This window comes from Lepus europaeus, chromosome 19 (genome assembly GCF_033115175.1).
Source record: "Lepus europaeus isolate LE1 chromosome 19, mLepTim1.pri, whole genome shotgun sequence".
In the NCBI taxonomy this organism is placed as follows: domain Eukaryota; kingdom Metazoa; phylum Chordata; class Mammalia; order Lagomorpha; family Leporidae; genus Lepus; species Lepus europaeus.
Window position 1 is genome coordinate 58,005,587 of NC_084845.1, and position 72,089 is coordinate 58,077,675.

Here is a 72,089-nt window from a genome sequence, read left to right on the forward strand (position 1 = left end):
CTAAATTAATTTTACTTACAATTTTGCTTTGCTTATGTAAACCTTGAGAAAACTTGTTAATGTAAATCAACATGGAATCAGGAAGAGATTTATTATAGCAGTGTCGCCATTCTTTGAACTCAAATACCAAATATATTAGCAAAGAGTTGGAAGGCCACCATCTTTGTAGAGGATTTATTGTGTTGTCTCTTCATTGACTGGTAGCCATTAGCAACATGTGACTATTTAAATTTAAACCAATTAAAATGTTAAGTTCAGTTCCTCATGTATGTCAAGTGTATGTCAAGGGCTCAGTACTTATACTATGCTAGACAGAATAACTTTCCATCACTGGAGAAATTTCCACTGGACAGTGCTGGTCTAGATGTTGTTTGTCATCTTTCTCAACATTTACACTAGTATTTTGAATTAATTTTTAGTGATTTACCTTTTTTTTTACTCAGTTTTAATTTAAATTCTCTCAATGATTTGTGCAGCTTTTGTTCATTTTTGCTCTTGTATTATAGTCCATTGTATGAATATGCTTTATTGATTTTCACACACACGGGATAATTTTTTTCTTTCAATTTTTCATTATTAAAACCAATGCTGCTATGAAATTCTTCTTAGTGTCTCTTGGGCCATGTGCAGATTCCTCTGAGATATATGCCTAGGAGCAGAACTCCTGCATCATGCGATACTTCCATCTCTGACTTTCCTGAATGATGCCAAATTGCACTTAGAAGTGGGTAAACTAATCCACCCTCTCATCAGCACTATATAATAGGTCTGACTTCAGGCATTATTTTGAATTAGATTTGGCTATAGTTCACAAAATCAAGGAAACAAATGAGTAACAGTGGCTTAAACAGAAGAAATGTTTGTTTCTCATCATGTAACTAAGGTTCAGAGGTAAGCAATTCAGTGTGTTGTGGTGCATAGAGGATCATTAGGGTTCAAGTCTTTTTGCTCCACAATTCTCAAGGTGTGTTTTTTCTCTTCATGATACAATGAGGCTGCTTGATCTCTTGCCGTCACATCTGCATTCAACCTCAGAAGGAGGGATAGAGGAAGAAAGTCATGTTTCCTCTACCTGAATTTGAAAACACATTTTGGAATGTGAGCAGTCTCCATTTGCATTAACTCATTAGCTGTACCTTAATCACATGATCATACCTATCAACAAGAGTGACTGTAAAATGGATTTTTTTATTCCAAAGTGATTGTGTGCCTACCCAAACAGCACTGTTCTTTCTGGTAGCAGAAGAGGAAGATAAGGTATGTTGTGGGGCAATAAGTGGTTTCTTCAACTGTCCACAAATTGCCAGCAGTTGGTATTACCATTCTTGCATTTTTGTTTCTTCATTGTTTATCTACGTCATAGGTATAAGCTGGTATTTCATTGTTTAATTTATACTCCTTAATTACTGGAGAGGTTGAGCATAATTATTATTTTATAGCCCATCTGGATTTCAAATTCTGTGAAGCAACTCTATTTCTTTAGTCTGTTTTCTTCTCCTTATTTAGTTTTTTTTTTTTTTTTTTTTTTTTGACAGGCAGAGTGGACAGTGAGAGAGAGAGACAGAGAGAAAGGTCTTCCTTTTGCCGTTGGTTCACCCTCCAATGGCCACCACAACCGGTACGCTGCGACCGGCACACCGCGCTGATCCGAAGCCAGGAGCCAGGTGCTTCTCCTGGTCTCCATGGGGTGCAGGGCCCAAGCACTTGGGCCATCCTCCACTGCACTCCCTGGCCACAGCAGAGAGCTGGCCTGGAAGAGGGGCAACTGGGACAGAATCCAGCGCCCCAACCGGGACTAGAACCTGGTGTGCCGGCGCCGCAAGGCGGAGGATTAGCCTATTGAGCCGCGGCGCCGGCTCTTATTTAGTTTTAAGAACTTATTACATATCTGAAATAGTGCATCCATTTTTCTATACATTTATATTTAGATATTTTACTTGTAACAATTTGTACAACTCCAGTCTGAAATCTTCATCGTTTAGCTGGTGAGTTCCGTCCACCTATTGTGATTACTAATGTGTCAGTATTTCTGTCTGCCATCTTGTTTTATGCTATTTGTTTCACCTTTTTGTTTAGTTTTTTTAATTTCTTAGCTTCTTTTGAGTTAAAATATTCTTGTTTCCTTTTGTACTCCTAGTGATGTAACAGTTATTTACTATAATACTATTTAAATGGTTATATTCTAAGTTCTGACATTAAATAAAAGGTTTCCAGGTTAAAAAATTTTAATATACATGCATATGTAAAACATCAAAATAATCAAAATATTTACCCCCTTTCAAGACTGTGTAAAGATTTTCAGAATATTTTAACTCAATCTTTCTTTTTAGAAAATTTTTATTTAATAAATATAAATTTCGAAAGTACAACTTTTGGATTATAGTGGTTTTGTCCCCTATAACCACACTCCCACCTGCAACCATCCCATCTCCTTCTCCTTCTCCTGTCCTATTTTTTCATTAGGATTCATTTTTAATTATCGTTATGTACAGAAAATCAACTTAGTATATACTAAGTAAAGATTTCAACAGTTTGCACCCACACAGACACACAAAGTATAAAGTACTGTTTGAAGACTATATTTTTACCATTAATTTGCATAGTACAACACATTAAGGACAAAGATCCTACATGGGGAGTAAGTACACAGTGACTCCCGTCGTTGCTTTAACAGTTGACACTCTTGTTTATGGCATCAGTAATCACCCAAGGCTCTTGTAATGAGCTGCCAAGGCTATGGAAGCCTCTTGAGAATTAATTCAATCTTGTTCTGTGCTTATTTACTGTTGTCCAGTGTCTTAATTCTATCTTATTTTTAATATCAGAAATTATTTTTGGAGTGTTTAATTTTTATATAATTTCAAACTTTATATAATTTGAAATAGCATTGTCATATCTTTATAGGAATATTAGACATAGAATAGCTCATCAGACTCCTTTTTTTTAAAAAAAAATGTTACTGTAAGGTTTTGTAGTTTTCATCGTAGAGATCTTTAACGTCCTTGGTTAAGTTTATTCCAAGGTATTTGATTGTTTTTGTAGCTATTGTGAATGGGATTGATTTTAGAAGTTCTTCCTCAGCCGTGGCATTGCCTGTGTATACAAAGGCTGTTGATTTTTGTGGATTGATTTTATATCCTGCTACTTTGCCAAACTCTTCGATGAGTTCCAGCAGTCTCTTAGTAGAGTTCTTTGGGTCCCCTAAATAAAGAATCATATCATCTGCAAAGAGGGATAGTTTGAGTTCTTCCTTCCCGATTTGTATCCCTTTAATTTCTTTTTCTTGCCTAATAGCTCTGGCCAAAACTTCCAGAACTATATTGAATAGCAGTGGTGAGAGAGGGCATCCCTGTCTGGTACCAGATTTCAGTGGAAATGCTTCTAGCTTTTCCCCATTCAATAGGATGTTGGCCGTGGGTTTTTCATATATTGCTTTGATTGTATTAAGGAATGTTCTTCCATACCCAGTTTGCTTAGAGTTTTCATCATGAAAGGGTGTTGTATTTTATCAAATGCTTTCTCTGCGTCTATTGAGAGAATCATATGGTTTTTCTTCTGCAGTCTGTTAATGTAGTGTATTACGTTGATTGTTTTGCGAATGTTGAACCATCCCTGCATACCGGGGATGAATCCCACTTGGTCTGGGTGGATGATCTTTCTGATGTGTTGTTGCATTCTATTGGCCAGAATTTTATTGAGTATTTTTGCATCTATGTTCATCAGGGATATTGGTCTGTAATTCTCTTTCAATGTTGCGTCTCTTTCTGGCTTAGGAATTAAGGTGATGGTGGCTTCATAGAAAGAATTTGGGAGGATTCCCTCTTTTTCGATTGCTCTGAATAGTTTGAGAAGAATTGGAGTTAGTTCTTCTCTAAATGTCTGGTAGAACTCAGCAGTGAATCCATCTGGCCCTGGGCTTTTCTTTGTTGGGAGGGCCTTTATTACTGTTTCAATTTCTGTGTCAGTTATTGGTCTGTTTAGGTTTTCTATGTCTTCCTGGCTCAATTTAGGGAGGTTGTATGTGTCCAAGAATCTGTCCATTTCTGATAGATTTCCCTGTTTGCTGGCATACAAGTCCTTGTAGTAATTTCTGATGATTCTTTTTATTTCTGTGGCGTCTGTTGTTACGTTTCCCATTTCATCTCTGATCCTATTGATTTGGGTCTTTTCTCTTCTTTTTTTAGTTAGTTGGGCCAATGGGGTGTCAATTTTGTTTATTTTTTCAAAAAACCAGCTCCTCGTTTGGCTGATTTTTTGTAATGTTTTTTTGGATTCAATCCTGTTGATTTCTTCTCTGATTTTAATTATTTCTCTTCTCCTACTGGGTTTGGGTTTGGTTTGCTGCAGATTTTCTAGATCCTTGAGATGACTTGAAAGCTCATCTATTTGGTGCCTTTCCAATTTCTTGATGTAGGCACCTATTGATATAAACTTTCCCAGTCTGTGGCTTCATCTTTTTTTAGTGTGTCTTTGTTAATTTTAACAAAGTCTTTTATAAGTATTGTCTCTGCTTTCTAAGAAATATTTACATAATCCTTCTTGCTAACTCCCTTCACATACACACCTCTAAAAAGATTCTCCGGTAATTGTTTCTTAGACATTTGATGATTTTAGCTTTTAGATTTAAGCCTATAATCAGTCCCATTGAGTAGCTGGGGTTTTTTTTATAATGTCTTTTGTCCAGAAATTATAATACCTTCTCTGCAGAATGGTTTGCCTAATATCTACTACATTGTTACCTGAAGTGAAACCCTAATTTTTAGTTTTGGTAGAGCTTTATTGATTTAGATCTACTATATTCCCTTTTTGTAGGTTTTTGTCATTTCTTATTGTTCCACATACCTTTTCTCTGGGGTCATTTACCTTTTTGTCTGAGGTTTGACCCTTAAGAATATTTCAGTGAGGGTCTGTTGCTTGTAAACTCTTGAGTTTTCATCTGAAGTATATTCATTTTAGCATCAGACTCTAAAGATAATTTCCTGGAAATATAATTTTAGGTTGCAAGTTATTTTCACTCAGCAATCTCAATAAATTTATATATGTATTTTTAAATTTATTTGACAGGTAGAGTTATAGACAGTGAGAGAGAGAGACAGAGAGAAAAGTCTTCCTTCCATTGGTTCATTCCCCAAATGGCTGCTACGGCTGGCACTGCACCGATCCGAAGCCAGGAGCCAGGTTCTCCCTCCTGGTCTCCCATCCGGGTACAGGGGCCCAAGCACTTGGCCCATCCTCTACTGTCTTCCTGGGCCACAGCAGAGAGCTGGACTGGAAGAGGAGCAACCGGGAGGAGAACCCAGTGCCCATAGGGGATGCCGGTGCTGCAGGTGGAGGATTAACTAAGTGAGCCATGGCACAGCCCCCCTCTAAATAAATTTTATTCCTGGTTTCTACTTGTCATTGTTACTGACATAGCTATTGAGAATTTAGATATCTGTGTTGTTTCTTTCATAGCAAGTTGTCATTCTGTCTGGTTTCTATAAAGATATACTTTTCATATATGGTGTTTTGCAGATTCAATTTGGTGAGGTATGAAGTAATGTATATACATATATATATGTATATATATATATATTTATCCTGCTTCAGATTATTATACTTCCTTATTTTAATAATTTTGTATTCTAACATTTCTTTTTTTTTTTTTTTTTTTTTGGACAGGCAGAGTGGACAGTGAGAGAGAGAGACAGAGAGAAAGGTCTTCCTTTGCCATTGGTTCACCCTCCAATGGCCGCCGCAGCCAGCGCTGCGGCTGGCGCATCACACTGATCTGAAGGCAGGAGCCAGGTGCCTCTCCTGGTCTCTCATGTGGGTGCAGGGCCCAAGGACTTGGGCCATCCTCCACTGCACTCCCGGGCCATGGCAGAGAGCTGGCCTGGAAGAGGGGCAACCGGGACAGAATCCCGCGCCCCAACCTGGACTAGAACCCGGTGTGCCGGCGCCACAAGGTGGAGGATTAGCCTATTGAGCCACGGCGCCGGCCTGTATTCTAACATTTCTAAAAATAACAGTAATTATCTTCTTAAGTTTTATTATTTTTTATTATCACTTCTAAAGCTATAAACAGGTAGATATTAGAACTACTCTTTGTCTCCCCCATGTACCATAATTTATTTTTCTTTTCTTTCATCTTTATGTCTGTATGCATCATTCTGGCTAATTTCTTTAGTTTAATTTTCTAATTCACTAATTCTCTCTTTATCTATGTCAAATACAATACATTACCTATCTATTTAATTTTAAATTTTAATTAATTTTTATGAGCAATCTGGTTGAATCTCTTCAATACAGGTCTATGGTTATGTTTGAAATCTTGTTTTTTGGCTCTTACATGCATTTCTAGTTCCTCACTGATGTCTTTAAACATGTTAAATATACTTGTTTTACATTTCAAATTATTTAATTCCAGTATTTTAAATGCTATGCGTTTCACCAGATTTTCTTCTTGTTATTTCTGTTGGTTCTTTTTGTAATATTTTGTTTCCTTGTGGGTTTTGTGCGTTCTCTTTTTACTTTCCATTATTAGGTCAGGTAAACTGAAAAAGCTCAGCAAATTCTATGCAGTCAGATTGAGAATGCATTTTCCTGGGATGGACTTAGATTTTCTCCTTATGGATACCTGGAATGTACCATCAACCAAAGATTAATTTCTCAGCTTGGCTTTTTTGTATTCCAATTTAGTGTGATTTCAATCCTCATATCCCCATGACAGCTAACGGATGGTTGTGATTTAGGTGCTCATATGATCTGGTTTGCCCCAAAAGGTCTCAGTTAATGCCCTTTTTCCTGGGAATGATTATTAATAATGCCCTCTTTCACTCTCAGAAGATTCCTGTTTCAGTTATAAACTATATGTCACCCTGCTAAGAATACTAAGATGACGGACTTTTTGTCCATTCTTGCCGTACCTAAGGCTGCACAGAGGTATAAGTTCTCCATTCACAAAGCAGAATTCCAAGTTCACTGTTTCACTGAAAGTGTGTCTCTTCCACAACCCTGATTTCAGTTGAGGTGTCCACTCCAATTCCACAAACAAGATCGCTTTAGGTTTCTGGAGGTCAGCAGTTGCTCTCAGGGCAGCTTCTCGCTTTAGTGTGTTTACCTCTCTGGATTTGAGCTTCTGTTTAGTTCTCTTCCTCTAAGGATTTTTCCTTACTTTATTGTGAACTCAGGAATATATTTAAAAGAGGTTGTAACTCTTTTATCCAGTAGGTTTAGTTGTTTCTTTGCAGAAAGTTACCCCCCCCCCCGAACATAATCTATGGACTCCTAATAAATACTGATTTTAAAGCATGTGGTATTAGAAGAGCCAGTTATTCTAGCATAGAGGTAGCCCAGATATTTCAAAGAGCAGGTTTCCTGCTTGAGAGCTCTCACTTATCCCACTTTGTTGAAATTTTACTTGAATGAAAAAACAATATTAAAATTATCTTTTCATGTTTTATATTCTCTAGATAAGAACTGACAGGGATGTGTGTTTGGCCTAGCAGTTAAACTACAGTTGGAATACTTGCACCGCATATTGCAATACCTGACTTCAAGTCTTGTCTCTGCTTCCAATACCAGCATCATGGTGAGGTGCACCCTGGGAAGCATCAGATGATGGCTCTCATAGTAGGTTCCTTGCCACCTACATGGGAGAGCTAGATCAGGTTCCTGGCTTCCAGCTTCTGCCTAGCTCACCGCAGCCACTGGGGGCATCTTGAGAGTAAACCAGTAGCTGCAAGTGTCCTGTCTCTTTCATTCTGTTTCCCTCTCTCAAATAAAATTTAATAAAAAAGAACTGACAGCATTTAATATAATCACTTTGCTTTTCTAATAAAATAAATAGACAAGTACCAGCATGGGAGATTAAAAAGATGCTGTTAGCATAGACGTTTTATCAATGAGTAAACTGAGGTGCATAAAGGTTAAATAACATACCCATGTCCCACTATTAGTAAGTGGTGGAGATGATATTCAAACCCACAGCAAGCCTGTCTCTAATACGGATGCCCTTAACAACAGCCTTAACAACAACCCTTTGTCATAAGTCTATGCATTCTTCCATTGCAGTATCATAAAATATATGCCCATGGGAAAAGAACTGCTTCATTGTTATGTGCCATAGCCTTCCTACTATTTTGGGAGCTGATAAATATCTAAGTCACCACATAAAGAATAAAGAATACAAAAGGATAGAGAAAAAATGTCAGTCTTGTCATATATTATTAGACCTTAGGAAATAGTCTTTTTAATAATAAATCATAAAGATGTTGCATTTTTCCATCCTTTATATCATTCTGTTCTTTCTTGCTGGAAGGCTTTCCTGTTTGTTTACCTGAAAATTTCTTGTTTATCCTTTAATAAGCTAAAGTTATTTCTAAGCTTAAAGTATTCTCCATGAATCGTATCCTCCCCATAGATTTGCTCAGACAAAATAAATGACTCAATCATGTGTTCCCATAGCATTTTTACATATTTTGTAACACTTTTCAGTTATTTTAAATCACCATTAATTATATTAAATCACCATTTTTATAGGCGAAAAGTGTTTGAATGTCAGCAATGTCATATGGTTCAACCTAAATTTATTACATTTACACAAACAAAATAGAAGTAGGAATAGGGGCCAAGTGTCATTTGCTTTTGTTTCTTTAGTGTCTGGAAATATGCATAAAATAAGATTGTTGGATTGAATGAGCAAACACTGAAAGCAATATTTTAAAATATTTAACACTAACATCTATTGCATGGATAGCAACCAATCAGAACAGATACTGTGTTAAACAACTGCTAAAACATATTATCAGTTGCATAACAGCCCAGCCTATGCCAAGGGTACATACAGAATAAGACTTGTGGGGTTTTAGTGAACCCCCAGGTGGAGTTCTGATCAACTACATTCAGTGCTTAAAACGTACTTTATAACAATGCCACCAAACAACAGTTCAATCTTTAGTGATCAAACCCATCATTTTCTTTTTTTTCCCCCTAAGAATAGTCCCCATTTTCTCTCTTTCAAAAAAGTATTTATTTGAAAGGGGGGCGTGTGGAGGAGAGAGAGATATACTAGTCTTCTGTCCACTGATTTACTCCTAAAATACCTGAACCAGCTAGGGCTGGACCATGCCAATGCCAAGAGCTGGGAACTATACCTGGGTCTCCTGTGTGGTTGGCAGGAACCTAAGTATTTCAGCCGTCATCCACTGCATCCAGGCACAGTAACAGGAACCTGAAGCAAAATTGGAAGCAAGACTGCATTCCAGGCATTCTGATACAATAACATCCTCCCTAGAAATCAGAATTGTCTGCAGTAACCAGTTCTTTGAGCATGTCTCATTCCTAGAAAAATCTTTCTTCCAATAGATACTGCAGTCTGTCTTTCCTAACTTGCATCCACAGAACCGAATTATATGATGAAGGATTTCAGGACAAGCCTCTTAGGCCTCTTAATAATTTACAGATATTTGGCCGGCGCCGTGGCTCAACAGGCTAATCCTCCGCCTTGCGGCGCCAGCACACCGGGTTCTAGTCCCAGTTGGGGCACCGGATTCTGTCCCGATTGCCTCTCTTCCAGGCCAGCTCTCTGCTGTGGCCCGGGAGTGCAGTGGAGGATGGCCCATGGGAGACCAGGAGAAGCACCTGGCTCCTGGCTTCGGATCGGCGCGATGCGCCGGCTGCAGTAGCCATTGGGGGGTGAACCAATGGCAAAAAGGAAGACCTTTCTCTCTGTGTCTCTCTCTCACTATCAACTCTGCCTGTCAAAAAAATAATAATAATAATTTACAGATATTTGAATGTAGCTATCAGATCAGCCCTCATGTCATTTCTTTTAAAAACCAAGTGTCCTTGATTTTTTAACCAACCCTGATTGTACATGGTTCATATTCTCCCGCAATATGGTATTCTCAATTTTTGTTCACCTGTAGTGTCCAGAGCTGAGCCTTATATTCCTGATAGAATATGACCAGAGCAGAGGAGACCAGGACTATCTTTATCCTTCAAGCCCATTCAGGTCATAGTTTGATAGCAAGTTGCTCATGGCAGCGGGGACACACTAAGGCCTTTCCTTGGTATACAGTAAGGGTATAAGCCAGTTCTGGGGGGTCCATGGTATGGGAAGGACAGGCACTACACTTGCAGTACTTAACCTTATCTATGCATCAGAACTACTAATGCTAGAGTATTAGAAGAAGACTATGTTTTTAAAAAGCACAAATGTTTGAGTTCCATACCAGACCTACTTAGTCTAGCAGTCTAGCTGTGAGGTCTTTGAAAGGATTCGAGAGACAATATAAAGCAGTGGTTAAGAGTACATAAATCTTTACTTAGAATATACTGAATCGATCTTCTATATATAAAGATAATTGAAAATGAAAAAAAAAAAAAAAGAGTACATGCTCTGGGGCTAGGATGCCTGGATTTGAAAACCGGCTCAAAGAATTGTGTAAATTATTTAAACTCTGCACTTTCTCATCTCTAGAAAAGTATAACGTCCTGAAGGGGATATTGTAAGGATTAAATAAGTTACTATAAGTGAAAAACTCAAGAACCACATACTACATGCCCAGTGAATATTATCTGTGCCTGGTGATCTGTGTGTCTTTCAGTCTCTACTGCTGGTTGTCATGCACAGACTGAGAAGGCACTGATACAAAACACACCAGATGGTCAGTCACCTCTGCAATTCTTTTTTATTTATTTATTTATTTATTTATTTATTTTGACAGGCAGAGTGGATAGTGAGAGAGAGAGAGAGAGAGAAAGGTCTTCCTTTTTGCCGTTGGTTCAGCCTCCAATGGCCGCTGCGGCCGGCACATCTCGCTGATCCAAAGCCAGGAGCCAGATGCTTCTCCTGGTCTCCCATGCGGGTACAGGGCCCAAGCACTTGGGCGATCCTCCACTGCCTTCCCGGGCCATAACAGAGAGCTGTCCTGGAAGAGGGGCAACCGGGACAGAATCCAGTGCCCCAACCGGGACTAGAACCCGGTGTGCCGGTGCCGCAAGGCGGAGGATTAGCCTGTTAAGCCACGGTGCCGGCCGACCTCTGCAATTCTTGATTGCAAGAATTCATAGTTCTCTCTTTCACCTTCTGCTTAGCACAGCGAACTCCTGGAAGCTCAGTTCTCAAGTGGCCATCAGGACACAAGTGCTGCTGAGACAGTGCCTCTCCTTCCCCTCACTACACTCACCAGATGCTCTGGATCAGTGTTCTTCACACTTCTCACTCTTACAAGCTACCTTGAATAAATTGATCCACAACATATATTTGCCTTACATGTTGTATTATCAAGAAAGAACACTCAGGGCCATCTCTGTGGCATGGTGGGCTAAGCCTCAGCCTGTGAGGTTGGCATCCCATTGAGTACCAGTTCAAGTCCCGGCTGCTCCTATTCCAATCCAGCTCTCTGCTATGACCTGAGAAAGCAATAAAAGATGGCCCAAGTGGTTGGACCCCTACACCCGCGTGGGAGTCCTGGAAGAAGCTCCTGGATCCTGTCTACAGATCGGCTCAGCTCCAGCTGTTGCTGCCATTTGGGGAGTGAACCAGTGGATGGAAGACCTTTCTCTCTGTCTCTCCCTCTCTCTGTCTGTAACTCTTCTTTCAAACAAATAAATAAAATCTTTAAAGAAAGTACTCAAAGATTATAATCACATCTATTAAAAGAAAACATTGTTAATGTTAAAGGAGTAAGAAGATTGTAATCTCAGGATAAATAATAAGCCTAATAAAAACCACCTTAAATCCACTACATCTCTCTTTGTCTATAATTATAATTTAATTGCATGTGTTTGCTAATTATGGGTGGGGAAAATTTCTTAATAAGCATCATCACTTTCTTTGCCAGATCTCTCACTTGCATTCCTAATTATTGCATATGTATAGAGAATCTCTAAATTTGGTAAAAGCTGCCTTAATAGGAAAAATATACCAATTTTGATTTATAATGAAGTTTTGGTAAATTTATCATGCTTTTGTTTCTTCTATTTACTTAGCTGAATTCTTTTTGATAGTTTATTTTAGAAAATTTTATAGAATAGAATATTTTAGAACAAAAATAACATATTTCCCCATTTTCATTCAAAAATATGTTCTTGCTAATGAAAATTCTGCTGTTTAAACACTGAGAAAATATTTCTCAGTAGTTAGTGCTTATAGAGAGACCAGAACATTCTTTCCACTATTAATCTATGAATAAGGGAAGGCCCATTTCTTAAGTACACACAGAAGAAAGAATAGAAAAAATACTGGCTATGACACCAAATGAATTGCTTTCCTCCCACACTCCTGTGCCCTTGTAACCTAGGGCATGTAGAGCAGGCTGGCAGCCATCACATTACAGATTTAAAAGTGCTGGAATCTCTCGGTCCTGTAGCAGGTTTCCTGATGGATTGGTGAGTAATGTACTTGAAGAGTGCATTACTGAGCTCTAGACTAATGGCCACCTCTTGCCCATGGCCTTTATGGTAGATCATTCATTGTGCTGCCTCATCAGCTTCCTGCCAGTCTGTATCTGGCATGAGCACTGCCTGTTCCAAAGCTGATTAATACCCTGGGAATGAGTCCCATTGCAGGTCTCAGTGTGGATTACACAGAAGTGGAAATGTTCTGGTGCAATGGGGACAGCATAACTTTTCTTTGATAAATAAGACAGAAAAACATTGTTACTTTATATATTGTTAAAGTAGAAATCCTCACTAATTATAGATTTGCTACATTGTTATTAATTAGTATTAGGATGTTAATAACACACATTAAATATCTTTCTCTTTGCTGCTTTAATCAGCACAAAGGTATCATATTTCTTCAAACCCAGTTTCCTGAAACTGAAAAAATGAAATAAGACATAAGAAACAAAATCAAACAATAGAAAACCACATGTAACTCAGGATTAAGTGCAGACCATAATTCTGGGAGAATGTGGGAGAGAGGGAGTCAATGATGACTGGAGGACTAAGAAGCATCACGGAGAAGATGCAAGTTAAGCTAACTTTTAAAGCCTAGAATTAAGGTCAGCAGAAAGGAGGGTGGGTATGCCAGGTCAGAAAATAGCATGAGCAAAAACATAGAAGTATGAAAGATCATAACGAGTTAATGGACTAGAAAAATAACAGCCTGACTAGAGCAAGGGAAATGGGATTTCGAAAGCAGCAGTAGAAAATCAAGTATTGGCTGACAGAACTTCTGATTCTGGCCATGTGGCAAATTAGATCACCTGAAAATCATCATCCTACTATAATGACCTAGATCTGTTAGATAAAATGTAATAAATTTCCTTTGGAATGTATAGCCAGCCTTCCAGAAAAAAAATGATAAAAATATACAGGGATCAGAAAAGATTTAGAAACTTCAAGAAAGAGTGGTAAATGTGTACTGAGACTGTGGCTACCCTGAGAAGTTGGATCTGATGAGAGATTGATTGTTGGCCTTGGAACTCTAGAAGCTAGGATTAATACTTTGAGTGGACCAAAGATCAGGCCTTGAACCCACATCAGCCAAGGCCTGACATGCAACTTGCTTTGCACCTCCCCCTGTTAATGCTAGAACCTTTATAGCCCAAGTGGTACAACACTAAAAAAGGCTAGACTAGGGGGTAAGAGTACACCTCTTGCACAGGGAAATGACACCAAAGCTTGTCACTCTTTGTATGGACTGAGTATAAACATTTTTTATTGAGAATAATAATAACAATGACCAATTTCCATAACATCAATGTTGTATGTCTTTAATGAATTATTCCTCAATAAAGCACAAAGTTCAGATGTTTTCATGAAGGAATTCAACAAGTCCTTTAATGACCAAGATGATCACAATGTTCTAAGTAGTTAACAGCATTGAAAAGGAGGGGAAATTTTCTAAATCCTTTTTTCAAGGTAAGTATAATGCTGATATCTAAGCCGGACAAAGATGGTACCAAAGAAAGAATATGATGGTATAATGTTCATATCCAATGAATACTGATGCAAGCATTCTTAACTAAATATTAGCAAACAAAATCCAATAACACATTACCACACTAATAACTACAAAGGGGTTGGCATTGTGGCACAAATAGTTAAGCTATGGAGACTCTGGGACCCCATATTGCAATGCTAATTCAAGTTCCAGCTGCTCTACTTCCAATTCAGCTTCCCACTAATGCCCCTGGGAAGCAGTAGAATAAGGTCCAAGTACTTGGGACCCTGTCACCCACATGGGAAACCAGAAAGAGCTTCTGGCTCTGTTATGGCCATTTAGAGAATGAATCAGTGGGTGGGAGATTCTCTCTCTCTCTCTCTCTCTTTTTCTGTCTCTTTCCTTGCTTCTCTGTTTCTCCCCCTCTAACACTCTGCCTTTCAAATAAATAATTTTTAAAAAATGAACTACATTAAGAAAATAATACTCCATGGTCATGTGGAATTTATTCCAGGAATGCAAGGTTGGTAAAATGTTAAGTTCATTAATATTATGCACAATACTAATAATTATAAGGAAAAAATCATACAGTTACCCTAGAGAAACTTAAAAAGTTTGATAAAATCTACCACCAATTTATGGAAAAAACACCCAAGAAAATATAAATTTTGTGGTATGTTATGTGACACATGCACCATTACTATATTGATAATAACAAAAGCCTATTTGTGTCCTTTTCTAATTTCCCTCATTCTGCTCATTCTCAACCTGAGGCAACTACTGATTCATCTCTGTCTTTAACATTGATTTTCATTTTCCAGACTTGTCTACAAATGTATTCAGTCCCCATTCATCCTATAAGTGAAAACCTTGTACCCTTTGATGAACATCACCCATTTTCTCTGCCCCCATGCCCTGGCAAATAACAGTAGATTCTATATATAAGTGAGATCATACAGTATTTGTCTTTTTATATCTGCTTATTTAACTTAGTGTAATTCACTCTATCCATACTGTCATAAATGGCAGGATTTTCTCCCTTTTTTAAAGCTGAAAAACCTGTTGTATGTGTGTACCACAATTTCTTTATTCATCTTTTGATGGACATTTAGGCCCTTTCCATATCTTGACTATTGCGAAAAAGTTGATGAACGTGGAAACATACTAATCTCTCTGAGACAACTGATTTCATTTCCTGCAAATACGTGCCATGAAGTCAGAATTCTAGGTCATATAGTAGTTCTGTTTATAATTTCATTAGGAACTCCATACTATTTTCCATAACAGATATACACAGTTTACATTCCCACCAACAGTATACATGGGTTTCCTTGTCTCCACACCCTCACTGACATTGTTATCTCTTGTTATACTTGTAATAGCCAAGCTAACTGGTGTGAGGTGATATTTCATTGTGCTTTTGATTTGTATTTTCCCTGATGCTCAGTAATGTCGAGCACCTTTTTATATCCCCATTAGCTATTTGTATATCTGCTTTGGAAAAATACCTATTCAGGCCTTTAGATCATTTTAAAAATCAGAATTTTGATTTATTTTTTGGTTATTGATTTATATGAGTTCCTTATATTTTTTGGATGTTAACCCCTTATCAGATGTATGATGTGCAAATATTTTCTCCCTTTCCAAAGGAATCATTTTCATTTGTTGATAGTTTCCTTTCCTGGTGCAGAAGCTTTCTATTTTGATGTAACCCCACTTGTTTATTTTTGCCTTTGTTATCTGTACTTTCAGTGTCATATCCAGAAAGTAATTGCCAAGACCCATTTCAGTGAGACATTGTATTTAAGGAGTGTGATTTCACATGCTTACATTTAGGTATTTAATACATTTTAATTGATTTTTAAGTTTATTTTTGTGTATGATGTTAGATAAGTTCTCAGTTTAATTCTTTTTCGTATATATATCCAGTGTTTCAAGTATCATTTATCAGCGATACCAGCATTTTTCCATTCTGTATTCATGGTGGGTTTATTTCTGGGCATTTGATTTGGTTCCATTGGTCTATATGTCTATTTTATGCCAGTACTATATTACTTTGATTCCTATAGCTGTGTAAAATAATTTGAAATCTGGAAATGACTCCAGTTTTGTTCATGTTCAAGATTGCTTTGGGTTTTAGGGCCTTTTGTTCTTCCATTTGAGTTTTCACATTTTTTTCTACTTCTGTGAAAAATACCATTGAAATCTTGGTGGAATGAGAAGGAGAGAAGGTCATGCCAAGATGGCCGCTGACAACAGAAACTGCCTGGCAACAGGCTGTGATTAGATGGCTTCAGAAACCACATGACAACAGAGCCTGACAACAGGCTGTGATTGGATGGTTTCAGAAACTGCCTGGCAACAGAGCCTGACTGGCAACAAGCTGTGATTGGATGGCTTTGGAAACTGCCTGGCAACAGGCTGTGATTGGTTAGGGTATAGACCGCCCCTTGACCGGATTGGCTGCCTTGGCTATATAAGCAGCTGTAGCAACTGAAATGAATGAGTCTGCAGGCTGCTTGCCTCAGGCCTGCTTTCACCCGACTCCCGGGGTCTGTGTGGTGACTCCGCGCCTCTTGCCCCTACCACGCTCTTCCTCTCAGGAACAAATCCACAGCAACATCGATTGCACTGAATTTGTAGATTGATTTGGGTAGTATAGACATTTTAACAATGTTAGTTGTCCTAACCCATGAACACAGGGTCTCTTGCCACTTATTTGTTTCATCTTAATTTTTTTCATCAGTGTTTTATAGCTGTCGATGTGCAGATGTTTCACCATCTTGGTTAAAGTTATCCCTATGTATTTTTAGATTTTTGGAATCCTTGCTCTCCTTTTGTTTATTATTTGCAAGATTATCTTTCACTGTTCCTTCTCTTTAAGGATAGATACCATTTAAAAGTGAAGGTGTGGAAAAAGATATTCTATCCAGTGGCAATCAATTTTTAATACTTTCACTGTATCATTCCATTACTTCCTGAACAGCAAGGTTCTGCTGAGAAATACACCAATATCCTTATGAAGATCATCTTGTATGTCACAAATTATTTTTCTCCAGCTGCTTCTCATTGAGTTTTGACAATATGATTGTATTGTGTACTAGAATATTCTTATTTGGAGTTATCTTGCTTAATAACTTTCTTTTTTTAAGATTTATTTATTTATTATTTATTTCTTTGAAAGTCAGAGTTACTCAGAGAGTGAGAAGGAAAGGCAGAGAGAGAGAGAGAGAGAGAGAGAGAGAGAGAGAGAGAGAGAGGTCTTCCATCTGCTGCTTCACTCCCCAATTGGCCGCAACAGCTGGAGCTGAGTCAATCCGAAGCCCGGAGCCAGGATCTTCTTCTGGGTCTCCCACGTGGGTGCCGGGGCCCAAGGACTTGGGCCATCTTCTACTGCTTTCCCAGGCCATAGCAGAGAGCTGGATCAGAAGAGGAGCAGCTGGGACTGGAACTGGCATCCAAATGGGATGCCCACACTGCAGGTGGCAGCTTTATCCACTACGCCACAGTGCCGGCCTCACTTAATAGCTTTTAAGTTTCATCAGTCCAGATGTCCATATCCTTCCCAAATTTTGAGAAATTTTCTGGCACTGTTTCTTTACATAAGATTTCTTCCCCCTTTCTCTTCCACTTCTCCTTTTGATACTTCCATAATGAGTATATTAACTTGTTTGGTGATTTCCATAAATCTTCTTCACTTGTTTTAATTCTTTTCTTTTTGTTTTTCAAATTTTTAGTTTCAAATTACCTGTCTTCAAGTTAGTTGATTTTTTCTTCTTTATTATTTAGTCAGTTGTTGAAGTTTTCTATTGAATTTTTCTTTCCTGTCATTGTATTATTTAGTTCTGGGATTACTGAAGTGCTTTTAATGTGTTTTATTCTTTTAATTTCTTTGTTAAACTTGTCATTTTGTTGAACTTTGATTTCCAGATTTCATTTAATTTCATCTATCTGTATTTTCTCATATCTTATTGAGTATATTCTAACTTGATTATTCTAAAGCTCTTGTTAGTCAATTCATTTATTTCTGTTTCTTTTTAATGAGTTACTGAAGCTTTCTTAGTTTCCTTTGGTGGAGTCATGTTTTCCTGATTCTTTGTAATCCATGTAGCCTTGCCTTGGCATCTATACCTTTCAGGGAACAGACACCTCTTCCAGTCTTCACAGACTGGTTGCAGCAGGTTGAGCTCTTCTCCTATTGGTTCATATGCCAATAAGTTTGCCTCCAGACTTGTAGTTGGATAGGATTGGAGCTGGATCTTCAGTCCCTGGGTTATAGTTGGTGGGCCTGTGATAATGGCCTTGAGTGTACGTGGGTCCTTTCTGCTCCCTGGGTGGATGGAATTTACCCAGGACCTTAGTTGCTAGGGCTAGTTCTAGTAGAAGGGGACATTCCAGGGTCTTCATGAAGGTCTGTTACCAGGTACATGGAGGGGCACAGCTCCCACTAGATCCCTAACAGGGGTCCCATCTGGTCACAGAATTTAATTCGATGGGTAAAACTCTCCCTAGTCCTCAGCTGAGAGTGGTTACAACTGAGACATAAGACATCCAGGATCCATTGCTAGAGTTGAGGTCTGCAGGCCTGCCCCCAGGAGCACAAAAACAAAAACAAAACAAAACCATTTTCTACCAGGTTTCTCCACTCCTAGACCAAGAGAGGGACTGAAACTGAGTTATAAGGATATTTCAGAATCCACAGTTGGACCAAGGTCAGCAGGCCTGCCTCTGGCAGCATGCATGAATGTGTCTCCCACTGGGTTCCTGAGCATACGGAACCACCACAGACTGTGGCCAAGAAAGACTAGAGCTGGGTCTCAGGCCACCATAAGGTCCAAACCTGGGACCGAGATCAGTAGATCTTTTACTCAAGGCATAGGCTAGTGTAGTTCCTTTCTTATTCCTTGATGGGTGATGCAGGCAGCAGGACAAAAGATTAGTGGGGCCAAAGTCTAGTCCACAGTGGTAAAGGGTTAGTTCAAGGTCTGTAGCCAGGACTGCAGGCATGTGGACCTGGGTCTACCTTTTCAAATTGGCTCCCCTCAATCTTGGTCTCCACTAGGATTTTGCAACTTCAGAGCTCAAAAGCTTCTCAGTGCTCCAACCCCATGTTTGTTGATAGATGGTTGCTAAATTATTGTTGCTATAAAGGGATACCAGAAGGGAACTGCTATTCTGCCATCTTGTTGTCATTTCCTGTACACTTTTTTCTTTTATAGGTCATGCTTTTGTAGTCATTAAGAAATCTATACTTAGCCTGGGGATACAAAATTTTTTTTGTATTGCATTTTCTACTAGAAATTTTAAAGGTTTATAATTTATGCTTGGATCTGTAATACATTTGAAGTTACTTTTTGTAGATTCTATTAGGGACAGATTGAAGTTTGCATGTACATATGCAGTTATTCTAGGACAGTTTATCAAAAAATTATATTATAAATTTATTGTGTGTGCTTGTGTGTCTACTTAGGGACTCTTTATTCTTTTCCATTAATCTATTTGTCTCTATTGACAATATTACCATATACTATAATGAAAACAATGTATCATCTTGATTACTGTAATTGTATTTAAGTCTTGAAATCAGAAAGTTTTAAAATTGTTTTTGCTTTTTGATTGACACATGAAATTGTACATATTGATGGAGTATCATGTGATGTTTATATACATGGATATACACTGTAATGGTCAAATAAGGCAAGCATTATCTATCTACATAAACATCATTTTTTGAATACATTCAAAATCATTTCTCTTCACTTTTACAGGATGGGTTTTAGACTTAATTGTAAGACCAAGTAGGTTTTTTTTTTTTTTTTGACAGGCAGAGTTAGACAGTGACAGAGAGAGAGACAGAGAGAAAGGTCTTCCTTTTCTGTTGGTTCACCCCCCCAAATGGCCACTACAGCCTGCGCGCTGTAGCCGGCGCACCGCGCTGATCCAAAGCCAGGAGCCAGGTGCTTCCTCCTCCCATGCGAGTGCAGGCCCCAAGCATTGGGCCATCCTTCACTGCCTTCCCGGGCCACAGCAGAGAACTGGACTGGAAGAGGAGCAACCAGGACAGAATCCGGCGCCCCAGCCAGAACTAGAACCTGGGGTGCCGGCACTGCAGGTAGAGGATTAGCCTAGTGAGCCACGGCGCTGGCCAAGACAAAGTAGTCTTAATCTTCAGAATTTGTTCTTTTCAAAACTTATTTTGGGGACCAGTGTTGTGGTCTAGCAGGTCAAGCTGCTGCCTGAAAAGCCAGCATCACATATGGGCATCAGTTCATGTATTGGCTGTTCCACTTCCAACCCAGCTCCCCACTAATGGCCTGCAAAGGCAGCCTATGAACCTGGGCCTCTGCACCCACATGGGAGATGCAGATGAAGCTTCGGGCTCCTGGCTTCAGCCTGGCCCTGCCCCAGCAGTTGTGGCCATTTGGGGAGTGAAACCAGTAGATGGAAGATTTATATATCTCTCTCCCTCTCTCCCTATCTCTCTCTGTGTAACTTTACTTTCAAATAAATGAATCTTTTTAAAAAATGTTGTTTTGCTATTCCATGTCCTTTGCATTTCCACATGAATTTAAAAATGTTCTTCTCAATTTTTACCAAAAAAGCATCATGGAATTATCATGGAATTGCATTTATTTTACTGATAAATTTAGGGGAAACTGACAAATTATCATCTTTCTCTCTCCCCAAATGGCTGCAATGGCCAGAGCTGGGCCAGGCCAAAACCAGGAGCCAGGAACTTCATCCAGCTCTCCCACATGGGTGGCTGGGGCCCAAGTACTTGGCCATCTTCCACTCATTTCCCAGAGGTTCATTAGCAGGAAGCTGGATCAGAAGTGGAGCGACCAGGACTTGAACTGGCACCCATATGGGATGCTGGCATCGCTGGCAGCAGCTTAATGCACTGAACCACAATGCCAACCCTTGACCTCTCTTCAACTGAGTCTTCCAACCCATGAACGTGCTATATTTTTTCTATTTATTTAGATCTTCTTTGATTTCTCTTACCAATGTTTTATAATTTTCAGTGTATGGTTCTGGTCCTTTTTTTCTCAGATTTATCTCTTAATTATTTTATATTTTAACACTATTGTATATAGTTTGATTTCAAATTCTTCCTGCTGCTATCAACTATCACAGATATATATTTTATATTTGTGTATTAATCTATTTTTAAAGATTTAATTTTATTTCTTTGAAAGGCAGAGTTTCAAAGAGAGAGAGAAACAGACTCGAGAGAGATAGAGAGGGAGAGAGATGGAGAGGTCTTCCATCTGCCAGTCATGCCCCAAAGACCGCAGTGATCAGAGGTTGGCCAGGCCAAAACCAGGAGCCAGGAGCTTCATCCAGATCTCCCACATGGTTAGCAGGGACCCAAACACTTGGGCCATCCTTTGCTGTTTTCCAAGGAGTTGGATCGGAAGTAAAGCAGATGTGACTCAAACCAGCGCCCGTGTAGGATGCTCGTGCCACAATGCCAGCCCCTATTTGTGTATTAATCTTACATCTTGCAAAATTACTAAACTCATTTGTTAGTTTCAGTATCTTCTTTGTAGAATACATAAGATTTCCATTGGGGAGTGAACCAATGGAAAAGGAAGACCTTTCTCTCTGTCTCTCTCTCTCACTGTCCACTCTGCCTGTCAAAAAAAAAAAAAAAAAGAAAGAAAGAAAGAAAGAAAATTAAACCTAGCCTTGCATTCATCATGGAATATCCCACTGGGTAATCATGAGTTGTCTGTGTACATATTGTTATATTCAATTTGATATAGTTCTGTTTTAATGTTTGCATCTATGTTTGTGAGCAATATTCATTAGTGGTTTTCTTTTCTTGTAATGTCTTTCTTCAATTTGTATAGCAAGTTAATCCTAGCTTCATAAAGTAAGCTGGAAAGTAGTTTCTCTTCAATTTTCTGGGAAATTTTTATTTCTTTAGATGATTGCTAAGATTCTCCAGCAAGATAAAATTTGAGCCTCAAGTTTTCTTTGTGGAAATACTTTTAAAGCAAATATAATTTCTTTAGTAGAACTTTTTGAATTACTTATTTCTTATTGAGTAAGCTTACTGAATAAACTATGTTAATTTGTGTTTTCCAAAGTTTTTTCCATTATACTTAAATTGTTACATGTATTCCTATAAAGCTTTCAAAAATAGTATTCCCTTGTTATTCTATTAGTTTAAGTGGAAGACTATTGATGTCACTTCTTATCCTTGATTTTTGTAGTTTGTATATTCTATCTTTCATTCCTGATTAGTATGACTACAGACTTATCAATTTTATTGATCTCTGTAAAGCATTTAGTCTTATCATCTTTTGTTTCTTTTTCTCTATTTTATTTATTTCAGCTTTCATCTTTATTAGCTCTTTTCTCCTCCCTATATTAAGTTACACTTTTCTTTAAAAAAAAATTTAATTTATTTTATTTTATTTTGAAAGACAGAGAGAGGTAGACAGGGAGGGAGAGATGGAGGGGGAGAGAGAGAGAGAATCTTCCATACACTGGTTCACTCCCCAAATGGCTGCAACAGCCGAAGCTGAGCCAATCCCAGGAGCCAGGAGCTTCCTCTGGGTCTCCCACACGGGTGCAGGGACCTATGGACTTGGGCCATCCTCTGCTGCTTTCCCCGGCCATAGCAGAGAGTTGGATTGCAAGTGGAGCAGCCAGGACTCAAACCAGCACCCATATGGGATGCTAGCACCGCAGGCACCAGCTCTAACCTGCTGCACCATAGGGTCAGCCCTTGTGCTTTTTCTTAAGGTGGAGGCTGAGATCCTTAATTTGAGAATTTTATTCAATATAGGCATTTCTTGCTGTAAATATCCCAAATTGTAGTTTAGATATAGCCTATAAATTTGGACAGTTTTTGTATTTTTATTTTCATTCAGTTCCACATAATTTCTAATTTCTCTTTGGATTTAATCTTTGACCTATGGGATTTTTTTAACATGTATTATTTATTTTCCTAATGTCTATAGATTTTTCTAGTATCTTTCTATTAAGAATTTCATGACTTAAGTCCATTATTTCAGAGAGCAAACTGTGGATCCCTGGAGTCTTTTCCATTGTTCCTAGCACCTTTGTCAAAGATCAGTTGCCTGTAGATGAATGGGTTATTTTTAGAGGCTCCATTGTGTTCCATTGCTCTATGTGTCTGTTTTCACACCAATACAATGATGTTTTCATTATTCTAGCTTTGTGAAGATTTATTTATTTAAAAGGCAGAGTTACAGAGAGGCAGAAGTAGAAAGAGAGAGATCTTCCACCTGATGGTTCACTCCCCAAATGGCCGCAATGTCCAGAGCTGTGCCGATCCAAAGCCGGGAGCCAGGAGCTTCTTCCAGGTCTCCCAGGCAAGTGCAGGGGCCCAAGGACTTGAGCCATCCTCCACTGCTTTCCCAGGCTGTAGCAGAGAGCTGGATTGGAAGTGGAGCAGCCAGGATTAGAACCAGTGCCCACATGGGATGCCAGTGCTGCAGGCCAGGGCTTTAACCTGCTATGCCAAATTGCCGCCCAGCTTTGTATTAGATTTTAAAGTTGGGTAGTGTAATGCCTCCTGGCTTTTTTTTTTTTTTTTTTTTTTTTGCTATATTTGGGTCCATATAAATTTTAGTCATGTTTTTTCTAGTTCTGTAATAAAATGAAAATTTTTTTTAAATAAAGAGCCATTTTTATTTGAAAGACAGAGTTACAGAGAGAGAGAGGGAGAGAGAGAAAGAAACAGGGGTATCTTCCATCCACTAGTTCATTCCTGAAACAGCCGTAACAGCTGAGGCTATGCCAGGCTGAAGCCAGGAGCCTAGAACTCCATCTGGGTCCCCCAAGTGGGTGTCAGGGGCCCAAACACTTGGACCATCTTTTGCTGCTTTTCCAGGAACATTAGCAGGGAGCTGGTTCAGAAGTGGAGCACCAGAACTTCAACCAGCACTCATGTGGGATGCTAGCATCGCAACCCCCTGCATCACAACACCATTCCGAACTCATTGGTACTTTGATAGTAATTGTATTGAATCTATAAATCACTTTGAGTAGTATGGACATTCTAATGATGTTGATTCTTCCAATCCATAAACATAGGGTGTTTTAGGGTGTTTTTCCATTTCATTGTGTCTTCTTTAATTTCTTTCATCAATGGTTTATAGTTTTCATTGACGAGATTTTTAACCTCTGATTAAATTTATTGCTAGGTATTTTTTGGGTGTAGATATTAGAGATGGGATTGGTTTATTTTTCAGATAGTTCACTATTGGTGTGTAATAATGCTACTGATTTTTGCATGTTGACTTTATATCCTACAACTTTGCTGAATTTGTTTTTAGTCATATCATCTGCAAATATTGACATTTTGGCTTCCTCCTTTCTAATTTGAATGCCCTTTATTTCCTTCTCTTGCATAATGGCTCTGGGTAGGATTTCATGTTAATGGATTTTTTTTAATTTCTTGTTAAATTTTTCTCTGATCCATTTGTTCTTCAAATTAATAGAAAGAAATTAGACAGTAAGTTGTCTAATTTCTAGGTATAAATGTAGCTTTCAGTTTTACTTGTTGATTTCTACTTTTATTGCATTATGGTCAGAAAAAAATGATGTGATTTTTTTAAAGATTTATTTATTCGTTTGAAAGGCAGAGTTACAGAGAGGAAGGATGCAGAGAGAGAGAGAGAGAGAGAGAGAGAGAGAGAGAGAGGTCTTCCATCTGCTGGTTCACTTCCCAATTGGCTGTAATGGCCGGAGCTGCACCAATCCAAAGCCAGAAACCGGAAACTTCTTTCCGGGTCTCCCACATGGGTGCAAGGGCCCAAGGACTTGGGCCATCTTCTTCTGCTTTCCCAGGCCATAGCAGAGAGCTGGATCAGAAGTGGAGCAGCTGGGACTTGAACCAGTGCCCATATGGGATGCCAGCACTACAGGCGGAGGCTTTACCTGCTCCACCACAGTGCTAGCCCAATTTTTATTTTTAAAATCTAGAGAATATGCCATATGCTGTTGAGAAGAATGTGTGCTCTACAGCTGTTCGATGGAATGCCCTGTGAATGTCTGTCAGGTCCAGTTGATCTAGGATGCAATTAAACTCTGCTGTTTCTTTGTTGATTTTCTGTCTGATTGACCTGTCAGTTTCTGAAAGTGGGATGTTAAAATTCCCTATTATTATTGGACTGGAGTCTCCCTTTAGATCTGTTAACATTTGTTTCATGTATTTGGGCGCTCTGGTATTGGATGCATATATATTTACAACTGTTATTTCCTCTTGCTGGATTGAACCCTTTATCATTTTATAATGACCTTCTTTGTTTTTACATTTTTATTCAAGATTTGATTTATCTGATTGATGTTTGGCTAGTTTTGCTTTCTCTTAGATTCCAATTGCATGAACTATCTTATTCTACCTGCTAGATTTCAGTCTGTGTGTCCTCAGAGGTGAAGTGAGTTGCTTCTAATCAGAATATAGTTGTGTTTTTTAATTGGAGAATTTAATCCACTAACATTTAAAGTACTTATTGATAGGTAAAGTTTTACTATTGCCACTTTGATTCTTGTTTTCTGATTTTGCTATAGTTCCTCTCATTTCTTTCTTCCTCTCTTACAATCTTTCTTTATGGTTAGGTGATTTTTCTCTAGTAGTATGTTTTGGTTTTTTGTTTATTGTTTTTGTTAAGTCTGTCACAGATTTTTGCTTTGTGGTCACCATGAGGTTTACAGATAACTTCTTTTGGTTATAATGAGCTATTTTGAAATGGTCCAAATGTAGCATTATTCATAAAGATACCTAAAGAAAGGGGAAAATAGAAAGAGAAAAGAAGCACTAATAAAGAACTCGACAGTTACACTCCATTCCTGCCCACATTTGGACTATTTGGTGTTCCAGCACTTCCTTCTGTATTTTTGGTGTAGTAATTATTGCTTAGTTTTTATTCTTCACACTAAAGGTATGAATGGTTTGCACACCACATTCACCACATTAGAGCATTTTGAAATTGTATGTATAGTTACTCTTACCAGTGGATTTTCTAATATTTTTTTTTAATTTATTTATTTATTTGAAAAGCAGAGTTACAAAGAGAGAGTGAGAGAGAGAGAGACAGAGAGAGATCTTTCATTCACTGGTTCACTCCCCAAATGGCCAATCTGAACCTAAGAGCTTCCTCAAGGACTTGGACCATCCTCCACCACTTTCCCAGGTGCATCAACAGGGAGCTGGATGGGAAGTGGAGCATCCAGGACCCAAATCAGAGACAATGGGATGCTGACATTGTAGGTGGTAGCCTAACCCACTACACCACAGCACTGGCCCCATAGATTCTAATATTTTCTTATTCACTATCATCTTTTTATTTTAGTTTGAACAATTTCTTTTAGTGTTTCTTGAAATACAGGCTTGATTATGATAAATTATCTCAGCTGTTGTTTGTTTGGAGTATCTTTAATTCTCCCTGATATCTGAAATACGGCTTTGCTGAGTACAGTATCCTTAGCTGGCAAATTTTCCCTCAATGTTGTAAAAGTCTCATTCAGCTGCCTTCTCTCATAAGGTTTCTGCTGAGAAATCTGCAGTCAGACAAAGTAGGACATCTTTATTGTTTCTTTTCTCGGGCAGCTTTGAGACTCCTCTCTATTTTCACCTCAGAAAACTTGATTGTAACACATCCTGGAGTAGACTGGGTAGAATCTGAGTGGTGACCTTCCTGTAGTTGAATATTTCTATCTTTCTCTAAGTTTTGGAAATTTTCTGATTTTTCTATTTGAATATGCTTTCTACCCCTTAGCACTATCAAGCCCCCATGTTCCCAAATAATTCAGATATTTTCTCATTGGATAAACTAAAAGAGCTTCCATATTATTCCATTTGTCCTTCCATAGTTTGAGATATATTTTACTCTTAAATACTAAAGTATTTTTATTTATTTTTTTTTACCTAGAAACTTTTTATTTAAGGCATACAAACTTCATGCATTTCACATATACAAATTTAGGAACATAGTTATCTTTCTACCCCACTCTGTCTCCTGTCCACACTTCCACCCTTCTTCCTCCTCCCTCCTCCCTCTCCTATTTCCATTCTTATTTTTTACAAAGATTTATTTTCAATTAACTTATTTTTTTATTTGACAGGTAGAGTTATAGACAGTGAGAGAGAGAGACAAAGAGAAAGGTCTTCCTTCCGTTGGTTCACTCCCCAAATGGCCGCTACGGCCAGCACTGTACCAATCCGAAGCCAGGTTTCCAGGTGCTTTCTCCTGGTCTCCTATGCGGGTGCAGGGGCCCAAGCACTTGGGCCATCCTCACTGCCCTCCCGGGCCACAGCAGAGAGCTGGACTGGAAGAGGGGCAGCCGGGACTGGAACCTGGCACCCATATGGGGTACCGGCACCACAGGCAGAGAATTAACCAAGTGAGCCATGGCGCAGGCCCCTCAATTAAATTTATACACATAAGATTAACCCTATACTAAGTAAAGAGCTAAATAAATAGTGTGAATAAAAAGAAAAGAAAAACTGTCCCTCAACAGTGGAGACAAAGGCTGTTCAAAATCATCTCATTTCAAAGTGTCAAATTCACTTCTGTAGATGACCTTTTAGGTGCTCTATTACTTACCATGGATCAGAGGGAACATATGGGATTTGTCTTTTTGGGATTGGCTTATTTTGCTAAGTATAATGGTTTCCAGTTGCATCCATTTTGTTGCAAACGACAGGATTTTTTTTTTAAATGCTGTGTAGTATTCCATGGTGTATATATATTATGATTTCTGTATCCAGTCTTCAGTTGACAGACATCAGGATTGACTCCATATCTTAGCTATTGTGAATTAAGCTGCAATAAACATGGGGATACAGATAACTCTTTCGTATGCTGATTTGATTTTCTATGGGTAAATTCCCAGTAGTGGAATTGTCTTGGTGCTGGTGCTGTGACATAGTAAGCTAAGCCTCCACCTGAACCTACAGGCATCCCATATGGCGCTGGCACATATCCTGGCTGCTCCACTTCCAATCCAGCTCTCTGCTAATGGCCTGGGAAAGCAGAGGAAGATGGCCCAAGTGCTTGGGCCCTTGGATCCACATGAGAGATCCAGAAGAAGCTCCTGGCTCCTGGCTTCAGATCAGCTCAGCTCCAGCCACTGTAGCCATTTGGGAAGTGAACCAGTGGATGGAAGACCTTTCTCTCTGTCTCTCCCTCTCTGTGTAAATCTACCTCTAAATTAAATAAATAAAATCATTTTAAAAAAAATCAATTTTCTGTTAAAAGACTTAGAAAAAGGAACACCACTTTTTTTCTTTTCCTCTCTTTTTCCAATGTTCTTTGCTTTCTATAAATTACAGTTCCTATTTAATATGATTTTCTTTCAATCTAAAGAACTTCCTTGGGGCCAGCACTGTGGCATAATAGGCTAAGCCTTGGCCTGTGGCACTAGCACCCAATATGGATGCCAGTTTGTGTCCTGGCTGCTCCTCTACTGATCCAGCTATCTGCTTATGGCCTGGGAAAGCAGAAGATATCCCAAGAGCTTGGTCCCCTGCACCCTCATGAGAGACCTGGCTTCTTATTAGCTCAGCATCACCATTTTGGCCATTTGGGGAGTGAACCAATGAGTGGAAAACTTTTCTCTGTTTCTCTCTCTGTCTGTAACTCTTTTTCTCTAGTAAATAAATAAAATCTTTAAAAAAAAAAAACTTCCTTTAGAATTTCTTATAGCATGATTTTCTGTTAATCAATTATCTCATCTTTTATTTATCTGAAAAAAATTTTTCCCTCTGTTTGAAGAATCTTCTCACTGACTGGATTTCTAGAGTGACATTTTTTTTCCTTTAGTAACTTTAAAAATGTAACTCCTTTTCCTCCTACTTTTGTTGTTTCTTGTGAAAATTCAGTCATAATTCTTAACATCGTCTTCCATCTGGAACTTCAATTATCTGTGTTAATTTGCTTATATTTGTTACATGAGTCACTGACGATTTGTTCAGGTGTTTAAAATTTTTTTTTTAATCTCTGGATTATTTCTCTAAACTTGTCTTCAAATTCCTTCACTCTTTCTCCTGTAGTGTCCATTCTAATGTAGTATCCATCCAGTATCAGATAATTTATTTTTTAATATCATAATTTATTTACTTTGTAAAGATTTTTTATTTATTTATTTGACAGGTAGAGTTACAGATAATGAGAGAGAGAGACAGAGAGAAAGGTCCTCCCTCCACTGGTTCACTCCCCAAATGGCCTCAATGGCTGGAGCTGTGCCGATCCAGTGCCAGGAGCCAGGTACTTCTTCCCTGTCTCCCATGCGGGTGCAGGGACCCAAGCACCTGGGCCATCCTTTACTGCCATCCTGGGCTGCAACAGAGCCAGACTGGAAGAGGAGCAACCGGAACTAGAACCGGTGCCCATATGGGATGCTGGCGCCACAGGCGGAAGAGTAACCAAGTGAGCCACTGTGCTGGCCCTATCTGGCCCTTTTTTAATGTTTACACTTTTGTGTTGAAATCATCTTTCTGTTCATCAATTCTTCCCATTTTTTTCTCTAAATGTTTGAACATATTATGAGGTTTTTTTTCTTTTTTTTAAATTTTTTTTTTTTTTGACAGGCAGAGTGGACAGTGAGAGCGAGAGATAGAGAGGAAGGTCTTCCTTTTTCTGTTGGTTCACCCCCCCAATGGCTGCTGTGGCTGGCGCACTACGCTGATCCAAAGCCCGGAGCCAGGTGCTTCTCCTGGTCTCCCATGCGGGTGCAGAGCCCAAGGACTTGGGCCATCCTCCACTCCTGGGCCACAGCAGAGAGCTGGACAGGAAGAGAAGCGAGTGGGACAGAATCCGGCGCCCTGACCGGGACTAGAACCCGGTGTGCCGGCACCACAGGCGGAGGATTAGCCTGTTGACCCGCGGCACCAGCCTGAACATATTATGAGTTTTAAAGTCCTGGCCTGTGCTTACTATCTGAGGCATCTGTCAGTTTGCTTGTTAATGTTTTCCTCTTATTTATGTATCTTTTTTTGTGTCTTTAAATATCTGATATTATATGCCAGACATTGTTGAAGGATGGAGACTTAAGTATACATTGTTTTATTTAAGTTTTTGCCCAAGAAGGTAAACATTTGGCTGTAAAGATGAAGAGGTGATAATTCAAACTTCATGACAGTTCAAGTAAATCTGTGACTGGCCATTAGCTGTAATGAAGATTAATATTACAGGGCCAGTGTTGTGGCATTAGGGTTAAAGCCCCAGCCTGCAACACTGGCATCCCATATGGGTACCGGTTCGAGTCCTAACTGCTCCACTTCTGATCCAACTCCCTGCCAATGCACCTGGGAAAGCAGCAGAGGATGGGCCAAGTGCTGGGGCCTCTGCACCAATGTGGGAGACCCAGAAGGAGTTCCTGGCTTTTTGCTTCAGATCAGCTCAGCTATAGCCATTATAGCCATCTGGGGAGTGAACCAACAGATGGGAGAACTCTCTCTCTCTCTCTCTCTCTCTACCTCTCTCTGTACCTCTGTCTTTCAAATAAAATAAAATAATAAATCTTTAAAAAATTGACTTAAAAAACAATTAATGTTACCTCCACAGCCCAATCCACAAACTCTCAGGTTGCCTCCATTAAAAATTTAATATCTTTTCTTTTTATCAATATTTGATCTTAAAGGAATGGGGCTGTAATTTTGTCTGTTTTCCATTCTTATGTTTAGCTGTACTGGGGCTCTAGGTTCTAAGCACAACAACAGTGTAGAAGATATTCAATTTCTTTTTTCTTTTGAGCTGAGCCTACCTTCACTGCCTTAGCAAAATATAGGGAAAAAGAAGAATTATTGTGTCAAGTAAATTTTTAGTGTATATAGGGTCCTCCAGATTCTAATCTTCCCCCAATGACTCTTACTATTGCTAGTTCCTTGACTGAGTTCCCTTTGCTTCATAGACTTTTCTTTCTCTCTCTTTTTTTCTTTTTGTTGTTGCTTTTAAAGATTCCCTTTTCTGGACATGAGTTCATCAACACTATCTTGCATTCACCACTCTTTAATGAGTATAATATAGTCCCCCCCCCCAACTTTAATATCAATTTTCTCTTTTTTCTTGTAACCAAGGGGCAAAGCCCACCCGTGCACTTTTACATCCTAGCTAGATGCAAAACTGTGTGTTCGTTCATTCTTACATGCATTGTAGGGCAGTCCTCCCAACCTCAAGGGTATCTACAACAAAAGGTTAGGAAACATAATCACAGAGAATTTAGTTATTATTAGAGAATGTTAGGAAGAAGAATGACATAACTAGGTTTACTATATAGGAAAATTCCCTAACAGCTGTATATTTCCAGGTTTAAAGTGGTGAGTAGAGAGAGTGAAATTCATTATAAGATGATTTTTATAATCTGGACTAAAGACAATAACCTAATTGAAATCTAATGTAGAGAAGTGTAGAAGAGAGAGCCAGTGCTAGAAATCAAGACCTGTACATATGGCAGTATGGGTGTAGTAGTACGGAAATTAAAGAGAAAAATAAATTTAAGAAAGGGAAAGCCAGTTATGAAGTATGTTTGTATAATACACAGAACAAGTAAAGTCCTAAACTAGAGTGGCATAGCAGCAATTGAGATGGAAAAATACCAATGGTAAGCAGTAATAATCTTAATAAGTTTATTCCCTTCCATGTTATAAAGATGCACGTCATTACCAGTCAAAGGATTAATTTAAATCAGTGTCAAGTTTCATCACAGATGAAGTTGCTATACACTTCTAGCATTTGGCAGTATGTTACTAAATGATTATTTAATGTGAAATAGGAGAATAAAAGGAAAATAAACCAATTAAAATGATTAAAAGCCTGATTGCATCTGGTTACAATTAGAATCCAAGCTAATAAATAAAACCTCATAAAGTCTGAAAAGTATTACCTATTAAAATACTTCAGTTGGGAACAGAATTATGGTTTCAATAATGTAAAAGAATAGTGCAATTAAATATGCAATTATAAAAGGTAAAAGTTACTACTATAGTTCAAAGAATTTTCAGCTATAATCATGAGAGTATTTTTCTAGATACATTTATACTTTTCTTATACAAAGAGTTTATCCAATAAGAGTATGAATACTGAACTATCCTGAATTAGAAAATATTATGCTTGTTAGTAACCCCAAAGTTGGCTACTCCAACACTTCACCTACTGTCACCCTTACCTGAATAGCTAGGTGTGGTTAGGGGAAAATATACAAATACAATCATGCTGACTGGGCTCATTGAAAATTTTTCTACAGATCTTAAATTTGTAGAAAATTGTTTTCAGTATTACTCTTAGAGAATTACTTCATTTTTTAGAAATTAGAAACTATCAGAAAAGAACTGTTTTCTCTCACAACTAAATCTATCATCTAGTCTCCATCTTCTTTCATATTATGATTGGCACATCTCCATTCTCAACTAAGGTCAATGCCTTGATTTATGAATTGAATCCCATCCCTTTACTGAAAGCCTTAGTCCTTGCAATTATATGCTCTCTCATACATCATCTTTTCTCTTTCCTATTAGAATCATTTTTTAAAAGTTTTATTTGTTTGTTTGAAAAGCAGAGTTACAGAGAGAGAGAGAGAGAGAGAGAGAGAGAGGTCTTCTATATGCTGGTTCAATCCCCAAATGGCTGCAATGGCCGGAGCTGAGCTGATCTGAAGCCAGGACCCAAGAGCTTCTTCTGGTCTCCAACGAGAGTGCAGGGGCCCAAAGACTTTGGCCATTTTCTATTGCTTTCCCAGGCCATTAGCAGGGAGCTTTATTGGAAGTGGAGCATCCAGGGCTAGAATCAGCGCCCATAGGGGAAGCCAGTACTGCTGGCAGTGGCTTTACTTGCTACACCACAGCACCGGCTCCTAGAATCATTCTTAATTGTATACAAACATGCTATGGTTACTGCCAACTTAAACAAAACCTTCCTTCATCCCAATATACCCTCCAGTTAATATCCCATTTCTCTGCTCTCTTTTCTAAGAAAACTCATCAGTAGTGTTGTCTGTATTTTCTGACTCCATTTATTTCACTGTCATCCCCCCATTTTGTCTATAATGCACTCCAGTCAAGTCTTTGTTTTTATTCCACTGGAAGTCTCTTGTCATGGTAACCAGTGACTTCAGTTTTACAAATCACATAACCACTTCTCACTTATTTTATCCAAACTTTTGGTGGCATTTTATACAGTTAATTACTTGCTTCTTTTTACAGTGTATTCTTGTTTTTGGTGATGGTGGTTTCTGTTTATTCTGCTGTAACACCGGCCTTTCCTTTTCAGTGTTCCTCCTCTTCCTCTTCGTGATATCTACTTTTTGAGGAGCCTTAGAACCATCCATGCTTTTTCTCATCCAGTTACATGGCTTGAAGTGCTATCTGTGTGCTTATATTCTTCTTTCCAGGCTTATGAGTATCACCCTATCAACTCTTGCATGTCTGATTGTCATCTCAAATTTAAACCTGGTCAGAAGGGAGATTTTTCTTTCATATTTAATCTGTTCTCCCTTCAGTCTTCTGCCCCTCAGTTAAAGACCTCACCATTCACTCTCTCATCCAATTGCTCAGTAAATCTTAGGACTTTAGCTACCGTCCTGAATCCCTTCACTTCTTGCCACCTCCAGTGCTACGAGTTTAGCCCAAGGCACAATAATAATCTTGCATAGTCCTCTGTGATAACCTCCTATCTGATTTCCTTGCTTTCATTCTGCTTTCCCAAACCTATCTTTGAGTCTGTGTTTACACAACACTGGGAGTGATTTTAAAGTGCCTTTTAATTGCTTCCACCATGACTAGGATAAAATTCAAATTCCTTAAAGTGTCTAATTCTGAATACTGCCCTTTTCTACTAGGACTCCCTTCCCTATTTCCACCACATTAGCTGTGCTTGATTTTTTTTATATGTGCCGACATTGTTTTTGTCTTGAGGCTTTTACATTCATTCTGGAACGCTCAATCCCTTAGTTCACAGGACTTGCTCTTTAACATCATTAATGTACCAGCTTGCAAGTCACCTCCTAAGTGACAGATCACAGTGTTGCAAATACTTCCTCTTAACAAACTCGTCTAATTTTCCTTCACAAAGCTTATGGATTCCTGAAATTATATTTTAATTTAATCATCTGCCTAATTCTTCTGTTTTCTTTCTTTCTTTCTTTCTTTCTTTTTTTTTTTTTTTTTTCCACCTTCACCAGAAAGTAAGCTCTGCCAGTGAAAGGACACTTTCCTACCCACTGCTGTGTCTCCCACATCTAGACCAGTGCCTGGCACACAGTGAGTACTGGGTAAAGTAGGCTGAATGGTGTCAGGACATAGGTCAGGTGGCTAATCAAATCATAATTAGTTGGTTCCATTGTCTTCCAGTGCTGACCTGGGCCATACTGAACAAAAGAACCTTCTGAGAATGGAATGCTCTCCTTCAAAGTGATTCCTGCATTCTAGTCTGTATCGTATCAGAGAGCTTATTCGAGTTCTTGTTAGAGATCGGGTGCAAAAATTCTCAGTGCTCCCTGCTAATCAGCTAATTTGCCTGTTTCTGTAGATAGTTACTGGCTATTAGTTTCTGCTGCCCCGTCTCCATCTAACTTGCCTTACAACGGCTTGCTTTTAAACTGAGGATTTTCTTTGCTTGCTTTGCCATCTCCTTGCTCGGCTTTTCTTTCTTTAACAAGCACAACAGCATGCGGCTGCATCTTCAAAGAGTAAATTAATTCCGTCCGCAAAAGGGTCAAGTGCTAGAAAGTGCATAGCCATGCAGTTTGCATGGCAGGATACAGAAGATATGATGCTAATAAGATTCTAAGATGAGAACAGCAGACTGTCTCTCGGGATTCAGATGAAGGGGTCTGTAAATTTTAAAAGAAATGGTCTCCGAAAACTAATGATGTCTGCTTTCCAATTCATTAATAATGTGGAGTGGGGAGATGGGAGTGAGATCCAGGCCATGCTTTGAAATATCAAAATGTAACGAGGAAGAAAACAGTGAGAGCGATCTCAATGGGGTCATAAAGCTGGGAGATGGAGGCAAACTGTGAGAAGATGCGGTGGTGTATATGGAGGGGAGGGACTCCATCCACCCCATGTGTGTATATTTATGTGCATATAGTACCTTTATCTATAAGCCAGTAGATAAAAAGTTCTTCTGCTAGAAAAAAAAATACTGCAACATTGATAAAGCTTTTGCAATTTTCATATTTAAGGTGACTCAGAGAGAATATTTCAAGTATTGTAAAAACATGTCTAAGCCATCTACCTTTGCATATTTACAAATCCTGCCCTTCACCTCTTTGCATTGCATACAAGGAACTGAGTAACAAAAACCTCAACCTTGTTTGTAGTTAATAGCGGAAGAAAAAAACCCTCAGGCAAAGCCTAATGAACCAAGAGCAATTCTGAGCTCTCCTCTGTAATATTTGCCGAGGCAGTGTCTTTCCAAGGGCTGCCTGGACATAGCGTGTGACCTTGCTGCTTTACATCATTAAAATTTCCCATTACTGGAATGGTGTTTGCATGGAGGGGCCGTTGTGCAGATATTATGGCGGAGTTTCTCCCTGCTGCAGCTGGAGTTTGCACTAATAGAAAAAGCCTCTCTGCCTCAACAGTTCCCTCGAGCTAGGAGGTGTGCAGCAGCAGGAGAGTTTAGCTTCAGCTTTTATTTTGACAAAGCTATTACATTTTGCAGATTGAGGTTATGGTCTTTCCTCCTATCTCTGTATTTTATCTGCATGATATTTTCTGATCTCCCTTTTAAACCCCCATTAGTTACGATTGAGACTCTGGGGTGGCAGCCTGCCTTGGAGCTGTGATATCGTCAGCTTTTCTTACAAGCCACTAAATAGACTGACTGATTCGGTGGGGTTCAGTCATGTGGAACCTTTCCAAAGGGCCTGGTCTCAGAAAGGAGACCCTTGTGTGCCAGACAGAGGCCTGGGGGTTACTGCCACCCTCAAGGGACCAAGAGTGTTGAAAGCAAAAGTACAGCCTCACTCTCCAGGGCCATCCGTTCTGTCAGCCATGTCCTCCTTCTGAGCGTCCTTTTTCCACAGGTGGCCTGCAGTGCCATGAAACTGTGGAGGTTGACAAAATTGGTGACTTTTCCAAACCCTCAGCCCATCCTGAGCCTGTTTTTCTACCCTACTGTCCTGTATATTCTGCTCCAAACTTGGTCTCATCCGCAGTCACATTTCTACCATTTTCACACAACTGTGATCTTAGGATTTTAGCAGAAAGTTTCACAATAATGAGCGCTGTTTCCTGGAGGGGGCAGAAATCTCTCAAAGTATACGTCTCTAAACTGTTGAGAACCCAATGAAAGATTCCTTGGCCAGCCCTGCCCAAGTCTTTCAACAAACCATGGCCAATCGAGAGATTTTGTACCCAAAGCTAGGACTCAATTTCTAAAGCAAGATGGTGTGACCATTTCTTTATCCATGGCTTTCCTATTTTAATTCCTCCCAATAAACGCTGCCGAGGCTGGGAACAGAGCACAGCCACATGCTTCGCTTTATTCTTCCTCTTGAATGTGTGGGATGTGGCAGTCTAGAGTGGGGGCCGTCACGGAGAGGGGTTGTAGAGGTGAGGAATTTATTTCCCCGGGAAATCTCATTAGCAATGCAGTGCCTGTTTTTCATTGAGGTTTCTGCTCCTTGGCTTTGTTTTCGGCTGAGTAACCGAGCCTGAAAGCCGTCTGGTGACTCACAAAAGGTCACGCTGAGAGTCGGGGGCACGGACCAGAGCCCGCTGCCTACCTGTGATTGATGTGTATTAAAGCTGTCTTGAGCCACTCATAAACACAGCAAGAATCCTGTTCTCTTTTCATCAGTGCTCTTGACCGAGACTTGATTTACTGTTTTGAAATCAGCTGCTCCTCCAGTTCTCTACAATAGCTTATTTAATAGCTTGTCATAACAGTTGATGACAATTTGGAAAAGCTCACATATTCTATATATTTTTTTAAATTGACTTTGCACTATTTCAGGTACCAAGCCTTTATAAAACAGTCTAATTGTTCTCTGAGTGTTTGCTGACCTAAAGGAAAGTGTTGATGAATCAAACCCTCCTTTTCTATCTATGAGGGTATTGAGATATGTATTCAATATTGCAACAAATCAGTGCTGAAAATTGGTTCCATGTCCCCAAGGCTACTTACCTCAAAAGGTGAAATGGCAGAAGTACCTGCTAGAGAAGACTGATCAGCTCTGCTATTCTTTGATAAGATTGCTTTAAAGTTTGTATTGAGAAGTGATTGAAATTGTATCCGAGTGTTAGAAGTGACAGTACAGTTCTCATGCTGGTAAAGGACAGTAAGAATCATCTATATTTATTCAGCGGGTTTTGTTGTTTGATATGTGTGCCTAAATGATAATGAAGTTTAAAACTGATATCAATATGACTGAGAGAATAGTTACTTAATCTTAAAAGAAGTATGTGCATGAAATATGTAAGATTTCTCTGAAACACAGTAACAGTTAAAAAAAAATCTCTGGGTTTCTGTCACACAAGTGGAAGACCCAAATGAAATCTCTGGCTCCTGGCTTCAGCTTAACCTAGCCCCTGCTGTTGTGCCCATTTGGGGAGTGAACCAAGGGATGGGAGATCTCTCCTCCCCAAAACTCTCTTTCCCTCTCTCTCCCTCTCTCTCCCTCCATCCCCCCTCCTTCCCTCCATCCCTCTCTCCCTGTCTGTCTCTTTGCCTTTCAAATAAATAAATGAATCTTTAAAACACACGCACAAATCTCTTTTTCTGATATTTTTACTTTAATGGTCTGGGCAGGTTGAACTGCTGCCTAACCTCCCAATAGCCATTTCCACATTTGTGTCTGGGAATGCCCTCCGCCCAGTGATTTTTAGAATATTTAGCAACGCATTTGGTAGGTACAGCAACCATTCAGAATGGACTCACTAGTGTCACAAAACATTTGCAGTCAGTGCCACTATATCATAATGTCAAACTGAATACCAGCCCCGTTCCTTATTCATATACTTATGTACAAATCTTACTTATCCTTGAAGTCTTGGCTTAAGGTTTTATTCTCTCATGAAGACTTTCTTGCTCTATAGAGTCTTTTTCTTAATTCTGAATTTGTACAATAGTTACAGCCTGTGCCTCCCAATTTTCCCTCTATCATATGTTATTGTTATACTACTATGGTATACTATATATGCTATTGTCACTCCCCATAGCACAATGTTGCATATATGTGGACATTTCTATAATGTTTTTAACATGAAATATTCTGGTAAAAATATTTAAGGTACTACATTTTTCCTCTATGGACTTGTGTTTGTTATCCATATACTCTATTTTCTTTTAGAAGAACCACCTGAAAAAATTACATTTCAGCAAAGAACTGTGGCATCAGGACAACATCATTAGTGTCTCTTCCACAACAAATTTTCTTTAGTCAGATACCCTGGACATTTTCCAGTTGGGAAGAAAATTTTCTTAATACTTTAATTTGAAATGGAATTGTGAGTGAGATCTGCTACAGCAATGGAACAGTTCAGTTTTCACCAAAACCAATGGCAAATTGTATGTATTATAAATGGTTCTGTATATATTAGGTCATAGCGTCAGATTTAAGTAGCATATAAAATATCTCTTCAGCACAGAAAAAATAAGTCCCCCCAGTGCCAGTGTTTGGCTTTTGTTGAAAGTTTGCATTGATTATTTAAAACTAGGGATATGATGTTTTTGCCTCCATGGAAATAATGCTGAGTCAAGGTTTTATTCTAGCCCTACTGTGAGTTATTATCAAAGGCTCTAGTTAAATAAGAGGGGTTAGATTTTGCCAAGGTTTTTAGAAATGAAAAGCAGAGATTCTTTGAGAAAGACTGTGAAGGGAGGACCCCTGATGCTTTGGTTATTGTCCCCAGATGATGGCTAATGTGTTACTTTTATAAAGCTACATTAGGTATCAGGGTCTTGTTAAACAAATGTGAGTAAGTGGAGCAATTACCGGTTGCTTTCTGGAAGCAACGAGGATAAGCGATTTTAGGACAGTAAAAGAAACATCAGAACAGAATTAGGAGAGCTAATTCTAGGCCTGGCTCTGCTACAGTCTCTCTGGTCAAACTGAAGTGTGTCACTGTACCTCTCTAGGCCCATTTCTCATTTATAAATTAAAAGGTTTCACTACACTAGGCATCTTTCAGCTAACATTTACCACGACAGTCATCTTTCTTAGAATGCCAGCGCTTCCCAAATTTCTGTTCTATCCTCTTCATGCTGCCTCTGTATCTGATATTTATTTTACTCTGCTGAATCCAGCTACTCCTTCTACTTACCCACTCAAAAGTCAACAGAAATAAGACAGAGAGAAAATTTTAAGCCCTTACTGATTATCATAGTCCATATTTTATTTACTATAAATATGCCCTTGTTTATTCAGTGTCTTTATCTGAAAGCCCCTTGAGAAAAAAGACCATGCCTTCGTAGTTTATAGTATATTTTAAAGCACATTATGTATTTGGAAAATATTTAATGAAGGTAATGATATTGACATCTTGAATTGAAAGGTAGTATTCCATTTTCTACTCTGTTAATATTTCTTAATGCATAGCAGGATATTCCTGCTTGTCATTAACTCTGCTAGTTCTGGTGGGTTCATTTGGTTCAAACCAGTGTCAGGTACTTTTATAACACTGCCAATTAAAGCCATCTGTGACTGTATTAATTTGGTTTGACTTATATCTTATTGCAGAGTGAATTTAGAAGCTATTCAATTATATGCAGTGTATGTGATTATCTTCTCTTACATAAATATAAATAGCCTTAGCAGAAACAAAAACTTTTTTTATATGCTCCTAGAAGGCTTCCTCTTACATCTAGGATATATGGTCATACCTAGCTGCAAGAGTATCCAGGAAATTGTCTCTTTAACCATTTTAACACTTACAGTTGGAAGAAGGCAAGAAAAACAGAGCTCAAAAATGGGTAGTCGATAAACAGCATCTTTAGTAATACCCTAAATACACAATGAAAAAAGTTAGAAAAAATATTAAAATCAACCCAGAAGTCTGGATGGATAGAATTAAGCAGCTAAAAGTAGAAAATAATTAAATAAACAGAAAGCATTAAAGGATTACTTTTTTTTTTTTTTTTTTTGACAGGCAGAGTGGATAGTGAGAGAGAGAGAGACAGAGAGAAAGGTCTTCCTTTCACCGTTGGTTCACCCTCCAATGGCCGCTGCGGCCGGCACATCTCGCTGATCCGAAGCCAGGAGCCAGGTGCTTCTCCTGGTCTCCCATGTGGGTGCAGGGCCCAAGCATTTGGGCCATCCTCCACTGCCTTCCCAGGCCATAGCAGAGAGCTGGCCTGGAAGGGGGGCAACCGGGATAGAATCCAGGATTACTTATTTTTAACATTTAATTATTTGAAAGGCAGAATGACAGAGGAAGGAGAGACAGAGAAGAGAGAGATCTTCCATCTACTAATTCACTCCCCAAAGGCTCACAACAGCCAGATCTGAGCCAGGCCAAAGCCAGGAGCCAAGAATTCAGTTCATCCAGGTCTCCCATTGGGTGGTAGGAACTAAAGTACCATTTGGGGAGTGAACCAGTAGATAGAAGATCTCTCTCTCTCTCTTTCTCTCTCTCTAATTCCATATTTCAAACAAATAATAAAGTACTTATACCATCTTTTATTGGTGCTCAGGATCACTGGGCAGGAAGATGGATTGGAAGCCAAGTATTTGGGACTCAAATCAGCACTCCAATATGGGATTAGGGCTTCCATCCCAAGCTGCAGCTTAACTATGTAACAACACTCATCCTGAGGACTTTTTATTAACTATTAGCTATTTCCTTAAAATCCAATGTAATTGTGAAAGCTCTGTGAATTCTGATCAAGAAAAATAAAAGAGACACAATCAACAATAGGGCATATAAATACACTTTTGTTTCAATTGTAAAAGAAAGCTAAGTATGAACTAATGCCAATATATTTAGAAATATAAACAAAAGAATGATTTTTCTGTAAGCATACTTGTTATTAAAAAAAAGAAGAAGAAGAAGCATAATAGTATCATAAAATTAATTAGAAGGGTAATCAATGGGGGCCAGTGTGGAATAGCAGGTAAAATCAACACCTGTGATGCCTGCATCCTGTATGGGCAAGAGTTCATGTCCCAGCAGCTCCACTTCTGATCCAGGTCCCTGGAATAAGCAGCAGAAGATGACTCAAGATGCTATCCATGTGGGAGATGCAGATGAAGCTCCTGGCTCCTGGCTTCAGCCTGGCCTTTTGTGTCTATCTGGGGAGTGAACCAGCAGATGGAAAATCAATCTCTCTCTCTCTCTCTCTCTCTCTCTCTCTCTCTCTCTCTCTCTTCTCCCCACACCAAACGCCCCTGTCTCTCCCTTTCTGTAACTCTGGCTTTCAAATAAATAAATAAATATTTTTAAAAAATGAGATCAGGCCAGCGCCATGGCTCACTTGCTAATCCTCTGCCTGAGACACCGGCAACCTGGGTTCTAGTCCTGGTTGGGGTGCTGGATTCTATCCCGGTTGCCCCTCTTCCAGGCCAGCTCTCTGCTATGGCCCTGGAGGGCAGTGGAGGACGGCCCAGGTGCTTGGGCCCTGCACCCACATGGGAGACCAGGAGGAGGTGCCTGACTTCTGGCTTCGGATCAACACAGTACGCCAGCCACAGCGGCCATTTTGGGGGGTGAACCAACAGAAGGAAAACCTTCCTGTCTCTCTCTCTGTCTAACTCTGCCTGTCAAAAAAAAAAAAAAAAGAAAGAAAAGAGTGATCAAAGATTTATCCTTTAAAAAAAACCCAGACCAGATGATTTTACAGGTAAATTATATTAAAACTTAAAGAGATAATTTCTGAATTATATAAATTTTCTAGAATAAAAAGAAAGCTTCTCTATTAACTATGGCTAGCATAATCTTATCTATTAATCTATACAAATAATAATTAACAGCAAGAGTGAGCCAACTGAATTTATGAGAATATGTTTAAGTCCTAAATAAAGTATTAGCAAATCAAATTCTACAGTGTATTACAATAAAAGAATGTGTTTCTAACTGATATAAGATTTAAAATAATTATTGATTAAAATATATTTCTGGAATGCAAGTTTAGTATTAGGAAATCTATTGATTTAACACATTTCATGATCACATTAAAGTAAAAACCTATGTAGTAATCTTAAAAGACGACAAATAACTGTTTGATAACACATATTTCTAACTAAATGAAATTTTAAAAATCTAGTAAATTAAGAAAAAATAAAACAAACATCGTAATCCAATAAAGGTAATTATCAGAAATCTACAATGAACATTATAATTAAAGGTATTTGGCAGAGATGGCTGATTGTACCCCACCACTCATTCTCTTCTCCCTTAGTAATGTAAGTTCTGCTTTTTAAATCCAGGTTCATGGCTGCTGAGAATAAAAAACTACATTCTCAGTTTCCTTGGTCACTATATGTAGCCTTGTGGCTAGGGTGGCTATATCTGTCCAATGATATATAAACAATGGTTTTAAAAGCAACTTCAGGGAACAATCTTTGTCAACAAGGATGAATTTCAAAATCCCAGTGCATAAAGTTCGAAAAGGCTATATGCATCTTGAATCCGAGAGTATAAATATTAAAAGCATACAAGTTAATAAATATAAACATACCTTAGAGGTACACATAGAAATCATAAAAATGTGAGAAACCTAGCCGGCGCCGCGGCTCACTAGGCTAATCCTCCGCCTTGCGGCGCCGGCACACCGGGTTCTAGTCCCAGTTGGGGCACCGGATTCTGTCCTGGTTGCCCCTCTTCCAGGCCAGCTCTCTGCTGTGGCCAGGGAGTACAGTGGAGGATAGCCCATGTGCTTGGGCCCTGCACCCCATGGGAGACCAGGAGAAGCACCTGGCTCCTGCCATCAGATCAGCGCGGTGCGGCGGCCATTGGAGGGTGAACCAATGGCAAAGGAAGACCTTTCTCTCTGTCTCTCCCTCTCACTGTCCACTCTGCCTGTCAAAAAAAAAAAAAAAAAAAAAGGAAAAAAAGGAAAAAAAAAAGAAAAGAAAAAAGAAAAAAAAGTGAGAAACCTGCCAAAGAATAAACCACACTATATCAGAAGGGATGGGAATGGAAGGGGCTAGTGCTTTAGTCGTATTTGTAACATTTTATTTTAACAAAAACAGCAGCTAAAGAGTTCTGATTCAAATGTGGCAAATGGGCCAGCATTGTGAGATAAGCAGACATCTACAGTGCCAGCATCGCATGTGAGCAGTGGTTTGAGTTCCAGCTGCTCCACTTCCTATCCAACTGCCAAATAATATGCCTGGAAAAGCAGTGGAAAATGGCGCTGGCACTCGAAGTCCAGACTGCTGGCTTGGCCTGACCCAGCTTTGGCACTTGAAGCCATCTGGGGACTGAACCAGTGTTTAGAAGATCTCTCTCTCTCTCTCTCTCTCTCCCTTTCAAGTAATTAAATTAATCTTTTTGAAAAGGAAAAAAATGTGGCAATCAATAGCTGTTAAGATTTAGGACATATTTAGGACAAATTATTGTGTGTGGTTTTCTATGTGTATAAAATATTGCATAATTTTAAATTCTTAGTTGTCTAAAAAGGCTTTGTATGCAAAAGTAAGTCAAAATGAAACAGCAGAGGTGAATGAAGAAAGAGGGAAGAGAATTCCCAGCCACTTTGCTTTGTTCTTCGCAGATTCCAGGGTGATTGAACATATCTGAGCCTCAGGGCTTGGCCTAATTGCTTCCTCCCCAAGTAAATAAATGTCCCAAAGCAAAGGCTAAAGGTAGTGACTTTGATTTGTCATATCCCAGAAATTGTTCTCACGAAGGAATCAATTCAGATGCTCTATTACTAGCCATGGATTATTAAATGACTACAATCAAAGTAAAGCTACCCTTATACCTTCATTTACCACAGGGATTTTGTTGTTGTTGAATTTGTCAAATAAAGGTAAATCAAAAGAATAGAAAAGTAAGATGTAATACAGCCCATTTGTAAAGAGCAACAAAAGCATAGAACTCCTAAGAATAAACCTAATAAGAAATATACAAATCCTACATGGAATAAGGAAATTATAAAAGGAAACCTAAGTAAATGGAAAGGTATTCTATCTGCTCCCTAGATGGAAACATTCAAGGTTTTATAGATATTCTCTCCAACGTAATCTATGCAATTAAATGAAATTCCAATAAAATGTTACCAGATAAGTTAAATCTCAGATTCATCTGAAAAGCAGCCTCTAGGAAGATTTTTAAAAAGACAATGAGGAGAGGTAATACATGTCAGATATCTAAATTATAAATATTTCATAATTGAAACAATGTAGTGTTGACAAAAAAAGAGAAAAACAACACAATAAGGGGTCCAGAAATAAATATATAAAATCCTAATATAGTAAATATTGTATTATAAATCAGTAAAAATAATATATAAGCACATAATATGTACAGTCAACCCTGTGTATCCATGTATTACACACCCACAGATTCAGTCAATCCCTGAGAAAAAATATTTGAAAAACAATTGTATCTGTACTGAACATGTATAGACTTTTTTTCTTGTCAGTATTCAATAAACAACGTAGTATAACGACTGTTTACATGCCATTTATCTAAGTAATGTAGAGATAGTCTAAAGTGTTTGGGAGAGTTGAAGTTGGCATCGTGGCACAACAAGTTATGCTGCCTTTTGTGACACCAGCATCCCATACAGAGTGGATGATCTGGTCCTGGCTGCTCTGCTTCCAGTCAAGCTCTCTGCTCATGTGCCTGGAAAAGCAGCACATGACAGCCCAATCTTGGGTCCCTGCCACCCGTGTGAGAAACCCAGATGGAATTCCAGTCTTCTGGCTTCAGCATAGCCAAGCCCTGGCTATTGGGGCCATTTGGGGACAAAACCAGCATATGAGGGACTTGAGAATCCATTGATTTTTTAAAAGACTTTAACATTTTAATTATTTGAAAGGCAGAGTTACAGAGAGAAAGAGAGAGAGAGAGAATCTTCACCTGCTGGTTTACTCCCCAAATGGCTGTAATGTCTGGGACTAGGCCAGGCTGAAGCCAGGAGCCAGGAGCTTCTTCTGGTCTCCTATGCGGGTGCAGGGGTCCAAGCACTTGGGCCATCCTCTGTTGTTTTCCAAAGCGCATTAGCAGGGAGTTGGATTGGAAGGAGAGTAGCCAGAACTGGAACCAGCGCCCATATGGGATGTTGGCACTGCAGGTGGCAGCTTAATCTGCTGCACCCAGCACTGGCCCATACATTCACAGATTTAGATATCCATGGGGCTCCTAGAACCAAGACATCAAAGAACAGCTGCTAATGACTATGTTCTAACTCTGACATTCACAAAGAGCTAAACACAATGATAAAAAATTATCAATCAGAAGAGATTATAAAAGATTTCTCTATGGTGCACAGAGCCTTGTTAAGCTAAAAACAAAACGTAGAAGTCATGAATGAATAAATGTGCAGGTTGAGACAAACTGGGAGATAATTTGTGCAACATGTATAATTAAAAAGGGGTTAAAAATCAGAATATGTGAAGATATCCTTAAATCAATAAGAAAAATCCAATGAAAGTAAATAATTAAAGATAAATATAGAATCATATAAAATGAAAACTAAAATGGCCAATGCACTTATGAAAAGGTTTTTCATCACATTAGTAATCAGGCAGAATGTAGATTGAAAAAAGAGAGTGTGATTTTCCAGTAGATTGGCCACTACTTTAAAGATTAATAATTCTTGATACTAGCAAGAACCTGAGGAAACTGAAACTCTTGTACACCCATTACCTGTTCCTTCTACTTTCCCCTTGTTCACTCCAGTTTTGCTCTACTGGCTTCCTTGCTTTTCCAACTACACTTCTCTGTCCACGTTGGCCGTTTTCACTTGCTGTTCCCTCTGCCTCAGATTACTGGGTGGCTTGCTCCAAACCAGCTTATCACTCCTGGTACCTCTGATAACAGCAGAAATTGTTACAGATTTTCAGGATATTTTGCATTTAATTAAACACTAAAACAGATAAAATATGATTATTCTCTGGCCCAGCAATTCAATTTTTAGATATATATTCTTAATAAATACATTTGTATACAAAGAAACAGGTACAAGCATAAGAAAGTTTATTCCATGCAACATTATTTTTAATAATAAAAAGAGGATGGCTAGCTAAGCCACTTCTTGGGACTCTCAAATCCCTTATTGAAGTGCCTGGGTCAAGTATTAGCTCCTCTTTCCAATTGTAGCTCCTGCTGCCATGCACCCTGGGAGGCAGAAGATTATGGATCAACTACTCGGGAATCTGCCACCCATGTGGAAGACTTAGATTAAATTCCAGGCACCAGCCTGAGGAGTGAACCAGTGGATGTAAGGTCTCTGTCCATCTGTTTCTCTGTCTCTTTGACTTCCAAATAAAATGAAAATAAATACATAATTTTAAAAAATAATTGAAAAGAAACAATATAAATATCACCAAATAGGGGACAAGTTAAATAAAATGTTATGTATTTATGCAGCACAATACTATGCAGCTTTTATAAAGAACAGAATGGATCATATCTACTGTATAGAAAGATATCCTGAGGTTCTAATGTGAGGTAGAAAAAAATTTTAATTTTTAATTTTCAAATCACTGAAAAATATCTAAATTACAATCTTATTTATAGAAAGAACATAACATGTGGGTATAGTTACAAATATACACATGTATTATATATTTAAACACATACAAATAAATATGTGTTAATGCAAATATGAGGTACAGAAGGTATACACAAAATTGTTAATAATGTATTAACTTTTTTCTGTAGAGAGCAAGAGTTTGGGTGAGAGGAGATCATGCAGGAGTATATTGTATACATTTCCATTTTTTTATAATAAGGATATATTCATGTATTACATTTTTAATTAAAAATAGGATGTCTCCAAGGTTATCTGTTCCCAGTGTCAGTCTCACTCATTTATATCCTGAAATGCTCTCTTGGGTGGCAGTGAATGCGATGAAGTAATGGCCGCTGTGCTGGGGATTGCCTTCCGAAGGAGCCTTGTGCTAGGGAACATCAGTCAGCCACGTGTGCCCCCGTGGAAAACCATGTTCATGCCCCATTGTTTCATTTCCTCCCACAGCATCTAGAAACAAAAGAAGCCTCATGTTCCCTTTACTGTGGTAACAATGCATCGAAAATGCAGGAGAGGGTTTTTTGTTTTTGTTTGCTTTTTTCAGTATAGAAATATTTCTTACTTACAAAATAGCTCTTTCTTCTGTATTCTGAGTAATTTTAAGTAAATAAATGCTTCCCTGCTAACATCAAATACAGTGAAATAAATTGCCGGACTCAGTGTGCGTAAATGAATATGTGGCAGTCCCTTCTTTTAACTCTCATTGTGGATCAGAAAATATAAGATAATATATGGCACACTGACCTCACCTTCGCAGGAGTTGGTAAGCCTTCCTTATGTATATTTATTCTCAGTTGTTGCACTGTCTCTTTCCACTTATACACGAACACGTTTATGCTAACAAGTGAGAACACATACACACACAGAGCCAGAACTGCCTGTCTCAATCCCAGGCTTCCTCTGGATAAGCATTGCTTGACCTTGCATCTGTATGCCATCAGCATCCTTTTAATGACTTCCAGGGTTACAACTCACTGACCCATGGGGTAGTGACAACCTTTTGGAGCAGCTCTGTTTAAATCAGATCTCCTCTTCTTCCTCCTTTTCTTCTTGAATTGACAGGTTAGAATCGAGTTGATAGGGTATGAGAAGGAGGAGAATGATTTCCATTCAGATATATTAATAATGATAGAAATAACCAAAATAACGACAATGAGGACTAATGTGATTGAGCACTTGCCATTTGCCAAGTCTTATTGTAGACATTTTATGGGCCTCATTTAATCTTCAGGACAAATTCACAAGCCAGATGCTATTATTATTATTATTACTATGTCCATTTTACAAATAAGGAAAATAGGTGTTAAGATATTAAATAATTTGCTTAAAGTTACACAGATAGTCAAGTGGTACAGGTGGGATCTGAGCACAGGTAGTAATGTAGTAATGATAAAAACTCTGAAAAAGGACCGGCGCTGTGGCCTATGTGGTAGGTTAACCCACCATCTGCAGCACCGGCATCCCCTATGGGCACCAGTGTGTCTCCGCTGTTCTACTTCCAATCCAGCTCCCTGCTAACGTGCTTGGGAAAGCAGTAGAAGATGGCTCAAGTACTTGGACCCCTGCACCTTGTGGGAGACCCAGAAGAGGATTGAGGCTCCTAGCTCCTGGATTTGGATCAGCACAGATGCAGCCATTGCTGTCATTTGGGGAGTGAACCAGCGGATGAAAGCTGTCTCTCTGTCTCTCCCCCCTCCTCTCTCTCTGTAACTCAGCCTTTCAAGTAAATACAAATAAAGCTTTTTAAAAAACAACACTCTGAAAGAACTAAAGGTCTGTGTGAATTCTTCTTTGATATTAATTTATTTGATTTTGTAAGTTAAGAAAATGGTGACTCCTCATAAAAAGTGAAAATAATAAAATAAAAAGTTGTACCCATGTTAAACTGATCATCCGTCTGATCACATACCTCCACTATCATTTCTTCATGAAAGTGACTTGACAGTCTCGGGTTTCTCCTTCCAGGCTGTTCTGTATTCATATTGACATAAAGGTATGCGTACACTAACAAGGGAGTCTGGTGGGGTGGGCTGTTTCCCAGATGCTTTCCTTGTATTCTTGGCTAGAGTTGGTCACAAGAGAAAGTTACCTGAGATTTGAAAGGTAAAGTTGAAGCACCAGGCATGATTAGATCAAGAAGACTGGTGTAGCGTTAGATGTCGTGGCAGCCTATGCACATTTTTGTGGAACTACTAGCTCACTGTGTTGGCATGATGTAACAGCTACACCAATAGATTCTCCAAACTCACAGAGCTTTTCTTCATTCAGCTTCTTCTACTCATGTTCTGCTCCATGGCCAAGGAAATCAGCTTCCACATCATGGAAGTTGGAGGTTTCGAAAAAGTGAAGACACCCAGGTTCCAGCTTGGGTTGCAGATTTCCCTTGCAAGGCATACCACTTCAAGTCCACCTTTCCTTCCCAGCAGGGCTATGGAGAACTTAGGCTCAGTACCACGTACAGGAGCAACAGCCATACCTAAACTTTTTTTAAAAAAAGATTTATTTATTTGCTTGAAAGTCAGAGTTACAGAGAGAGAAGGAGAGGCAGAGAGAGAGAGGTCTTCTATCCGCTGTCTCACTCTCCAGTTGGCTGCAACAGCTGAAGCTGAGCCAATCCAAAGCCAGGAGCCAGGAGCTTCTTCCAGGTCTCCCACATGGGTGCAGGGGCTCAAAGACTTGGGCCATCTTCTACTGCTTTCCCAGGCCATAGCAGAGAGCTGGATCGGAAGTGGAGCAGCCTGGACTCGAACCAGCACCCATATAGGATGCCAGCACTGAAAGTGGCGGCTTTACCCATTATGCCACAGCGCCAGCCCCCATATCTAAACTTTTTAACTAGCTCCCACAATTGTGTAAGGTCAAATTCTTCTAATAAATTTCTTTTTCTTCATGATTTTAAGAGTTCTGTTTCTCTGATCAAATCCTGACTGATGCAATGTCGATTTGTTTTTAAACAGGATCAAACTGTAGATTGTGTTCTAAGTCAGCAGATCTTTCCTCCTGCCCCCATCCATTTCTCCACATATATACTTCAAACAATCACACTGAAATATATATATACATGTGTGGTATGCAATCTACATTATAAGTTTGCTTATTGATTTTATTATTTTTTATCCCTTTCTTCTATCTGGCCCGATGTGCCACACCCACCTCTCTAAACAACTTGCATTGTCAAATTTATACTTGTAAATTTTTCTTCATTATCATAGACCTATATATGACGTACAAGCACTAATGTTTAAGTAAACTATAATTTCTCCCACCAAGTTGAGTTACCAATTTTTTCATGTTAAATTGTCATATACATTGTGATCTATTTCTCAATCTTCTGTTATATATTTCTCAATATTCTGTTCTCATTGTGATACCATATTGATTTGATTATAAAAGCTGTATAATTTGTCCTTAAAGACCCACACATGCAATACAGTTATTTTTCATGTTTATAGATTATTTTAGGATATTATCCTTACATATGAATTTCAAGATAATTATTTTTTAAAGATCGTGCTAAGATACTAATTGGAAGTGTGTCTACTTTTGTATTAATTTGGGAGAATTACTGTTTTATCATCTTTTGTCTCCTTCTGCTATAACATGAATTTCTAATTGTTTAAATCTTGTTTTACTTTCTTTAGTAAGATGTTATAGTTTTCTTCATGCAATTCTGTGCCTTTCATTGGGATTTTGTTCTTAATTCTTTTATAGTTTTTGTCACTGTTGTGAATAAAATACAATTATTACTTTTTTTATTTTTAGGCCCATATTGCTAAAATATAGAAATCTGGTTTTTCTACTGTTTATATCTAGCCCCTTAACAATAATTATTTTATTAGTTCTATCAGTCAGAATTTCCTTTTTTTAAATATTTTATTTATTTATTTGACAGGTAGAGTTACAGACAGTGAGAAAGAGAGACAGAGAGAAAGGTCTTCCTTCTGTTAGTTCACTCCCCAAATAGCCGCAATGGCTGGAGCTGTGCCGATCCAAAGCCAGGAGCCAGGTGCTTCCTCCTGGTCTTCCATGCAGGTGCAGGGGCCCAAGCATTTGAGCCATCCTCCACTGCCTTCCCAGGCCACAGCAGAGAGCTGGACTGGAAGAGGAGCAACTGGGACTAGAACCCGGCGCCCATATGGTATGCCAGTGCAGCAGGCAGAGAATTAACCAAGTGCATCACAGTGCCAGCCCCAGTGTTGCCGTTGATTTCTCAACAATGTTGCAGTGGGTTCATTTCTGAGAGGAACAGCGTGGTGGGGGCAAGAGGCACGGAGTCAACACACAGACCCCAGGAGTCGGGTGAAAGCAGGCTTGAGGCGAGCAGCCGGCAGACTCGTTTATTACAGTTGGTACAACAGCTTATATAGCCAAGACCAGCCAATCTGGTCAAGGGGCGGTCTATACCCCAACCAATCACAGCCTGTTGCCAGGCATTTTCCAAAGCCATCCAATCACAGCCTGTTGCCAGTCAGGCTCTTGTTGCCAGGCAGTTTCTGAAACCATCCAATCACGGCCTGCCGTCAGTCAGGCTCTGTTGTCATGTGGTTTCCTCTGTTGTCATGTGGTTTCCGAAGCCATCCAATCACAGCCTGTTGCCAGGCAGTTTCTGTTGTCAGCGGCTATCTTAGCATGACCTTTTCACCTCAGTGGCCATCTTAGCATGACCTTTTCACCTCAGTGGCCATCTTGGCATGAACTTTTCACCTCAGCAGCCATCTTGATATGACCTTTTCACCTCATTCCACCACATTTCCCCCTTTTTGTTTATTTTTGAGCAATGGGAGGCATGATTCTTGGCCATACCATTGTTGACCCCGTTTCCACGTGGTCTCCGTACGCAGCTGTGCCTGTCTTAGGTTGTCCCCCAGGGGATCTTGACTAACCAGTGCTCAAATCGAGAGACCACAGGATTGCTTGCTTAGATAGGGGTAGGAATGAGGAATAACGGTTATCAGGAATGGCATGACCACATACAGGCTGTGGGCCATTTGAGTGGCTGACCAGAGCTAGTGGGGTACAAAAGAGTAACAGATATGGCTTTGGGCAGTTTCTCAGGGTAGGATGATAGGGCATGTGTGTCTGCTAACAAGGCGGAGTCTCAGTCTTGTTCAGCTGGTTCTGGTTGGCTGTCAGTTGCAGGCTTGATGTTTCTGGCTGGTACCCAAATGGGCTGTTCTGCATTCTCTGGAAAGACACAAGCACCCCAGTCAGGATTTATTTCGAGAAGCAGAACAACTGGTGTCATGGAATACCATTTAACTACAGGAAAAGACCTCACATAGTTAGGGGATATTTGGAAGAAAGGATTCAAAAGTGGAGTTGGAGGAACAGAGAAAAATCACTAATAGTCCTCTTAAAGCTGTATTCATGGAAATTTGGGAAGCTACATACATCCATGTATCAGAGAGGCAATATGAAGAGAAACTGGCAGAAAATTTTCTGAAAAGCTAGCACCTCTACACAGCTCTCTTTTGTGAAGTTGGTAGTCAGTTGTCTGCTGGAGGACCTGAGGTTGCTTTTGCTCAGCGGGTCTAGGAGTCAAGAAATGGAGTTGGATATGGACTAGTAGAGAACAGTGACAAACTGGAATTCACTGGGCAGCTCTGCATCTGTCTTTCATCATGTCTGCCCAGATCTTCAGAGATAACAGACTGCTTCTGCCTTCCAAGTCTGCTGTGAGTTCTGATTTTGGTCTTGGACAAGATACAAATAGAAGGACTTCTAGAAAACATAGTTCCCAGTGTAACCTTGTTAACACTGAAGCATTCGTGCACTCTTGAGTCAGTAGCTTCTTTTCCAATATCTGCCCATACAAGAAGTCTCCAAGGGGCTATCTAGTGGCCTAGATAGTAAAGCCACCACATGCGACACCAGCATGCCACATGCACAGTGGTTTGTGTCTTGGCTTCTAAACTTCTGATCTGGCTCCCTGCTAATGGCCTGGGGAAGGCAGCAGAAGATGGCCCAATGTTTGGGCCCCTGCCAGTCACGTGGGATGATGTGGATGAAGCTCCTGGCTTCAGTCTAGCCCAGCCCCGGCTGTGGTGGCCACCTGGGGAGTGGCCAGCAGATGGAAGATTTCCTTTCTGTAACTCTTTCAAAATAAATGAATAAATCTTTACAAAAAAGATAAAAGAAGTCTGCAAAACATTCATAGAAAATGCATATTAAGAAAAAACCTGTCTAGTCCCAGTTGGGGCGCCAGATTCTGTCCCGGTTGCTCCTCTTCCAGTCCAGCTCTCTGCTGTGGCCCTGGAAGGCAGTGGAGGATGGCCCAAGTGTGTGGGCCCTGCACCCGCATGGGAGACCAGGAGGAAGCACCTGGCTCCTGGCTACTGATTGGTGTGGCTCTGGCCCTTGTGGCCATTTGGGAAGTGAACCAGCAGAGGGAAGACCTTTCTGTCTGTCTCTCCCTCTGTCTGTAACTCTAACTCTCAAATAAAAAATAAAATAAAATAAAATAAAATCTTTTTAAAAAGAAAAAACTGCTCATAGATTTAAAAGTTTTTTGGACCAAAATAAAATTATCTTTACATTTTTTAAAAAATGTATTAATTTAAGTTGGGAAAAGAGAGTGTGAGCAAGCACCCCCATCCGCTGGTTCACTCTCTAAATGCCCACAAGAGCCAAAACTGGGCCAGAGGAATATGGGAGCTGAGAACTCAATCCAGGTGTCCCACATGGGTATCAGGAACCCAATTACTTAAGCTTTTACCTGTTGTCTCCCAGGGTATACATTTGCAGGAAACTGGAATCAGGAACTATAGTGGGATACTGAACCCAGGCACTCTGAGCTGGGATATGGGTATCCTAACCCGTAGCTTAACCACTAGGCCAAATGTTGGCATCTAAACTTGTATTTTAATTCCATTTTCCATGAATTTTTGAAATCTTCTTGTGTTAGTTAATTTCTTGCCTATCTACAGTCACTAGATTCTCCAAGAAAATGTTAAAATAATAATTAACATCAATGGCCCTTCCTAAACACTTGTTTTAAATTGAAGGATTTTAGACTTTTTTATTGAGAATAACACTTTCTGTTAGCTTCTGGAAAATTACCTACATTGTATTTAAGCAGGTTCCTTCTCCTTATTACTCATTAGGAATGACTTTTGAATTATATTAAATACTTTGTCAGCAACTACTGATATAAGGATTTTGTTTCTCCTTTTGGATTTGGTGAAGTGATGGATTATGTTGATAGATTTCCTTATATTGAAATAACCTTTTATTCCTGGAACAAACCTTCCTTGATCATAATGCATTATTTTTGAGATACATTGCTGTTATTACATTTAACTTATTTATTCATAAATGGGATTGTCCCTCTTAGCTTTTTCTGTGTTGATTGTAGAACATTTTTCTGGGACACTTCATTCTGAAGACTCAATAATGTGAGTATATCATTTGAGGCAATAATAGGTGACCAGCAGGATAGGGAATGAGAAGGGATTCAATGTTCACTCACAACAGCTTTCCCATTGGTTGACCTCTGGGTCCTGAGATAAATTACTCACTGTGCAACTGATCTGCAATCTCTCATGGCTTTCTCTTCAGCATGTTTATTATTTCATTACACACTCGTTAATGGGAAGGACCATCTGCTAGGATGTTTTCATATAACAGATTTAATTAGTCATTTATTTTGTGCTGAGAACACAGAGGAAGGTATTCAATATAAAATGTTCTCCTAAAAATGCTTTTTATGGATCCAGTAGGAAATAAGTGCTATTTTTGAAGTCCATCCCCTCAGCATAATTATCTACACAACATTAAAAACATAACATAAAGACCAGGAATTCAAGTTTTTCTTACAGGTCAAATGTAGTGATTTTAGTAAGTTTTTATTAAGTTCATTCCATTATCCTGATGTTGTCATTAAATAAAAAAATCAAATCTGCTACCCCACATTCCTCTAAATATGCAGATTTCCTATTGGAATTACTGAAAGCCAGAAGGGATCTGTGTACTTGTGCAATTTGTACAGTCTATTTGCTGTAAGAGAAAGAAAAGGGTAGCCTTATATCTTTCCTACTTGCCTTTGTAGGAGACAAATAGATATAAGCTTGCGGGGCTAGCATCAGGCTCATGTTGGAAAGGCTCAGAAACAGAGCAAGGACTTTCAGGGGTCAAAGAATCCATAAAGGCAAATTGGTCTGCGCCTGCCTCAAGCTGTGGTGTTAATATTAGTAGACAGGATGCTGTAGAAATGTGAGGGAGAGAACTATAAAAAGTGATATTTAAATTGCTATGAAGCTTGAATTGAGCCCTTTCCCATTATTCCAGAATCATTACTAATATGAAGGAAGCAGAGAGAGACAAAAACCCAATGAAAAGCCGTAGGACGCTAAAGAACACATGAAAATCCCAGCTGGTGAATAAAATCTATCACGTTGGCAAAACAGTGCGAGTGAAAAATCTTTTAAACATGCATCAGCTGCAGGGGCTGAACATTGAGAAGTGCGGGAGACCATGATGATGCAGGGGAGAACTAAGGGGCTCTCAGACTTACCCCTCAAAGGAAAACCTACCCCTGCTCTGTTGAGCCATACACCATTAGCGTGAGAAGGCGAGCTCTGCTGCTAAAGACACATCTTTCCCATAACGAGTATATCTAAAAGCTCAGCAGAGACGTTATGGCTCAGCTCCTTGAACTGAGTAAAGTGAAATGAAGATTAGATGTTAAATAGTTTTATTGCTCTACAAATCTCAGTGTCCCTTTGAATATATTGTCCTTTCTACCAAGTTGGCAACAAAATAAAGATTATAACACAGGTAGAATATTTAGCTTATATTTATTGATCACCTACTACATGGGAAGCTACCAAGATGAATCAGACACAGACAGGAACTTCCAGGACTAAAAGTTCATGTTCTGAGAGACAAATAGTCATATATAAATAATACAAAGTCCACACTAACAAGAATAATAGGAGAGGAGAATTCTATCAGACTGTATGTTGGGAAGGAGGGTGTGAGTTAAGATAAATAAAGAGGATGGGAAAAAGATAGTGTGTGTATCATTCCAGTGTGATCTAGGAGTTCTCATTCTGACTGGATTACTAAGGCGCTACATGACCTTCAGCAGATCTCTGAGATCTGATTTTCACGTCATCACATCAAAGGGTTATTCTATAATGATCTCTCATCTCCTCTTTACAAATTTACAATCCTATTTACATAGCAGAATGGCAAGAGCAAAATGGTTCTCAAAAACAGACTTTAAAAATTTTGTCATAAAGTAGTTTTAATAAAGTATATCAGATTACTTTCTACTGCATATTTCTTCTTCCTGTACAAGTCTACAACAACACATTGGGAAGTCAAAAGGGGGCTTCTCTCAATGTAGAATTAGATTTTTGGGAAAGAAATGTCAAAACATAAAAAAATACAAAGAGTAATATAATAATCACTTATATTGTATACTTTAAAAATGAAATGAAAGATCACACATAGAGCTAAAGCCCACATAGCCACTATCTCTCTACCCAGTTATCTTATTTTCACTCTGCAGAGACAACTACTGGAATTTTTGGCTTCAAATTAATTATCATGTTTTTAAAATATATGTATATTATGCATAGATTATTTAGTATTTTTTAAAATATCATACATTTAAAAATCCTATTTTTTTGCTTCTTACTTTTACTACTCAATATCTTTTGTTTAACCTATCCATTTGACAATTCAATTTTTTTCATTGTAGTATAATATTTCATCATTTAATTACCCTCTTTTTTATGGATTTTGGATTATTTTTAAATGTCTGATAATATAATCAGTGCTACAGTGAAGACACGTGTACACATCTCTTCCTACATATGCATGAAAGTTTCTTTAGGACATATTTTCCAAGGTGGGATGACTTATTGTAGGGATGCATGCTTCCAAATTTTATTAGATACTGACATATATATCCCAAAGTGGTTGTAGCAATTTACCACCAGAGGTACTTGAAGTCTCCCTATTCTTAGCAACATTTGGTATTGTCTGATATTTGAACTTCTGATAGTCTGGATAAAAAAAAAAAAGCTATCCTATCATTGTTTTTCTAGTGAAAACATTTTTTGGAATGTGTTCATTGATCAAGCAAATTTATTCTTCTGTGAGCTGGTGCTCCCTTCTCTTTGCCAACTTTTATATTGTTGTTAGAGAAGTTGTAATTTTTAAATTTAGTGATTTAATCTTATTTTAGAAAGGCTTTCTCGCTTGAAGCAACTCTAATAGTTTGAGTTTGTTTTTCTTTTGTAGGTCCTTAATCCATCTAGAAAAATATTACACGGGAACTGAGGTAAGGAATCTTTTTAAATTTTTCCTCCATAGGACAGACAATTATCCAATGACACTGAATAAGTTGGTCCTTCGATTCAAAGATTTGTGAAGTAATTTCCTTCGAACACTAAATTTCCATGTATGCTTGGATCTGTGTCTGGGCTATAATTTATCCATTGGTCTATTATATGTATATATTTGTATTCATTATGTGATTAGCTATATATATATATATATATATATATTTGAAAGATTTATTTATTTATTTATTTATTTGAAAGGCATAATTACAGAGAAGTGGGGGGGGGAGAGAGAGAGAGAGAGAGAGGTCTTTCATTCATTGGTTCACTCCCCAGATGGCCGCAGCAGTCGGAGCTGCACCTATCCAAAGCCAGGAGCCAGGAGCTTCTTCTAGGTCTCCCACGTGGGTGCAGGGACCCAAGGATTGGGCCATCTTCCACTGCTTCCCAGGCCACAGCAGGGAGCTGGATTGCAAGTGGAGCAGCCAGGACTAGAACCAGTGCCCATATGGGGTGCTGGCACTTGCAGGCTGTGGCTTAACCCACTATGCCACAGTGCCAGCCCCAGCTATATATATTTTTAAAGATGTATTTATTTGAAAAGCAGAATTACAGAGAGAGGACGAGACAAAGAGAAACCTTCCATCCACTGGTTCACTCCCCAATGGCCACAATAGCCAGTGTGTGGGTCAGGCCAGTGCCAGGAGCCTGGAGCTTCTACTGGGTCTCCCATGTGGGTGCAGGGGCCATGAACCTGGGCCATCCTCTGCTCCTTTTCCCAGGTGCATTAGCAGGGAGCACGATTGGAAACAGAGTAGCCAGGACTCACACCAGTGCCCATATGGGATGACAGCACCTCAGGCGGTGGCTTTACTCACTGTGCCATAGCATTGGCCCCAACTTTTTCTTCTCTTAATCACAAGTAATTAAATTAGTGATATTTGAGAGAAAGTAACATTCTCACCTTTCTCCTGGTTCTAGAGGAGTTCTCTGTCTCAGCATGGGAGGCATTACCTGCTTTTCTGTAAGTTTTCCTGAGATCTTCTTTAAAACAAATGTGGTAGAAGACAAAGTGGCCACCTTGTTCTATGATAGAAACTTTCCTGTATGATCAGTGCATTCCTTTTGTTTTAGAATTGGGGCACCATCATATTTTATTTCACTCACGATTTCTTACACTATTCTTGAATCTACCCTACTTTCTATCTACCTTTTCTGCTTATCTTAATTGGCTTTCTAGAAAATTTCTGAAGGAGCAGTTTGATCTCAACAGGATCTGTATGCACATAAAAAGTCATTTCAAAGGATTAGGGAAAAGGTATCTTGAGATCTCTGCATAGTCCTTTTAAACCATACTTTTTGTTTTGTTTTGTTTTGTTTTGTTTTTGTGCCAAACCTTTTGATATCTAGTGCAAGCCCAAATTTATTCTTTCATTCAGTAAACATTTATTAATCAAGGTACTTTTCTAAGCACCAGATGAGATACTAAATGAATAAGTCATAGTCCCTAAGTCTGTAAAACTTAACTACCACTGGGGAAATGAAACATTATATTCTGGCTTCCAGTATTTATATACTAGTGCCTAAAAGAAGCAGAAGCTAAGGAAGTTCCTAAAAATAAATACAAATTTTCTGAGGCAACAAAGGAAAATGGAATTTAAATTGGGAATTTGAGATTTTTTTAAAATATCTACTTATTCATTTTTATCCGCTTGAAAGACAGAGTGACAAGGAAAGAGACAGACAGAGAGTTCTTCCTTTTGCTGATTAACTCCTCAAATGCCTGCACCAGCTGGGGATGAGCAAGGCAGAAGCCAGGAGCTTGGAACTCAAGCTAAGACTCCCACATGGGTGACGTGGCCCAAGTACTTGAGCCATCATCTACTGCCTCATAGAATGCATTGGCAGGAAGGTGGATCAGAAGTAGAGGTATGGGACTTAACTGGACCATCAATATAAGATGCATCCCAAATTGTTACTCAATGTGCTTTGCCACAATGTCTGTCCTGGGAATTTGAGGATCTCTAAAAGTAGAAATAATGGAGAAGAAATGGGATGAGCAAAGATATTTGTAGAAATTCGGGTATCTGGGAAACAGGGGATTTGGTAATTTTGAGGTAGAGTTCTTCAGAGCAATAAAAGTTCAGACCAATGAGTAGAAGGCCTTGAACTCTTGTATTTAATTTGAAGCTAAGTGTAAATTTTCAGAAGATTTAAACATGGATGACAGATTAAAACAGTGTTTTGAGAAGGTTGATTAGAGGGGTGCATAAAGTGGTATGGGACTGATTTGAGAAACTTCTTGAAGACTTTATAATATTGTATTTGAGGTACTAAGGGTTATACAAAAGGTAACAAAAGCACAGAGAAGAGAGGGGAGACAAATGTGGACCTATGCCAAAGTGGCAGAAGCATAATCCAGCTGGCTGGTATTCAAAACTTGTGGATTTTAGTTTATAACTAAATTATAAATTTGTTATATTTTAGTTTATAACTAAATTATACATGTGTTATAATTTAGTTATAACCTTTGGATTATGGTTTTCCTGGGGTCTACTTTGAGCAAAGGATGGTAGAGCAAAGTGTGACCATAAAACAGCTGTCTTGTTGTCTGATAGAAATATTTCTTCATGGTGAGAGTGAGCAGAGTTAAAGTATTTTAAAGAAAATGAGACATATCAGCCGGCACCGTAGCTTAACAGGCTAATCCTCCGCCTTGCGGCACCGGCACACCGGGTTCTAGTCCCGGTTGGGGCGCCGGATTCTGTCCCGGTTGCCCCTCTTCCAGGCCAGCTCTCTGCTATGGCCCAGGAAAGCAGTGGAGGATGGCCCAAGACCTTGGGCCCTGCACCCGCATGGGAGACCAGGAGAAGCACCTGGCTCCTGGCTTCAGACCAGCGCGATACGCCAGCCGCAGCGGCCATTGGAGGGTGAACCAATGGCGAAGGAAGACCTTTCTCTCTGTCTCTCTCTCTCACTATCCACTCTGCCTGTCAAAAAAAAAAAAAAAAAAAAGAAAATGAGACATATTAGAGTATCTGTTTCAAGAGAAATTTGGAATGAGAACTTTGAATCCAGATTTCCAAATCTACAGCAAGATACATAACTTCTCTGTTTTCTTGTCTTGGGAGATGGGTCAATATCTACTCTAAGTCCTTGTAAGGATTTGAGGTCCAATGACATCATACACATGAAGTATCAACACAGGAGGAGGTATATATTAAGTATTAATTAGTGTTAACCCCTTTTACTTCTCCTAGTTGCTATTTCCAATCCTTGGAAAGACTGATTTTTAATAAGAAAACTCAGAAACTTGTGTGAAGATACTTTGAAAAGTTCATGGAAAATGAGATTCAAAGATCCTGCAAATTTTCCCTGAACTTCTTGAAGTTCCCTCATACATGTATACTCCAAGATTGTTTACTTGGATTGGTATCTTCTACATTTCACATTTTTGCAATCAGTTTTACAAAGTGCTGTTTGGATGAACTAGAAGGACTACTTTAGGGGCCGGCACTGTGACATAGCAGATAAAACCGCTGCTTCCAGCATCAGCATCCGGTGTGGGCATGCATTCTAGTCCCAGCTGCTCCACTTCCAATCCAGCTTTCTGCTATAATCTGAAAAATCAATAGAAGATGGCCCAAGTGTTGGGCCCCTGCACCTGCGTGGGAGACCCAGAAGAAGCTCCTGGCTTCTGGCTTCCAATTGGCAAAGCTCCGGCCCTGGAGGCCCTTTGGGAAGTGAACCAGCAGTTGAAAGACGTTTTTCTCTGCTTCTGCCTCTCTATGACTCTGCCTTTCAAATAAATAAATAAATCTTAAAAAAAAAAAAGAAAAAGAAAGGCTGCTTTAACTGAAAATTTCTCCTCATTTCAAATGAAAAACTTGAGGTTCATGTGGGTACAATAAATCTAAAAATGACCAAATTTTGAACAGAAAGTACTCTATAAAATAAGCATAATTTTTAAGATTCTGAATTAACTCAAATTGTTTAAATTTCATCTTCTTTTTTTTTTTTTTTTTTTTGGACAGGCAGAGTGGACAGTAGAGGGAGACAGAGAGAAAGGTCTTCCTTTGCCATTGGTTCACCCTCCAATGGCCGCCGCAGTAGGCGCGCTGCGGCCGGCGCACCGCGCTGTTCCAATGGCAGGAGCCAGGTGCTTATCCTGGTCTCCCATGGGGTACAGGGCCCAAGAACTTGGGCCATCCTCCACTGCACTCCCTAGCCACAGCAGAGAGCTGGCCTGGAAGAGGGACAACCGGGACAGGATCGGTGCCCCGACCAGGACTAGAACCTGGTGTGCCGGCGCCGTAAGGCGGAGGATTAGCCTACTGAGCCACGGCGCCGGCCCTAAATTTCATCTTCATATTGCTTTAGATTATACTTTAACAAAATTTATTTAATCAATCTTCTATTGAAAATGGCCCCTGGCCAGCGCTGTGGCTTAACAGGCTAATCCTCTGCCTTGCGGCGCCGGCACACCGGGTTCTAGTCCCGGTCCGGGCGCCGGATTATATCCCGTTGTCCCTCTTCCAGGCCAGCTCTCTGCTATGGCTCGGGAAGGCAGTGGAGGATGGCCCAAGACCTTGGGCCCTGTACCCGCATGGGAGACCAGGAGAAGCACCTGGCTCCTGGCTTCGGATCAGTGCGATGAGCCGGCCGCAGCGGCCATTGGAGGGTGAACCAACTGCAAAAAGGAAGACCTTTCTCTCTGTCTCTCTCTGCCTGTCAAAAAAAAAAGAAAAAAAAGAAAAAGAAAATGGCCCCTAACATGTTAGTTTCAGTTTAGTCTTATTATATAGTTTATAATGTGTGTGAACAAATCCAAGTATTTGATTGAAAGAAAATTTGCTCAGATGGCCATTTGGTGTAGTGAAGTCTCTCCCCTTGGAATGCCCACATCCCAAATTATGGTGCCTGGTCTGAGTCCTGGCAACTCTGTTTCCAATCTAGCTTCTTAGTAATGGGCATTCTGGGCGGCAACAGGTGATGGCTCAAGTAGTCGGGTCCCTGCCACCTACATGGGTAGCCCAATTGAGTTCTGGGCTCCTGGCATTGACTTGGTCCAGCCCCAACAGTTGTGGGCATTTGAGGAGCAAAACTCTCTGCAAACAATATGTAAATGAATATGTGCAGATGGTTATACTCCAGTAAACATTTATTTATGACAAGAGACAATAGCCATATTTGTTTCACAGGCTATAGTTTGGCTAGTCCTTGCACTATACCAAAGAAAGTCATTTTTCTTAACATATTTCTGTCTATATAGTTTCAGCCTTTTCTATTTTCTGTAATGCCCAAAATCTCCCTAGTTCTACATCTAGCAGTGAGTCCCCAGTGTCCCTTACCCTAAAAGCCCCAAGTTTTATTACAACTCAGCCTTGGAGAAAAGGATATGAGGCAAGGACCCATACCTGTGCCCATCATGGTGAAATTTATGTCATTAGGAGAATATTTATGAAGGGCCTTAGAGTAGTCAGAATCAGTTAGTGCTCCACTGCCTGTGTCGGAGATGCCCTCACAGGAGATCTCAGACAGAGGATGGGCTCTGATTTCAGAGGATAAGAACCTAGCCTCCCATGGAGTTCTCAGTTGGAACTATTGATTACACCGTAGAACAAGATGAAATTGACAGCACTGAGCCACCAGTATCTAAATTCTATGCAGGGAATTTTGTGCCAGTCAGCTGTACTGATATACCAGGCCATGTTAGCATGTGTCTTGGTTTCCAACCCCCTGCAACTCTACCAAATTATTCATGTTGCCCTGATTTTCCTACTCTTTCTTCTTCTCTGGCATTGTTTGTTTGTTTTATGTGTGTGAACTGCTTTGGAGACCTTCCGCCACCTTTCTGACATGGCTAGATCAGGAAGAGTAGGCAGGTTGTGATTGGAATCTTAATAACCTGTCAAAACAGAGCATTTAAATCCTGTTCATGTTATTTTTCCTTCTTTCCCACGGAACACAGATTGCCAGGAAGACAAATAGGAGAGGCCCCTTGGTATTTTTTTTTCTTGTTTGTGTGATCCTGAGGGTTTTGATGAACTGGCCTTTGCAAGTTACATTGAGATTGTTCAAGCCAGCTTCAACTGGATCTGACTTGCTTAATGATTTAGCAAGGATCCAAAGGATTGGAATTCAAAACAAAACAAGAAAGAAAAAACAACTCAGATAAGATCAGCATACATCTGACAATAAAATCATTCAGTATCTTATCTGGTTACTTATTATAGGTTGTGCAGTGGTAGAAATGGAAATAATTTACTCTGGCCACTCTGTGTTACTGTTAAATCATTTATGTGCTGTGAAAGGAAATGCAAACTGTTGAGACTCAAACATCCTCTAATTGCATTCTCCCAAGGAGTTCTCTACCACCACCTCCAGTTCTGTTTTCATATTTTAAACATTTTCTTAGAGCATGAGCTTTATTGCCCTTGTTCAAATTCAACAAGACTTACTTGCCTAGATAGATCACCATCAAGAAATACAGGAATGCAAAATAAAGCTACTTCTGACATTTTTATATATGATATATAATACAACATGAGGTATTATACTCTGTAATAATTTTTAATTTTTGAAAGAGCTCATTCTTTGGGGACCAGTTAATACATAATTTCTTAGATTTGCGAGATAAGGCATTTTTCAAGTGTTATTTTAATGGAGCTCTGGTGCTTTTTGTCCCCTATCAACTGTGAATCATATAGGAATCTATCAAATCCTATTGGGTGGCAAATTACAGGCCAAGAAAAAATTGGTTCACAAGTCATATCTGAAGACAAGTAAATTTTAATCCCTGCCCTCAAGGAGCCTGTGGTTTAATGGGGAGAGAGAAAGTACACAGAAAATATAATATAAGGCAAAAAGGTCATAAACTTAAAAAGAGGTGATGTATCATTGGCGTTGGAAAGAACAGGTAATAATAATTATTGTACCAGCTACACTTATTTACAATGAGCTCTGTTTTCTATACTTATGTGTTTTTGTTTTTGTTTTTTTTTTTTTAAAGAAACAGCTTTGAGATGCAATCCAATGTACCAAAGAAAAGAGGCTCAGGGAAATAAATCAGGAAAGGTTTGCGGCTACTAGGTTGTAGACTTAGTCTCAGTAAGCAAGACAATGAAATCATGAAAGTACATCACAATAGTGGAAATATTGGGTCATGGAAGATTTAAAGTCTAGTTAATAGGGTATTGAAATAATCCATAGTATACTGACAGAGATTGGACCAGAACAATGGGCAATGGCGATAGTCAGTAGTAGAGAATAGTGGAGAGCATGAAAGTTTTAGAGGGTAAAATAAAAAATGGGATTTAGAAACTAATTTGATAATACGGAACAGAGGAGAATGAGTCAAAGATGATTGTAATATTTTGAGCTCCAATGAGAAGGATGATAAACTAGGGCGGGAGGAATTTTAAGGGATTAGCCATCTTCTCCGGGCACCCAAAGCACACAGCATATCTCTCTATTCTCCACCCACATCACACTATTTGTGTAGTTATTTGTTTATGGACCTCTTTCTCCCATTAATTCTGAGCTTATACCTCATGATTTATAAATGTCCAGCACCCAAGACTGTGCTCCATAACAGTGAAGTCCTCTGTAAACATCCCTTTAGAATAAACTTTAAACATATTAATATAGAAGTATTCATTGAATAGCAAATATGACTGCAAGCAGTTAAACATGCAGTGGACATCTTAGAATGCCATCATCTTATAGATTTTCATTATCAGAAAGAAAAAATATTTTTCAATACTGAGAACAGGTTTATATTTTGAATGAGAATGTGAAAAAAAAAAAACAGAAAACTGAGTAGAAGTGGGGTTAAAGAAAACAAGAGTAAGCAAGAAAAGGGTGTGGAAGTAGAATTCATAAAGAGACATCTTTATTTAAATGAATGGCTGATTGATGATGTCAAATGTTAAATATTGGGGGGTGTTCTAATAGTCTACAAGAATCCAAAGGAAATTTATTTTTTGATTACTCATTATATAACCACTATTTTTGAATAGTATATTTTAAGAAGTAGTATAGATGCTATATTAATTATAAGGTTTATTAGGCATTAAGTTTTTTTTCTTTTTAATTTAAAAAAAAAATTTGTTTATTTGAAAGGCAGAGTTAGAGAGAGGGAGGGAGGGAGAGACAGAGAAATCTTCCAAGTGCTGGTTCACTCCCCACATAGTCTCAACGGCCAGGGATGGGTCAGGAGCTCATTCCTGGGCTCCTACATCGGTGGCAGGAGCTCAAGTATTTTGGCCATCTGCTGCTGCTTCCCAGGCATATTATCTAGAAGCTGAATCAGAGGCAGAGCAGCCAGGACTCTGATATGGGATCCCTTTGCCACAAACGGTGTCTTAACCCACTGCACCATCATACTGGCCCCAGTTTTCTTTTAATAAATGTATGTGTACTCCTCAGGGGAAAGATAACACTTCTACAGCTAATTAGTTCAAATGAAACTAATTAAAACATTGAAATAAGTTAATCATAAGCTATCTCATTTCAAAACACCTTCACTTAATCACTCAAATTTGAAATAAAAATTAACTGAAATTTCCTTGAAGTTCACCATTGTAACTTTCATCTTAACCACTATATTACAGTGCCATATATTCTCTGTTAAGATCTCTATTTCTAATCTCATAGCAGGTCCTGTACTTTTTTCCTTTTTGGATGAGTTCTGAAGTCATTTGTGGGGAGAAATTCAGCAAAATGCCCCCACTTAGCTGTCTTTTATTTGTGTTTAAAACATTTAGAATGTACTCATTATCCAGCCTTCTTTAGTATATTGAATTATGAAAACTGACTCCAAACATCTTTGCATATATTATTTTGAAAATACAATGCTTTGTTGCTGTTCTCTTTTTAAACGGACACAAAAGAAAGACCTCATCTCCTTAGAGAGCTATGAACTCAGACCATTAAAGAGAAGGACCGAGCAAAGTTATTAGCATTGTAAGTATATTATTCTTAAAATGCATCATAAGAATAAACAATAGAGGATTTTATTAGGTAAAATATTCCCTATCTATTTGGTTGTATCATAAGGTAATTGATACATTATACTTTTCATGCATTCTGGAGTCCACGTTTCTCCTCTGATAGGAGGTATAGTAACCCTACATTACATCTAGGATAACATTTTAATATCTATAGACAGGCCAGCTCCATTGCTCACTAGGCTAATCCTCCGCCTGAGGCGCCAGCACCCCGGGTTCTAGTCCCAGTCAGGGCGCCGGATCCTGTCCCAGTTGCTCCTCTTCCAGTCCAGCTCTCTGCTGTGGCCCAGGAGTGCAGTGGAGGATGGCCCAAGTGCTTGGGCCCTGCACCCGCATGGGAGACCAGGAGGAAGCACCTGGCTCCTGGCTTTGGATCGGCGCAGTGCGCTGGCCGTGGTGGCCATTTGGGGGGTGAACCAACAGAAGGAAGACCTTTCTCTCTGTCTCTCTCACTGTCTAACTCTGCCTCTCAAAAAAAATATATATTTATAGGCAGAAAACTTTAAAATTCAGTAGATGGGATAAAATCTAGGCAAATAAATAATTAGTGCCATGGAAGGCAGTAGTGAGAAATTCATAGAAAAGCAAACAAAGAGTATAAAGGGTCCATAAAAGCAGTCCAGAAATGGAGGATCTGTTATGAGGCTCTGACTCATCTAAAAGTAGATCCATAGGAAACAAATAAAAGAAACAAAGAAGAAAACTTTATCTGAAAAGGTAATAATCTCTTGCAGTAATCTAGAAGTCAGAAGTCAGCAGTCTTCATGTTTAAATTGCACCTTGAATAGTAAACAGGATAAATAAATGTAAAACTACATCATGTTACCATGAATCTGCAGAACAGAAGAGACAAAGAAGAATCTTGAAACCTACCATAGAGAAAAGATAGATTCCCTAAAAACAAAAGGCGATTTAGACTTCCAAAACTTTTTGAAATGGAAACAAATGCCAGAATATAATAGTGTTTGGGAGAAATAGTTGTCCATTTAAAATTTTATACTCAGCTAGACTAATATTCAAGAAGCAGGAAAAAATGTACAGAAAAGGATACAGAGATAATAAAGAAAGCTAATCCTGAGGGAGGCATGAGATATAAGAACTATAGGTAGCATAAAATTGATAAGTAATATTGTTAATTATAAAAATGATAGTCTAAAAGCAAGACAAAAATAACAAGATGGTGGGTGGTGTAATTTAATGGGTAATTAAACCACACACAGACCTCTGTCACATGTAAAAGGAAGGCAAATGTATCTAATAACGTATTATTTTAGTATAGTATATTTAATTTAGTATATTTATAATTTAACAATTTATGACTTTCATCCCTCAGAAGAAGAAGGTAATATGGAAAATTTAAACCTATATAGTATGCAGATAAAAAAGGAAAGAAATAAAAGTGAACAGAGATATAAAGTTACAGGGACCAGCGTTGTGACAAAGCAGGTTGAGCTGCTGCCTGCAATTCTGGTATCCCATATGAGCACTTGTTAGTTTCGGCTTCTCCACTTCTGATCCAGCTCCCTGCTAATGCACCTGAAGATGGCCCAAGTACGTGGACCCTTGCCTCCCACATAGGAGACCCTGATAAAGTTCCAGGCTCCTGGCTTCGGCCTGGGCTAGGCCAGTCTGTTTAGGGAGTGAACCAACAGATAGTAGATCTTTATCTTTGTCTGTCTCTGCATCTCACTCTGTAACACTGTCTTTCAAATAAACAGATGAATCTTGAAAAAAAAGAAATAAAATATAAAATAACAGTGAAGAAATAAATCCAGATAGAACAGTAATCACAATGAATATTTAACGAATTTATTGAACATGTTGGATTCTGTAGGATACGGTGAAGTAGCAGGCTTGGTTTCCTCTCAGTAAAGGCTTTCACATTTCTGTCTGATCTGCTCTTTCTCAGATCTCATAGGGGTTTTTGTTGTTGTTGTTGCTGCTGCTTTCAGGTGCTGACAAACAAGCTTCATTTTCAGGTAGTAAAAAAATCTAATTCTTTCTAAATCCAGTCTTGCATCTCTCATACAATTTAAAGCTTCTACCATTTTGCAGCTCAGTTCTGACCAAGGCATGGGAATTTTCAGTGGGAACGTAGTCTCATGGTTTGTCTTTTTGTGACTCCTTCTTGCTCTTTCTCTCCTTCCCTGGAATTTGGGCTGCCCTTGGCTCCTCCAGGACTATGCAGGTGAAGGTAACAGGGAACTCTGTTATAGCTATAAGAAATGCCTGCCATCCGGGAGAGGTGTCTGAAGAATGATTATTTTTAAGGAGTACTTTGGTGGATTCCTCGGGCAGCCCCCTACCATCACCACATCCTGCTGACTCTGGGCCCTGAGTAACCTGTGGTGTCACTGTAAAAACCACTCAGTTCCCTGAAGCTGTCATGGACTCTCCTGTGACTTCTGATGGCCGGTTCTTCACAGCAGCTTCTGCTGTGGTAGTACACAGCTGTTTTCTACTGAGGTTGCTTCTCTCAGGCAGGCAGGAAGTTCTCCTAGGAACCACCTTTCAAATTGATTTTAATCTGTTTGACCTCTGTGTCTGCTTGACTTCTGGGAAATCTCCTTGGTTCATACACAGTGGAAGAGGGTCTTGATGGTGCAACCCTTTTTCTTCGAATTGCCTCAGGGCCAACTCTAGCAAGCCCCACCTTGGCAACCCTCAGGCACCATTCTCTCTGGCCATAACAAATTCAGGAATCTTAGGTCAGGTTCTCTAGAAACTTTTTCTTCTCTCTTGGCTTGCATACAGATAAGAACATTTACAAGATGTAAAGGATAAAAACCAGGGAACAAATTAACAACAAAATGACAATAAAATAGATAAAAGTGTGTTTTATGCTTATAAAAACATACTTTACAGGTAGAATAATCTATATGGATAAATCTCAAATATTTTGCAAGAGAAACCAAGTTGCAAAATTATATAGGCACTGTTAATCCAATTATTTATACTGTCAAAGATGTATCACTGCCCTGTTGTTATGTATATGTGCACATATGTGAGATATGTGTACATGTCAAAGTATACAATCATGACTTAAATAATATGCACCAGAATTGTGGCCACCAGTGAAGAGGCATAGACAAATGAAATCATGGAATGGTACGCAGAGGGCTTCACCAGTACCTATAATGTATTATTTATATAAAAAAAGGAGAATGAAATAAGGCAAAATGTTAGGATTTTGGTAAAGATAAGTGGGCTGCATTTTCCCTCCACTCCTCTGGCTTCCTTGAAGAGGTATTTTTCCATAAACATGCTTCACGTTTAGCCAGTCTTCGTCTTCCCTCACAGGTGGAGAAAGTCGTCTGACTGATGTGTGCGAGAGGAACTCAGCGCTCTCTTAGCCACACCCTTCTCTGCCCAAAGAATTCTCATTTGCAGAAAGCTTGTGCTCTGCTCTGCTGTGGACCACGAGGTAAGTGTAATGTCAGAAACCTGGGAGAACTCTAGATTCTTGGGAAGCATGCAGTAGTTCTGTGGTGAAGTATTAGGAAGCTGATTGTTGCTCCACGTTTTCCAAATTTACCAGAGATAAGCTGCCACTTAAATCTGTATGCCTTTCTTTCCCTTATTTGGCTTTTAGAACTTGGAAGGGGAATGTGTATTGTATCTTGCTGTAAACACTTAAGCAATATCCTTCAACGTAGACTTTATCGGTTACACAACAGATTTTATTTCTATCTGCCTGGCTTCTGTGTCTCTCAGAATTGAGTCGCAACTGGATAGAGAGAAGATGGGTGAATTTATTGGCCCTCAAACTTCAAGAGTAACTACAAAGGTATTAGCTATATTATTCTCTATATTCTCTCTATATTTTCATGGTGAAAAGTACTTTAAAGATATATATGCTGTATGAAAGCTATAAATAATTGTGGAGATTATATATATGAATTCATGTATGTGTGTATACGTATTGTAGAGAAGTTCTAGCTTTCACTCTGAAGTTTTGCTGAATGAGTCTACTAAAAAAATTGATGGATTAACAGGATAAAAGGCATCCAAATTTATTAACATCCACATGTATGAGGTAGTCACAAAAAAAAATATGAAACTAAAAGAACGGCCAGATGGTTGAGGCTTAAATGCCTATTCACAGGGAAGAGGGAAGCAGGGCACTACAGGCAATTTCAGAAGAGCTAGTACGTTATTTTTAGGCGAGAGAATGAGCCTGGAGAGCAGACAGCGGCCTGAGTCAAAGCCCCTCTGAGCTGTAGGTGTGCTGTTTCTCAGTCTCTTGGTGTGTGATATTAGCTTTATCTTCCCTGGTCAGTGAAATTTCAGTATCAAGACTTGAAGGTAATTGTGTTCCTCTTTGGTGGGTCTGGTCTTTAGGGAGTTAAGGGAACTGCAGAGAAAGCCCCTTTCTGCATTTGCTATTTCTCAGGTGCTCCCTATTTGAAGTTCAAAGTGAACTTTTGAGGTAGTTTTCTGAGCCCTAGTAGAAAGGAAGGTACTTTAAAAAGTTCATGAGATGCATATCATGAAAAAGCTATGCATAGATTGCAATTTTTTTGCACCAAAATGAACTCATTTTTAAAATTCATTTTCCATGAACTTTTCGAAGTACCTACCTTGTGTAACGTTGTCTTGGTTAAATTCATCAAACTTGTAATTCCTTCAAGCTTTCTAGTTCCTTCCCTTTAATTCTCCTACTTTGTTTTTTTCCTTTTGACCACATTTCTGTACTTTCAGGACAAGGGCTTTTCTTGCAGAAAAGAAAAATCTAAGGTGAAATTAGAAGGTTTAATCAAAGCTTTCTAGACAGCTTGAACAATCAGCAAACATTGAACTGGACAAAATGAAATGCCATTCAAATGGAAACAGCCAGAGCTTGCAGCTTTCTCCAACAAAGAACATGATTCCGTACCTTACTCCCCCTGTAAACCACATACTTCTTCCAGCATTGAATGTGAATGAAATTTGGGTAGTTGGCAGAAGGGGGTTTTGAGAAGCAAACAGTAACACAACATTGCTTCCTAGTTGCCGCACAGAATACAAATCATTATTTTTCATTGACAGTACCCAAAGACTATTTGAATTTGTAGAGATACTGCTCTGCATCTTTATTTTTTTTTTTTTTTTTTTTTTTTGGCAACGGTTTTCAGTTCTTAGAAACTGGCTCATACTTCAGCCTGTAGATATGTCCCAGTGTGTCATTTTTAACAACTATGAGAGAAACAAAATATACTTCTGACTTAGGAAAGGAGGTCAGAGAAGAGAGAGCATGTGCCACAAGGACTTTTACATCTAGAAAGAAAAAATAAACACAAACTGGTTTCTTTCACAGAAGGCTGGTGTGGTGGGTCATGTTCACAACATGGTAGATTTATTAATTATTGCTCACAGAAGGGCATTTTGGCCATTTAAAATGCTGAAATGTGATCAATTAAGCTGGCCAAATTATAATGCTTCTAGAATTGACTATTTTCAGATAGCTCCCCAAATTTTATAGCTACCAATTAGAAATGCAGCAAGAATATGAGACATGTCAGTTATTTCAATAATAAATTCATTATTCTTTTTCTGAAGTTGAATTTAAAGGAATAAATCCATATTCTGCCTTCTGAATTGTAATGTCCAAATGTTATTAAATATAAAATAATCTTTATTCTTAAGTACAATGTTGTGTTTTTGAGGGTTTTTTTTTGTTTTGTAAGAGAACCTAAGTTCACATTTTCTCATTTCTTTATCAAATATATTTTATATTTACCACCTTTCTTAGCATATAGAAGGAAACAGGAGTTTATTTAGAAATAATATAGTGAAAGCACTAGATGAAGAGGTACAGACAAGATTGAAGGAAGCAAGAAAAATAGTGATGTTCCCACAGAATAGAGTGGAACTCATTACCAGCCATCCCTGAACCTGAAGGAACAAAGGGAGGAATGGTATTCACCAGGGTCCCTTGAGAGGTGAGCACTGGAAGAGCTGTTAGACAAGAGTGTTAGCCACAGACAATGCCTGCTACAACACTAGATCAATAACAAAACGGGGATGAAGTGGGAAGAACAAATACTCAGATCTCCTCCTACCTTTCCATCTCTTGTTGGTGCCTCTAGTGTATAAGGAAGTCCAGATGATGTCATTAATGTGAGTAGAAGTCAGCCTTCAAGAAAATAAAGAATGGATTTAGGAATAAACACAACAACCAATACACCATCATTTGTCAGTTACACCCAAGTATCCACAAACTCACACTTTAGTTCATACCAAAAGTTATTTCTAATACTTTATAAGAATGTAATAGGGGAGTGTGTTTGACTCAGCA